This window comes from Cricetulus griseus, chromosome 10, assembly GCF_003668045.3.
Source record: "Cricetulus griseus strain 17A/GY chromosome 10, alternate assembly CriGri-PICRH-1.0, whole genome shotgun sequence".
NCBI lineage: Eukaryota > Metazoa > Chordata > Mammalia > Rodentia > Cricetidae > Cricetulus > Cricetulus griseus.
Genome location: NC_048603.1, coordinates 13,196,939 through 13,269,027, shown reverse-complemented (window position 1 = coordinate 13,269,027; position 72,089 = coordinate 13,196,939). Strand labels below are relative to the sequence as shown.

Below are 72,089 nucleotides of genomic sequence, written 5' to 3'. Positions count from 1 at the left end.
TTCCAAATCCCTCGTGGGCAAAATTGTAAGTTCAGTCCCCAACCAATCAGTAAATGACTCATGTTTGTTAAAGCCAATCAATATGTTGTCACACTCCTGCCTAGTGACCAAAAAGATATAAAAACTGTTTGCTTTAGAAACTCAGGGTTGTTCTCTTCTCAGAGAAAGACCCCAACGCGTTGGAATAAAATCCTCTTGCTTTTGCATCGAACTTGCGTCCTGTGAGTGACTCTGAGGGGTGTGTCTCCTGAAGTTGGTCCCCATTTTGGGCCCAACACTGTCAAACTGCCTTCTAAATAACTATATTTGTGTCAACAGAATATTGCAGCTGTCTGCTTTGGGCAGAGAGATTTCTTTTCACTGTGGCCAGCTGTGACACCGAAGGCTCATAACTGCACAAAATACTGAGAGGAAGTAGCTGTTGGGTGTCCAGCCATAAATGGGGCGTCTGTATCATCCCCTCCAAGATTTAAAGACCATCTCAGGAGAATGATGTAAGAAGCAGAGGAGATGAGAGTGCTAGTATTCAGACATTCGTACCGGCCTGTCCTTGGGGTTCTGACAGGATTCGCCCTCAGCTGCAGCCACTAAGAGCACCACCTGTGCACATTCACTACGTTCCCTTTTAAAAGGGCCCCGCCCACCTCCCATCCCTCTCCCTCTCTCTCTCTCTCTCTCTCCCTTTCTCCCTTTCTCCTCCCCTTCCCCCTCCCCTCCCATCCCTCCCTCCCTCCCCTTCTCTCTCTCTCTCTCTCTCTCTCTCCCTCTCCCTCCCCCTCCCTCTCCCTCCCTCCCCCTCCCCCGTCTCTCCTTTTCTCTCCTTCCCTCTCCCTCCCTTTCTCTGCCTCTCTCTTCTCTTCTACTGCTCCTGTCCCCAGAGGGTGATCTCCTCTCTCTCCTCCTGGCTTTTCCCGTTCACCTTCCCCCAATAAAAAACCCCTCCACACCAGGTGGTGGTGGCGCACGCCTTTGCCTTTAATCCTAGCACTCGGGAGGCAGAGGCAGGCGGATCTCTGTGAGTTCAAGGCCAGCCTGGTCTACAGAGCAAGTGCCAGGATAGGCTCCAAAGCTACACAGAGAAACCCTGTCTCGAAAAACCAAAAAAAAAAAAAACAAAAAAACAAAACAAAACAAAAAAAAAGAGGTTTAGTCTAGAGAGTGGAGGAGAGAGATGGCTCTGGGGAGAGCTGGAGGCCTGATGCTGGTCTGTCCTAGAGACCGGGTATCAGGGGAAGGGCACGGGAGAACAGCCAAGGATGCACGTGGTACTGGCTGGCCCGGGAGGTACACTACTGCCCTGCAGCCAGGGATCTTGATCCCAGTGTGACTACTCTAAGTGGCCAAGCATTGGATGTTGTAAGGACACAAGTGAGTCCCATGAGTGGATCATGCTGAAATGAAAGCCTTAGCCTCTTCCTAGGGAGCCCACCAAGCAGGCGTCCAGGTGGCCTCCACCTCATGTTACAAGCCTGCTTTGCTTATGCCACCTAGATCCTGGGGTAAGGTCTTGGGCTTCACCAGTTTCCACCCAACCCAAAGACACACACACACACACACACACACACACACACACACACACACACTGCACAGCCAGCCTCCGCCCTAGGAAGGGGCAGAGTAGAGCTACAGGGTACAGAACCAGGCAGTGTCTATCCCAAGGAACCCAGTGTGCCCAGCACCCTGTCTCGCAAGCCGCACAGAGAAAGAGGGAAGCAGACCAGGAAGTAGCCTGCTTCTCCCAGCTGGACCAGATGACCTGCTGAGCATAAATGGTTGCAAAGAAAACCGCCATCGATGAAGGCTATGGCTATAGTGCCTGTGAAAAATCAAGACAAACACAAATCCAATTTGTGGTTACACCCAACCTCCACCAAAACTCAGAGCGTGGACTGAGTGTTGCACCAGTCTAAGATTAGAAATCAGATTAGATTAGAAATCTCTTAGGATTATTATTGATTTTGTTTTTATTAATTTTTTTTAGTGTGCGTTGCGGCATTTTCATCCCTCTACCCCACTGTACTTTGCTTTTACCTGCCACACCCAAGGATATTATTTTAAAGCATTGCACACTTTAAAAATATTTATTTTATGTATTAGTGTGTGTGTGTGTGTGTGTGTGTGTGTGTGTGTGTGTGTGTAGTGGGGAGGGGGGCACACACGTGCCACTCTGTGCATGTGGAGGTCAGAAGACAACTTTATAGTCTGCTCTCTTCCTCCACCTTGACATTGGTTCTGCGATGTGGAATGTCACTTTAACTATGTAAAGATGTGTTGCATTTATTTCACCTTGCCTGCCTAAGGCACCTGATTGGTGTAATAAAAAGCTGAATGGCCAATGGCTAGGCAGTAGAGGGAAAGGCGGGGGAGGGGGGGGTTTAGAAAGAGCAAGTAGGAGGAGAGAGAGGGGGAGATGCCCAGGAGCCAGCTAGACACGGAGAAAGCAGGAAAGTGGGGACATACAGAACAAAAGAAAGGTAAAAGGCCCCCAGGCAAAATGTAGATGAAGAGAAACAGGTTAATTTAAGTTTTAAGAGCTAGAGGGACAAACATAAGATAAGGGCACCTTACGCTTGTAAGATAAGGGCACACATACATTCACAATTAATAATAAGTCTCCCTGTCATGATCTGGGGGCTGGTGGCAGCCCAAGAAAGCCTGCCTCAGTTCTGGAAGGGAAAAGGACCTTGGCCATCAGGTTTGTATGGCAAGTGCTTTTATCCACAAAGCCACCACCTGTAGACCTGTATTTCTCTATATACCCCAGGCCACTTTCTGGTGTGGTCTGGTGGGGAGGGATTTGGAAGCTTTGTTTGTATAGTGCTGTGTAGGTCCATGCTACAAAGAGCCTACCGGTGAGCCCTAGGTGTTTTTTACAAGCAGGTTCTTTAAAACATATTTCAGCGGAGCGTGATGGCACACCCCTTTAATCCCAGTACTTAGGAGGCAGAGACAGGTGGATCTCTGAATATTCGAGGCCAGCCTGGTCTACAGAGTGAGTTCCAGGATACATAGAGAAATCTTGTCTCAAAAAGAAAACAAAAAACAAAAAACCAAAAACCAAATGTTCCACAGCATAAACAAATGTATCTTCAACTAATATTCCACCACACACCCCCCAACCCTGTCTCTGATTCTCTCCCCACACATGGGAGTTTCTTGTCATCTGACTGTAGGAGATAGTTCAGAGGAACCACCGCCAACAGAGGTGACAGGGGTGAGAGTGTGAGACAATCCTTAGGTGGGAAAGATGGGCTGAGTGAAGCTAGGTCTGAAGAGAGCAGAGGGGGGTCAAACCTTGAATTCCTTTTGGGGGAGATCCCATGAAGTTCCATCGTGTTGTCAAACTCAGCCAACCACATAGACAAGACCTATGGGGATGGTCATCAGCGGGCCAGGGTTTCTCAAATGAGACTCCAAAAGGGCGGAGATCGGGGACAGTCACCAACAGGCCAAACCTGTGAAGCCAAGGCCCCACGGTGCGCCAAGCTCAGCGGGAGGAGGGTTGAGAGTTGGAGAGACAGGTTGCTGGCATGGACACACAGCATAGCTGGTCCCTTTCAGTATCAGTTTCTAGTGGGAATCCCACAGCTACAGACCAGCCTGCGGAAGTAGAGGGAAGCAAGGACCACGACTAAGACACCTGACAGAGTCGGGAGCTGGCGGGAGCTGTTTCCTTCTGAGGGGAGGCAGGGTTTTCCTGAACAGCAGGGAGTAACGGAACAGGCCCGGGTTTAGTGCTGGGGTGACCTGTAAGCACAGAAAACCTCCCAACTTCTCTGAGTGTATTAAAAAAAAAAAAAAAATAGCCCAAGAGCATCCCCACCAAGCTACAGAGCTTACAAAAGCCACCCTTTCTTCCTTCCTTCCTTCCTTCCTTCCTTCCTTCCTTCCTTCCTTCCTTCCTCCCCCCCCCCCAGGGCCCCAGGGACGCCTCCCAGGAAGGCCTGTCCCTGGTTCTATTCACCAGGGAGGGAGCAGCTCCCGAGGCCCAGGGCACAGGGTGGGCAGGAAGGCCCAGAGCACCTGCCCGCGCGGAGCTGCAGCCCACACAAGGCCTCTACAGAGAAACAAATGACCAGTCACCCTGCTAATCCCCCTGCACTGGTACTGCAGCCTGGCAGCCCCCACCCCCACCCCCACCCCCACCCCCACCCCGGGAGTTTTCCATGACCTCAGCTCCAGAGAATGTGGGGGAATTTGGTAAGGGGAAGGGCTGAACAGCTGGGCCTGAAGGCAAGGTCAGGCCGGGCTTTGGAGTTTACTGGGCCAGTGGAGATGTGGATCCCAGGTGGCAAGGCAGGCCCATCAGGTCCCAGGATTGGGCCCCGGCGCACGTGCACGCGTTTCCACACACAGCCTGGTCTCCTGCACTGATTGGCAGCTGCCCCATTTCTGGGCTCACGTAACCCTCTTGTCCGACTTGTTTGCTTGCCGGTTGTTTTCAAGGCTACTGCAGCTGTGGGGCCTGCCTGATCCCTCCAGGGGGACACCGCTTAGAGAAGAAATATGGGGGCCCTCAAAGATCCCAAATGGCAGCCCTGAGGCCAACCTCACTCCTTTGCCTACACCCCCCCAGCCCCACCCCTACCCCCCCCACACCGGCATTCAAGAACGGACCTAAGGCGGCCTGTTGGAACAAAGAGAAACATTCCATCATCAGATAAATAATTTTTTAGTATCAGCACACCCCATACAACATTTGAGATATGTTTAAAAAGGGGTTGGCTCTTACTAGAATTCACATTGAATAGGATGCCTGGAAATCCAGGCCCCCGTTTTATTTTTAAATTCTATAACTGTCCCTTTTCTCTGCTGATCTGTGGGGAAACGTTTAGGAGTAAGAGCCCACATCACACATTAATATTCTCCCATTATTATGAAATTAATCCAGTTTTTAAAACTCTGGAACAATGTTGATGTTTTGGAAACATTCCCACAACTTCTTATTAACTACATATTTCATAGTTTATAATAGAGACTTCCAGCAGGTAATTCCTTTCTCCTCCTCTTTCCCCCTTCTCTGTATTAGGGTGTGCACTGCTACCAAATAGGAAACCGTTCTATCCTTACCTGCCTGTCAGTGCCGTTGAAGGAAAATGTCCTTTTGTGGTTTTTGTCTTAGGTTTTTGTTGTCTTTTGTAATCATGTCTGGTTATGTTGCTCAGGTTAGTCCCAAACTTCTGGGCTTATAATTCTCCAGCCTCATCGCCCAAACAGATAGGATTGGAGGGAATTGCTTGGCACTTTTTATTGTTGTTTCCCGCCCACCTCCCTTAAAGTCTGGAGTCTGAGAACAGAGTAGACCAGTGGAAAGGGAACCTGTACGAATCTGAGGACCCGTGCGTGCTACTACAAAAACCATAACAAACAACAATAACCTACACAACCCCAGCACCACCAAGATGCCAACACAGACCTTGTTTCCTTTGGAAAGACAGGTGCTAGAAAGAGGAGCCCCTACAACCACAGATGTCCCTGGTGCAAGCATAGCCATGAAGGCTTGCTCTGCACTTTGTATGGTGAGACTCAAAACCCAGCTCTACCAGCCAGAGGCAGCAGGGGCTCTCTGCAGGCAGTCATAGGGCTGTGGGAATATTTTCATATTTTTGCCTCCTTCTGCTCATTTTCCCACCTTTTCTCCAAAGGAATAGAAAAGTCAGCTGTCCAACATCTGAGGCCACGGGGCGGAGTGTGACCACAGGGCCCCTTCTGAGTAGGCAGAGGTCCCAGGTCTCTGCCTGTAGACATGTGGCAGGAACATCCCAAAGCAGCTCAGCTAGAAGGGTCTGCTCTGTCAGCCACATGGCCTCTCCCAGGTCCCCAGGGAAGAAGCTTGGGAGGGAACAGTCCAGGCTCTGTGTGTAGCAGCACCCTGGCAAGGGACCAGCGTGAGGCCCTTCCTGCCCTTGCAGAGAGCCATCTGTGAACACCCAGCGGGTCAGAAGTTCAGGAGCCAGCCCTCTGACGTAGTCCCTCCTCAGCCACCTACACGGGCAGGCAGAAGCACCAGGCGGGTCTCCAGCCCTCCAGTGCATTCTCCCTCCCCCTTTCAGGGTTCTCCAGCTCTTGGACAGAGTGCCTACAAGAGGCAAGGCAGCTGTGTGCACAACCATCTCAGCTCAGGGATACACAGCTCTGTGGAGCTGCCAGGTGGGCAGCAGGACAGCGGCTTTGTGACACTCACCTACTATCCATGAATAGTGGCTAGGAAGACTTTGCCGTCTTTTCCATCCATTCCTGAGCACTGTGGAAAAGTTGAGATGGATGTTCCAGGGTTCCAATGCACCTCTCTCACCTGCCAGTGCAAGCCCCTGTTTCTTTCTGTGCCTTCTGTGAAGGGAGAGGGGGAGCCATCCCATCTCGAGAGCTTGTTGTAAAGGATTTCAAAAGGCAATTCAAGAGATTAGAAAACCAGGTCAGTGAGATGGCTGAGGTAAGGGCAATCACTCTCAACTGTGACTACCCGGGTTCGATCCTTGGAACAAATGATGAAGGAAGAGAAACAGCCCCGAGCTCCACACATGTGCCCTCCACAAATGGCCAGTAAGTAAATGGGAAAGGCAGAATGTAGCCTGGCAAATAGGAAGCACTTAGGAATTGTGAGAGGCTGGTTCCCCCGCATGAGCACCACAGAAACCTAGACACTCAGGAGAGGACAGAAGGTGAAGCCACTGCCCTCATCCCTGCTCAGGGATTCCTAGGGAAGAAACCTTCCTCACCCCTGCTCAGAGGAGCAGTCTGTTGCCGTGTGGCCATGTTTGGATGGGCCATTGGAATGTTCTTCCTGCACGGGGGGGGGGGGGGGACCCACACTGCCTCCCATGCTCTGCCCCCAGGTAAGAGACTAAATTCCTAGCTAGCATGACAGTGAGGAGTGGACACGTGACCTGGTTTCACCAATCCAAGGAGTTCACAGAAGACTTGTCAGAAGCAAAAACGGAGTCCCCTGGGGACAACACTCTCTTCCATAACAACTTACACTCCCACCCCTAAAACGGCAAGCAGGAACCCTAACTCTCACCACCCCAGAAGATACCACTTCAGGGAAATGGTCCTGGTTAATGATCAGGTTAGGATGACATCACTAACATGTGCTCTTATGCAAGGACCCTGTCCTGAAAAAAAAGAAAAATCCAGCTGGGTGTGGTGGTGCCTATCTTAATCCCAGCACTTGGGAGGCAGAGGTAGGTGGATCTCTGAGTTTGAGGCCAGCCTGGTCTACAGAGTGAGTTCCAGATCTGCCAGGGCTACACAGAGAAACCCTGTCTCAAACAAAACATCAAAAAATGGCAACAATAAATTCAGGCAGAGTCAAACACACAGGCAGGAAGACAGTCTTGTGAAGCTGGAACAGAGGACCTGGGTGATTCTCCCACAAGCCAAGGAACACCATACCCTGAGGGACCAGGAGCTCCCAGAAAGGCATTGAACAGATAGATCCTCCCACACAGTCAGGAGCAAATGACCCCGCAGACAACTGCCCACAGAACTGCCCAACAGTGTTTCTTTTCTGTAGGCCACCCAGACTGAGGACCTGTGATGGGTGCTGTAGCAAGCCAGTACAGGGCAGGGATTGTATCTTTTCCAGTGTAAGCCACAGAGAGTTGGCTACTGAAGGTTTCATTTACTGGCCCAGAGTTGGTGCCCAAAAAAGGTCTGTACTGGGGCTGCAGCAATGGCTCAGCCATTAAAAGCCCAGAGGCCTCGGATTCAATTCCTGGCATCCACATGGCAGTTTTACAACTGTCTGTAACTCCAGGGCCTGTGGATCTGATGCCCTCTTCTGGTATCTGCAGACACCAGGCACACACATGGTAGAGACATACATGCAGGGAAAACACCCATACACCTATAAAATTTTTTAAAAAGAAAGATTTATTCAATAACCAAATGTCTCCTTTGTAGTTCAGACAGCCAAACATTCAGGGTAGACAGAGGCCACATGGTCAAAGACCCTGCTTCATTTGCAGTCCGGAGAGGAACTATATAACCAGCCACTCCCAAGGTATATGTTGCAGGGTCAGAAGCAATGAAGCCAAGCGTCGGAGTTGTGTGGCAACAGGTTTTGGTGGTTGGCTGTCCATTCTTATGGCTTTGAGGCCTGGCTGAGAACTGAAGAGACCTGAGATACCTTGTTCCAACTCTTTCACTTGAAAACAAAAAGCCCACAAGGTCCACAGAAGATTGAGCAACCTCCTGGACAGTCCATCCCCACGGGTACCCAGAGGAACCTTAGTCATTGTGGAGAGATGCATCCCATGAACATAGGTTCTTCTTGTTTGGTTGTTTGTTTTTCGAGACAGGGTTTCTCTGTGGCTTTGGAGGCTGCCCTGGAACTCGCTCTGGAGACCAGGCTGGCCTCGAATTCACAGAGATCGGCCTGGCTCTGCCTCCTGAGTGCTGGGACTAAAGGCGTGCGCCACCACCAACGCCCGGCCCTGAACACAGGTTCTTACTGCACACTCACAGCCCACTTTCTTTGAGTCCTGGTTTATTGTTGCTTCTCTGTGACAATGGCTTGAAGTAGAAGAGAAGGCTAGGTGTAATCTGACTAGAGATCTTCTCTCATGCACACGCATTCATATGAGAGCAGACAGAGACAGACAGACAGACAGACAGACAGACACTGGGGAGATGTGTGTGTGTGGGGGGGGAGGAGTCCACACTAGAAGGCCCAGTCCAGAGGCCAGCAGACAGCTTCTCTTGCAGTTCTATTTTCCTGGGAAGACCAGCTCTTAGCAAGGACAGACACCATCCAGATGGGTCACTGGGAGTCCACAAGCCCCGCCCACCAGGATTCAAACCACAGGCCACACCCAGGCCTGGCTGGGAATGGGCATCTTTCATGTTAAGAAATATGAACCTCCAGGATTCCATATAGGTCTGGGAGTGTCCTCACAGAGAACCCTTTGTGCCTGGGAGAGGGGTGGCCTGTTGATTCTGGCAGGTGTCCAGGCATTGCTTACCTCCAGCCACCCTGCCCTGGGGCTCCCCACCTTCCCCCTTCTGTTGGCACCTCCCTTCCTCCCAGGGCACAGCCACTCTACGGAGGGCAGGAACTCAGGAGGAGGCCTAGCTCTGATGGAACCAGGACCCTGAGAGCCTCAGGGAGGCTGAGATGACTCCAAGGAGAGCGGGGCTCAGGGGACAGTCACAGGATGAGGGGGCTTGGAGTCGAGAAGAGGACACGGATGGGCCAGGCCAGGGCTGGGATGGAGTTGCAACACCTTCCGGTTCGTTCTGCCCAGGAAGAGGGTGGGATAGAGCAGCGCGATCTGGCTTGTTGCTGGGAGACACCGTCACTAAAGGTCCACAATTATAATTGCAACTGTTCTTGTTTCTTTTAAAAATTAAATTAAAAAGCCCACAAGAATCTCGCGCTTGTCAGAGTCTTCCTCCCCCGCTGTCCGTTCCTATTGCGAATCCGTGGCATCTGCTAGGAGTTAATTGCACGCCGTGTAAAGGATGCAAACCTTCCTTTAACGGATTTTCCTTCTGGATGAGGGCTAACCCCTCTACCCCCCTCGGCTCCTTCCCCGCCCCCTCCCATCCCCCAGCGGAGAAAAGAGGGACTTGCCTGACCTCCTCCACCCAGCCCTCTGCTTCTTGGAGCCTGCCTCTTCCTGCTGGATGCCTGGGGCTGCCTGCTGCTGAGCTAGAGGCATTCTCCCTGGCCAGACCTCATTCCCCACCCCTAGGAGACTCCAGCTTTGCCAGGGCGGGACCATGAGTAAGCACAAACGGTAGTTGTTACCTTCATGCACCCAGCACTAGGCCCCACCACAGGCCTACTCTCAAGGAAAGAAAGCGGGTAAAGATCGCTTCCTGAAGGCCCAGGAATGGAATGTGACCCTTTCTTCCAGGAGGGTCCAAGGAGAGCTTCACACAGTTCCTGTGCTTTTTTTTTTTTTTTTTACATTCCCTGCCCCGCCCTACCCACCCCACCCCCCAGTGCCCCGTGTGTATCCAGACACAGCCATTCCCAGAATGGCTCAGTTTTTCTCCTAAGAAGCTATGAGCAACTCTGGAAGCAGGAAGTAGTGTGGGCTAATACCTTGAACCATTGCCCTCTGTGGTGTTGAATTTCACCGACAGCTAACTGTGTGCTGTTGGGACATCTCAGAGCTTGTCACAGCTGCTCTGGGTCTTGACAAGTCACAGCTTCTCAGAGCTGGAAGGTCCTTCTAGGCCGCCCCTTTCTGAGTCAGGGTGCAGCTGAAAGTGCTGGATATCTTTTCCCTATTTCACTCAGTAAAGAAAACCTCGAGGTTGACTAAAAGTAATCATATCTGTCGTAGCTTAATCTAAGCATTTGGATGGCTGAGGCAGGTAGACCACAAATTTGAGGCCAACTTAGGCAATTTAGCAAGTTTTTATTTAGAAAGAGAGAGAGGGAAAAAAAAAAGGAAGCCAGGTACCAGGGAGATGGCTCAGCAACAGGTAAAGATGCTTGCCACACAACCCTGGTGGGACCTGAGCTCCATTCCTGAACCCACATAAAGGTGGAAGGGCAGTGGTGGCACACGTCTTTAATCCCAGCACTCAGGAGGCAGAGGTAGGTGGATCTCTGTGAGTTCAAGGCCAGCCTGGTCTACAGAGTTCCAGGATAGCCAGGGCTATACACAGAAGAAATCCTGTCTTGAACCATTCCTCCCAAAAAGAAACAACTCCTCTCTCTCTCTCTCTCTCTCTCTCTCTCTCTCTCTCTCTCACACACACACACACACACACACACACACACACACACGAATAATAACAACAGCAATAATAAAGAGGTTTTAATAATGTTAAAGCTGGCACAGGAGTGCATGCCTATAATCTTAGGGTTCAGAGACTGTGGCAAGAAAATTGCCATGAGTTCGAGGCCAGCCTGAGCTAACTAGTGAGTACCAAGCTAAACAGGAGTAAGTAGAGTGGAGCTCAGTGGTAGAGTGACCAGCTACCATGTGCAAGGCCCTGGTTTGATACCCAGGAAGGAGACACAGGATCCTGACTCCAGCATCTGGAAAGAACTAGAGGGTATAAACAATGGGGGGCAGGGGACGAGACTGGTGTGTGTGTTGTCTAAAGCCTTTCTTTCTCTTTATGGTGGGTGTCTTCTTATTAAGCTAACTATTCTCTGTGTGGGTGTATGCACCTTTGCATATATACACAGAGGCCAGAGAAGGACGCCAGGTGTCCTGCTCTACACTTTCTGCCTTGTTACCTTGCGAAGGGTCTCTCACTAGATCTGCAGTAAAGCTGGAAGCCAGCAACCGGGACGGAGTCTCTCTGTGTAACCCTGAACTTACTTTGTAGACCAGGCTGGCCTTGAACTCACAGAAATCCTCCTGCCTCTGCCTCCCAAGTGCTAGGATTAAAGGCGTGCGCCACCACTACCTGACTGACACCCTGCTTTTTACATGGGTTCTAGGGTACAAGATCTGTGCCTTGTAATTGAAAAGCAAGTCCTGTAATCCAGTGAGCTGCCGTCTCTCTGGCTTCCTCTTTTTTTTTTTTTAATTTTGGAGACAAAGTCTTACTATGTTGTGCATGCTGAGTGGCCTGAACTTCACCTCACTAATTAGGCTAGGCTCATTAAGTGGCCATGAACTTTCCATGACCCTCTCACCTCCGCCTCCCAGGCTCTGAGATTACAGGTGTACACCATCACACTTTTTGTTGGTGGTTTGTATGTGTGTGTGGGGAGGCTCCATTTCAAATGGACAAAACCTGTTAAAATGCTAACACCTGGGGCTGGAGAGATGGCACAGTCCTGTAATCCCAGCACTTGACTGGTGACAGTAAGGGGATCAGGAGTTTTAGGTTTGTCTGAGCTACACAGTAAGTCTCAAGCTAAATGAATAAATAATGGAGGATGGAAGATAGCCAACCTGGGGGACTCGGTGGCATGCATTTTTAAGAAGCATCATGGGTAATTCTGAACAAGTGACCACACTGTTCCACGTGGATCCAAACTGCAGCTAAAACAGGAATCAGCTGGACAAACCACAGTTGCTCTCCTCCTCCCAGCCGGAGCTTTCCCGGAATGTATGCTCTAAGAAATTATTTATATTTCTATTTTAAAAATAGCACTAATTTCTCCTGCCTTCATTATAATTAATGTAGCGAGCTTAGAAGGTGCCATAATAAAACACTTGTGACCCTTCACCGAGGGAAGAGAGATGGTTGGTAACGTTATGCTGTTTCTTCCTTACATATTTTTTAATAAAGTTGACAACACACTAAATAGATGATTTGATATCAATGTCTCTTGTATTTTTTTTTAACTGGTCTCTCTGAGGTCTGCACAATGTCTCCATTACTTTTACAATCCTTTCCTAGTAGGACATCAAAGTTATTCTCAATAATTGAACAATAAGAAATGAAACATCTTTGTGCATAACACATTATTGACTCTTTGTTAGTGTGTTTGTTTCTGTTTTGTTTTTTTGAGACATGGTCCCAAGTGGCCCAGGGTAGCCTAGAACTTTCTGAAAATGTCCTGAATTTCCTGACAGTCCTGCCTTTACCTGCCAAGGCCATACAGTGTTGGGGATGGAGGCTGATGCTTTACGAAAGCACTCTACCAACTGAGGTACAGCTCTAGCCCTGTCTGTTTATCCATTCTCTGTGACAGTTTCAAGTAGCCCAGGCTAGCCTTGAACCCACTATAGAACTGAGGTTGACATTGAAATCCTGATCCTTCTGCCTCTGCCTCCTGAGGCCTGGAATTACAGGCCACATGCCATCATGCCCACCCTGTTTTACCAACTTCTTTTGTAAAATTAACTTTTTTTTTCCAGAGTAAAAAATTGAACCCGGGGCATTGTACACACTAGGCAATGGAGCATATCTTCAGTTATCGCTATTGACATTTCTTTTTCTCTTCTTTTTCTTTTTTGCTTCATTTAGATGGAAATGGAAGGTTGGATCCATTGAATGTGGGCTATGGACATACCTCACAGCTACAATACTTGCCTTACTATGTGCAAGGTCCTAGGTTCACTTCCCCAGCACTGAAAAAGGGGGTGGTGTTTTAGAGGCTCCTAGTAGCCATCCCACCAACTTCCTGTCCCATTTGCAGCTTGCCCCTTGTCAGCATAGAGTGGAGTGAATACCAGTGTTTGCCACAGTCAGCCCACAACCCGTTTAAGGCCTGATAAAGGGTTTCACTTTTGTAGGCAGCAAAGGCACTATGTTTTGTTGACATAGCACCACCATGCCAAGGACCCTACAGCCTCCCTCTCAGAAGGCTGGCAAAGCCCAAGTGTGGACAATGTGCAAGAAAATGGCCACCATGTCCCACCCCCATCTTTGGCCTGAAGACCGATCTCTTTCTTACACAGACTTCTCCTACCTAGAGCAGCCAGCTCTGCCTCCTTGAGCCAGCTGTGTACCACAAATCCTCCCTCCTTGTTTATGCAACAACCCTGCCTTCCTGCCCAGCAGTACACAATAACTGACTCCCAGTTCAACCATATATAATAAACACATTGAGGCCAGACCACCGATCTCAGCTTTCTGTCTGCGTGTCTCTCTGTCTTTTCTTCATTCCCTTGCTGCCCCACTCAGGTCTGTCTCTGGAGCAATAGGTTCCAGGTCCCATGTATATCTCACAGGACAAAAAGACACACAAATCCATAAACTTGTTATTTTTTTCCTTGAGCTCTTGCATTAGGCACAATGGAATATTAGGCTGTTACAGCCCCTCATACAGCAAAGCCTTCTTTTAGTGTCTCTTGTATACCTTGTGTCTGTAAGGACCACAGTCACCTTTGTCGCCAGGTGTTAGTCTGATGGGTTTAGTGTCCAGGTTAGTCTTTGGCTAGGAACATTGAGTGGAATGACAGGATGTGCCATTTTTAAATGCCTCAGTTCTCCTAAAATGCTGGTCTCCTCATGATGACTTCACAAAGGTTGCTCCATGTGGTCAGCCTTCTTCATGAACAAACTTAGACCCGAAGATGCTCCTCCCCCATGGCCAGTGGTAGAGCTCTTTCTTGGCTGCATGGGACTCTGAGTTTGATCCCCAGAACCCCAAATTTAAAAAGGAACCAGTTGAAGTAGAAAGATTCACCCTAAAAATGTATGGTACCATACCCTAGGTCTTAGTGATGAACTGAATACAAAGAGAGACAGCCAAACAGGAGCTGATTACCAAGTATGGATACAATGTAACCAACTTATCCCCCAACTGTGGATACAATGTACCAGCCGTGTCTGGAACACAGATACAATGTAACCAGCTGTGAATATGGATACAATGTACCAGCCGTGTCTGGAGTACAGATACAATGTAACCAGCCGCAGATGGACACGATGTAACCAGCTACTGCTGGACTATGGATACAATGTAACCAGCTGTGGATGGATACAATGTGACCGGCTGCTTCTGGACTATGGATACAATGTAACCAGCTGCTTCACGGCTACTCCACCATGGCAGATTGCATCCTAGAACTACAAACCAAAATAAGCCTTTTCTCCCTTAAATTTCTTTTGTCGAGCACTTGTTTTTCTGTTTGTTTTTTGTTTTGGTTTTCAAGACAGGGTTTCTCTACATGGCCCTGGCTGTCCTGGAACTCACTTTGTAGACCAGGCTGGCCTGGAACTCACAGACATCCACCTGCTTCTGCCTCCTGAGTGCCAGGATCAAAGGCGTGCGCCATCACCACCCAGCTTGTCAGGATATTTTTTTAACAGCAATGAGACAAGCAATGAATGAAGACACTGAGGATGATCTTGGATCCCTGTACTGCCTCTGCTGTGGAATAATCCTTCTGTACTCTGTGAATATGTATTGCTCCCATTGGTTAATGAAGAAACTGATAAAGTTACACAGGACAGTCAAACTGAGGAGGCTGCAATGAGGAAGGGCAGACAGAGTATGGGAGACACCAGCCAACCACCAAGGAAGCAGGACTTGTAGAAAATGAGGTAGCAAGCCGTGAGCCATGTGGCGAAGCATAGATAAGAAAAATGGGCTAATTTAAGTGTAAGAGTTAGCTAGTAACAAGCCTGAGCTATTGGCTGGGCACGTATAAGTAATATTGAGCATCTGGGTGGTTATTTGAGAACTGGCTGGCAGGAGAGAAATGGCCTACTACTTCCTCATCCACCTCCCAAGTGCTGAGATGATAGGCATGATTATACCACCAAGCCTGGCTTATGTTGTGCTGCGATGAAATCTAGAGATCCGAGTGAGTAAGCAAACATTTCACCAAGTGAACTATAACCCTGACCTCACAGGCTGCTTTTAAGCAATTCTTAACTAAGCTGTCCACTTGGTATGACTGACCTTTTCTGGTTCTTACTAGAGCTCTTACAGGGTAGCCTGAGATAATACATATTTAGGGGCTGGAAATAAGGTTCAGTGGCTAAAAGCATTGACTGTTCTTCCAGAGGACCCAGGATTTGATTCCCAGCACTCGCATGGCATTCAATAGCCATCTGTAACTCCTGTCCCAGGGGATCTAATGGCCCCTTCTGGCTTCTGCAGGCACCAGGCATGCAGTGGTGTACAGAGATATGTCAGCAAAACACCTGTATACATGAAAAAAAATCTTTCAAAAAATACATATGTAGTCTCTGTCCCTAGGTCCCAGCACAGAGCTCTGAAATGTCAGCATTTCTAGGATAGCAAGGGTGACAGTTTTTCATTTCTTGGCACTTAGGAATTTTCTGGGTTCTACAAATGTCTTTTGTTCTAAGAGATGTCTTACAGTCTCCTAGACAGAACCTGGTCTCCAGAGGGTCTGGACCATGGTTAGAAGCTGGGAACTTCAGTCACAGCTGGAAATGCCGGCAATGATGGGGCAGGCCAGGCAGTGAAGCTACTCTAGAAACCCTTGAGCAGTGAGGACTGCAGAGCTCCCGGGATGCTGCAGGCCTAGAGGTTCACAAAGGTATGCAAGCTCAGCATCTCTTCCCCTGCATCTTCCCCACTCACCTCTCCGTCTGAATTCATCTGTGTCACTTCCAGGATCCTTTACAATCTTTGCCCCCCCCCCCCCAGCTCTCCTCCTTTTGTGACGAGGTCTCACTGGGTAGTTCCAGTTGTCCTGGAACTCACTCTGTACATCAGACTGGGCTGAAACTCAGAGATCCGCCTGCCTCTGCCTCCTGAGTGCTGGGATTAAAGATGAGCGCCACCAATGCTGCCCCCCTCCCCCGCCCCGGAATCTTCAGGGAAAGTTTTGTGATGGGAAGCAGCCCCAGTCTCGATATAGACTTACACCTGACCTTTACCAAGACCAGTGAGATGCTCAGATGAGTGAGACTCACCTCTGCTCCTGAACCCCAGTCCTAGTTTCTCTGAGGTGCAGGTACAAAGCATCGGCTGGCTGCCCCGGATCCAAAATCTGATTGGCTGCTGGGGCCAGTCAAGAAGGGGAGAATGCTGGACTGTGTGATCAGACAAGGAAGAACTGGGAGGGGCAGGTACTTAGAAGCCAAGAGAAGGCTGCCTTGTAAGCAGAACAGCAAACAGGAAGTCCTGTCAGACACAAAGGATGCTTCTAAGGCCAGAAATGGAGGCAAGAGGCAGGCAGAGAGGACAGCTAACTCACTTCCTCCAGGAGGCCCAGCAGGAGTAAACTGCACAGATTTAGCTCTAGTTCCTTAGGGTTTCTGGGTGCAAGGGAACACGGAACACAGCAGGGCAAACAGGGCCTATCAGGAGTCACGGTAGAGGTGCCAGGCCCTTTAAAACTCAGAGGAGCAAACAGCTCTACACAGAGCAGGCAGGCTACCCCTGGCTGGGCCCAAGACACAAGTGGGAGAAACCCTATTCAGGAAAGCTTGGATTCTGAGCCTGGATAACGCAGAAGCTACAAGCAATGGAGCCTGTGGTGAAAGCAACAGTTGCAGGCCCCTCTTGCACCTGCCCCCAGCTCCAAAGCCAACACATACTGGTCCAACCCATGGCACTCCCTGAAGGGCAACCACACAGACCTAGGGCCTTAACCACTACCACCTTTGAGACCCACGTTCTTGCCCACTCTGATGTCACAGGGTTCTGCATCTTGTCCAAGACCAGCAAATTAGGCCCCTTGGTTTCCCAGAGCTGCCATTCTTAACTCTTCTGCAGAGGGAAAAAAAAGAGCACAGGGCTTCCCAGAAGGCGGCTTCAATGCTATTTCCAGCTGGAGTGGATTGGCAGAAATAAGCCACCCACCCTAGGAAAAGGCTCCCCAAATGCAGAAGGGGCACTGTCTTCTGCCTGAGTCCAGATGAGGGTCACACAGGGCAAGGAGAAGCTCACATGGTCCCTGTCAGACGCTGACAGGACAGATCCAGACCCAGCCGTTGTTCTGCTCCCGCCTAAGGCCAGACACAGACACCTCCCAACCCGACTGGCATCATTTCCTAAGTGGTGGCTCTGGGAAGAGCAGCAAGTCAAATCCAGGAAAGGGGCCCAGGATGAACTCCAGCTGGAGGCCCACAGTCTTACTCATCCTGGGGTCACGGATGGGTCAAAGAGAAAAGCAAACACCTGTAGGTATTTGCTCCCTTCAGTGTCCTTTAGCCTGCCTTCCTGTTTGACCTGGTATGGGAAAACTCCCAGAGTTAAAGAAGTTTCCAGAAGTCACAAAGTTCACAAAGATGTTTATTATGTTGTTTTTGTTGTTGTTTTGTTTTTAACTATTGCATTTGTGACTGGAGAACAAAGTCAGACGTTGTAGCCTTACCAAGCCTGCTAGGAAAGTATTCTACCATTGGCAACATCTTCAATCCCCAGAATTCAGGCTTTGCTCTCCTTGGGCTTCCTGGAAACACAGCCACCTCTCAGATTGGTTACTGGGCAGACTCCGATGCTGTTCCAAGCACCCAGATGCCTGCCCTTGCTACACAGAAAAAAGCCAGATTATTCTACAATATGTGGGGCTTGGTAAGAGATTCAATCCCCCCACCCCACCCCAGACCTGCAGGCTGGCAAATGCTCTGTCACCAAGTCACAGCCACAGCTTCTGGAAACCTGCTTTGGGATGAAGAATTATGATGTTCTCCAGGGATATATGTGTGTGTGTGTGTGTGTGTGTGTGTGTGTGCGCGCGCGCGCGCGCGCGTGCGGTCTCAAAATTCTTATTTTATTTATTTATTTATTTATTTATTTATCGGTTTTTCGAGACAGGGTTTCTCTGTAGCTTTGGAGTCTATCCTGGAACTCACTCTGGAGACCAGGCTGGCCTCGAACTCACAGAGATCCACCTGCCTCTGCCTCCGTGCTGGGATTAAAGGAGTGCGCCACCAACGCACGGCTTATCTTTTTTTTTTTTTTTTTGTAGGAAGTCACCTGCCAGCCATTTACTAGGGCTCTGTTAACTCTTATCTCTGAACACACATCTGTAGCTGAGGGAGGGTGCCCTCTCCATTTCCCCACCCCAAGTTGACTACAGGGTCCGGGTTGACTGAGAGAGTAAGCAAGGAGACTTCTGAGTCCATCTGGTTTGATCCCAACCAAGTAAGGCCAGACCCCAGCAGTAGGGCTTAATCAAAGCTGCCCCCCATCAAAGGGCTGTAGGCCTGGTCTCAGCCACAAACCTCTGGCCCCTGCTTGGTACCCAAAGGCTGAGAGGTCTCTAGGGAGGTGCATTTCCTGCTTCTAGAAACTTGGCCCGGGGCCTTTCCCAGCGAGGACCTCGCCTTTCCTCTCCTCCCGCCCTGGGGGCGGGTCCAGCCTTGCCACCCAGCGCGGGCTGCAGCACGTGGCTGGGGGGCGGCGGGCTTCCAGGGCGCCCGGCTACCCCGCAGGGTGGCGATGGCCCTCCCTTCTCCCTCGCCCTCGTGACTTCTGGTAAAGGCCCCGCTCGTCCCCACCCACCTCCGCCCTCCACCGCAGCCCGAGGGCCGCGGGCCGCGCCTCCCCGGGAGGGAGGCTGCGCCTTCTCCCGCCCCTGGCTGCAGGCTGCTGCGCTTCGGAAACTGTTGACTCAGAGGGTGGCCTAGCGGCCAGCGTCTGATGTCAGCCTGGAGCCCGGCCGCTGCGGGGAGGCGAAGGAGAGGCCCGGGGGTGGGGGGGGGGTGGGGTGCGAGCGGCGAGCGGGCGAGCGAGCGGGGCGGGTGCGGGCGGGCGAGCGCCCGGTGGGCGCCGTGGGGGCGGCGCTGCAGCGAAGCTGGTCGGCTGCGGCTGCTCGGGCGCCCGTGACTCAGGGTGCGTCACCCAGCAGATGCCCGAGGCTCCCGGCTGCTGCTGACTCATCAGAAAGCTGTGAGCAGCCCGGGTGGTTTTGGGGCGCCCCGAGCCGGAAAACCCCCCCAAGAGGAGGGAGGCGGCTGGGGCGCGGGCGGGCACTGCAGCGGGAAGCCGCATGGCTGGCAGCTGCTAGAGCCACCTGCAGCGCGGCCTCCTGCGAGCCACCGTGGGCTGGCCCATCCCCCACCCCTGCCCACCCTCCGTGGTTTCCTGTGCCCCCCCGGAGGGGGGGGACAGCCTGCAGCCCTCCCTGGTGTCCTAGGCGTCCGCAGTGGCTGGGGTGTTACCCGAGGTCACTGGTGTCTGCTCCCCGCCCCTTCCCCCCATGGTCTGTCTGGGAAGAGCAGAGCGGGTATCGGCACCAGGGACTGGATTCTTTCCTTCCTGGCCTTACTCTTACCCTAGCCCTCTCTAGGGAACTGCACTGCGGCTGTGGACGCCACTTGCCTCAAAGCCTGGCTCCAGATCTTTCCTGTCACTGAAGGCTGACCGCAAGGCCCCCGTGGCACTCAGGAAATGCAGCCAGGGGTCAGAGAATTCTCAGAAAGGGGTGTGGGTCTGTGTGGTGTCCACCCTGTCCTAAACAGGGACACATTCTCTGACGTTAAAGATATATGAGGCCCCTCTGTGCAAGGCTTTGCCACCCCAGGTAGCACAATACTGATAAGGCCCCAGGGGCGTGCAGTTACGGTGTGACGTGCACCGGAGGCCGTCACGGGAAGGGGTAGGGTGGGTACGGAAACCAGTCGCAGAAACCCTAGCGCCCTGGCATTAGGGTGAGGATTGGTAGGAATGGTTTGGACAGATGGAAAGGGCGTTCCAAACACCTCGAGGGAAACCCTAGAGGCCCCGGAAACTGTAGGGTTAAGTTCTGTAAACAGCAATCGGTCCCACTTGCTTGGGAAAACCCAGAGCCTTAGCTTTTCCAAGGCAGCAGCACGGGTGTGGCACTTAGAAGCAGGCACAGTGGCCCACTGGGACCTGGAGGAGACTGCCGGGCCCACTGCTCCGGGTGCCCGTTCCCAGCCACACACCCTTCCAAGAGTCCCACAGTCCCGCTCAGTCACAGCTGCAGGAAGGAGCCTCGACCTTGGACGCCTTTTGATGACTTGGTGCCTAATCCAGAACCTTTTTAGTCCAGATTTCAAATTCTTTTCCTATTCTGTCCCTCGGTCCCTGTACTGACCTACAGCAACACTTGTCACCCCTGTGGAATTCCTGGAGGAGCTTTTGAAAACAGTGAAAGGTGTTTACGAGAGTCCCCCTCCTGCAAATGCGGTTCCACAGAACCAGATTGAGATGGTCACCATCACAGCTGTCTGGGGGAGCCCCCTCCCCCTCCCCCGCTCAGAGCAGGGGCTCCGGGCCTTCAGAGTCCTCGTCTCTGATAGGCTGGTGAGGGTGCGGGGCAGGCCAATAGGAGCAGCTGACTTGGAGCCGCTCTGTCTTCCCAGGCATCCGGCAGACAGCTGAGGTCAAAGGTTCTAACAGGAAACAGAGCAAGAACCAGATGACCTTTCTAGCTGGTGATAACTACCAAGAACCTCCTTAGGGGGTGGCTAATCCCCCAAGGCAATGGCAGCCATGTCACAACAGCCCCCAGGCATACCTGGCACAGCACCAAAGGTGTAGTTGAGGACACGGGGGGGGGGGCCTTTGGGTGATAACTGGGAATCTCGAGGTAAATTATCCCCACTGGCGTTCAGCTTGCACAGGGATAATTTCCCCTTCATCCTGGTTTACTCCTAACTTTGAAGTTAGGACACCCCCAATCTGGGCAAGATTCCTCCCTGAGTTTATCTACCCCGCCCCTTCCCTCGGAGTTTAAGAAAGACCCTGAAATCACATCTAAGGCCTATCTATAGTTAGGCTGCAGCAAGGGAAATGACACCAGGTACCAAGTGGGCGACCAGATGTACTCTCGAAGCAGTAACGTGGCCTGAGGAACACTGTAGGAATAATTTCTTGATCCATAAAAACAGTGAAAGGACTCATGGGTGTCTAAAAAAGGAGGGGGGTTCCTCAGGAGCCCCAGATATGCTCCCCGTCAAGCGCTAGAGTTTCCAGTTGTCAGCTGAGGGAACAGGCTTTGTAACCTACTGGGACAGCAAATGGCACGGGAATCTGAACCGCCAGCATTAAAAGAAACTGACCTTTGGCTGTAAGGTCTTGGGACTTTCTGTTTCGCTGTGCACGCCTGGGAGGGATTACAGGTCTCTAATCCTAGGGGTTTGGGAGTTAAAGCCAAGAAAGCCTGTGTTTGAAAAGCAGCTACCCCATTGCGGAGTGTTTCCTGAGGGTGGGGGTTGGGAGGGTAGAGGGCAAGCAAATTGTCAAGGTCCTGGGGGGGGGGGCAGGACTCGCAGAAGTGGCTCCGGGTGCGTAATCAGCCTGGGACTGACGCCCTGGGAAACTGGGGGCAGACACTCTGGTGATTTTGTCACCGGGATTGCCTCCCGGACCCTCTCCACGAAGCACCAACGGCTCTGTGGACGGATTTGCAGGCCGGGGTGCAAGCTGGCGGGGAGCTCCAGGTTCTCATTTTGTGGATTAGGAAATTGAGGAGGGAGTGAACCCACCCCCACCCCCATCCCCACCCCCACCTCAGGTAACTTGTGACCCTGCTGCAATGCATGAAATCCATCTATTCCGATGCAAGAATTCTTATTCGTCCGGTGACTGCGGGCGGGACCGGCGGCCTCGCCCCTTCCCAGGCCAGGCTCTGAAGCGGGAAGAGGAACCGAGGGATCCAGCTTGGTGCGCGCACTTGAACACACACACGCACACACACACACGCACACACACACGCGCACACACACACACACACACACACACACACACACACACGGCCCGGAGCTGGGGCGCCCGTTTCCCTTTCCCCTCCCCCTGGGAACGCGAACTGCCCCAGGTGCCCCAAAGCCCAGCCTCCCCCTGCCACTCCCGCCCGTTCCTGGCGCGCCCGAGTCTCGGCGGTCACGTCTCCCCATCCGGCTCCAAAGTGCGAGCCAGCTGCGGCGGGGCCAGCCCGTGGGAAGGCTGCGCCGGGGGCGGGCACGGGAGTGGTCCCAGCCCCGGCGCGCCCGGGTCGGCAGGGGAGAGGTCCCCGCTAGGCAGGCAACGCCCCAGTTTGGCTCTCCCAGGGCGGGGCCGGGGAAGCCTCCAGGCCGCGCCCCCGAGCGCCGCGCGGGCCCCTGTTGCTGGGGAGAAATGCTCGCCCGGCCCCGCCCCGAGCCCGGGGGCGCAGCGCCTTCTGCTGGCGAGAGCTCGGAGCCACGCAGAGACCCCGCCCGGACCCAAGCGGAGGGTTTATTTAATATTATTGCCAGCATACCAGGGAAAGAAGACAAACGAACTGGAAAACGAGCCGAGCGCGTTGCAGGGCGTTCCGAAATGTGAAGAAAGAAGTCATAATGGCTTTTTTTTCCTAGAAAAATTTGCAAATTTTGGATGTATGCTTTTGTGTTTTATAGAGGGGTCTTGTTTTATGTAGCCCAGGCTGTCCTTGAACTCAAGATCACTCTGCCTCCGCGTCTGAGGGCTGTGATTACGGTTCGCCATCGCACACTCCTAGATGATTTCTTTAGAAATAATGCAGAGACTTTATTTTGATGATGTGGGCGCTCAAAAAAAAAATTGTTTCTGTAGAAATGGGATCAACTCCTACCTACCTAGGACCACCGTTTTTTACCGTATTAACTATAGTTTCCTACGCAGGTCCCTGGTCCCTGGTCGTGAGTGCCTATGGAGCAGACGGTAAAAGGGCCCACTAGCCAGGTTAACTAGAGTTTGGAGGCCAGATGGATTTGGCATGCAGGAATGTTCACAGTGACCATCTGATGGTCCGTCCCCTAAAGGGGTATGGGACAACACCCTGTCATCAAACACGCCCGGTTTCTACAGCGGAAAGTATGACGACGGTTCACACTGAGTAGGACAAGGAGGTGTCTGTTGAGGGCAAATGGGCTCTCACCATAGAGAAAGTTGCCTTGTTTTCCAGAGTGGTGTTGCAGCCTGAAGCCGAAGGTCGGGTCGGGTTGCACTGACCCCCAGCCCCTGGAGAGGCTGGTGCGGTGAGCGAGTCTGTGTGACTTGCTTCTGCGGTCTAGTGCTGCCTGCTGAAGGGCAGGGTTTGGTTAGACTTCGGGAATGTGGCCAGGTTCCTCCTCCACCCCCAAGTCTACCACCTTCAAGCCAGTAGACCCAACACCGAGTGGTTTTCCCTTCATCCTGGATCCACTTCTAGAACCAGCCTTATCCCTGGAGACCCCACCTGGGGCTTTTGAGGGAGAGCAGCAGTATGAGGAGACTTTCCCTGAACTGACTGCTAGCTTGGGGGCTGCTAGCTTGGGGGACTGACTTCCAGATCAGTCCCAGCCTGATGTCTCCAAGTCTGCAACTGAAACATGCAATGTCTTCAGTAGGGTTAACCATCTAGTTCTGGCATGCAACTGGCGAGAGCAGCGATACCCGGAACTGTTTGGGAGCCTCAGGGGCTTAGCAGGCCAACGATTTACCCATCCCCTGCACTGGGGTTATCGTTTCTTAGCTGTATGGCTTCTGTGTATGCCCTCTCTCATTTGTGCTGGGTGCCCTCGGCATTTAAACACCTTACACATTTAGATATAGGATTTTTTTTTCTCAGTCCCCATGTACTCTACCCCCCCCCCATCCTTAACCAAGAGCTATGTCTGACCTGGCACCCTGGACCACCAAGTGACTTTCCATCTTACTCCTTTGGGTGCCTTGCATACTCCATTCAGCTGATTTCCTAGATCTGTACCACGCTTAGACGTGGTATCATGCCATCTGCAATGAAACCTTTCTATAAAGGCTGGGCAGGATGGCTGGAAGCCTACCTACTCAAACAAATGTTATTGGTCTTGGGATTCAGAGTTACAGGGTGCAGGGAGGGGAGGGGGTACAAAAAGAGCGTAGCATTTCAACAACTTGTTTCCTCAGACCTTGGGCGGTTGCGCAGATGGCTCAGTGGCTAACAGCACACGGCTCTTGCAGAGGAACTCAGCTCACTTCCCAGCACTGAAGTCAGGTGGCCCACAACCACCTGTAATTCCAGCTCTAGAGGATCCAAGGTGCTCTTCGGGCCCTCACGGGTAACACATGCACAAATCCATGCACAGACAACACACAGAAATTCACATAATTAAAAATGAATCTTCTTTAAAGAGTAATATTGGGTTCAGCAGTGCGGGTAGGATGCATTACTTTGCTCAACTCTGTAGTTTGCAATCATCCCATCAACAATGCCACTTTCACACTCTGCTCTCTCTCTCTCTCTCTCAGCCTCTGAGGAGCTGGCTCTAGGCATCTCTCCAAGCCCAGAGCAAAGCAGGAGTGGGGCCATGCTTCAGGCTCCCAGACAGACAGACTCAGGACTGGGTTACTGCAGCCAGCTGCAGGCCTTGCATCAGCCTTGCAACACTGGCTACTCAGGGCACTGGGCTGGGACAGCACTCTCTACCCCGCATGTTTGCATGTTTTCCTGCAGGAGAGGAGTGCACAGAGCCTACTCTTGCAGGAGCATCACCCTCCCCCAACACAGCACACACCGAGCTTTCATCTTTCTTACCAGACCTGTTTTATCATTTATAACCCCATTAGATGTTTGCTCGGGTGCGGAGGAAGTTCACGAGTGCCAGATCTGGCTTTCTGTCAACATTTTTCCTTAGGAATTGTGACTCAACACTCCATTTGCTTTTGAGTGACCCAGGTGGGCTCCCTTGTCTGCCTTTCCTTTCTCTCTCCATTACATTAGCTCTGTATAAACCCAGTTTGCACGGCAGTCTACCCCATTCAAACCTGCCTGCCAGAGCGTTTTGTGCCTGGTAAGGATCATGGCCTACCTCGGACTCAGCAAGGCCACTAATGGCTTGATACCCGTCCCCAAGGACCCAATGGATTAAATTTCTTTTAAAAATGCCATCGATTTCCTTACACATGTATGTGCATATAGGCACACATGGCACAGTGTGTGGGGGGGGGGCACTCAGCACAGAGCGTGTGTGAAGGTCAGAGGATAATTACACTGGAGTTGGTTCCCTCCTTTCATCGGGTGAGTCAAGGGGATCAAATTCAGATCAAGATTGATGGCTAGTGCCTTTAGCTGCCGATCTCACCAGCCTGCCAATTCTTTAGCTCTTTGGGGAAAGCAGTCCTATCAGGGTCAGTGACTGAGTATCAAATACCACAGCCACGACTTGATGCAGGCTGAGTGTCCTCAGGAAAGCCTGTCCTTCCTTTAAAAAAAAAAAAATTGTGCCGGGCGTTGGTGGTGCACGCCTTTCATCCCAGCACTCGGGAGGCAGAGGCAGGTGGATCTCTGTGAGTTAGAGGCCAGTCTGGTCTCCAGAGCCAGTGCCAGGAAAGGCTCCAAAGCTGCACAGAGAAACCCTGTCTCGAAAAAAACAAAAAATTGTGTGTGTGTGTGTGTGTGTGTGTGTGTGTGTAGGGGGGTGGATTTGTACACCTACATGCTTCAGCGTTGCTGTGGAGATCAGAGGACATCTTGCCTATTTCCTTCCACCACGTAAGTCCTGGGTGTAAAACTCACGTCATCAGACTTGGTGGCACTGACCCTGCCCTTCCTCTGGTATCTCAAGTCCTGATACTGATGGGGACTTCAGTCCCGGATAATGGTGTGTGTGTCTGCAATGGTTTGTGTACTCGGTACTTTCTGCTGCTATGAGCATGGCAACTTCAAGGAGAGTGTATTTGGGCACCCAGTTCCAGAGGTAGACATGGCGGCTGGAGCAGGAAGCCTGGCATCTTCAACAGCAAGCACAAAGCAGCGAGAACCTCACAGCAATAGAAACCGTAACTAAAGACCCTGAGCTTCTGGGATCCCGGGGCCTCTCTGGGTGATATCTTGCTTGTACAAATAGGAGCTAGCCACTAACTAATCACAGAGGTCAGGAGGTCTGCACAGACAGACAGGGAGATGACTGGGCAGAGACAGGAAGTGAGAGGGCTGGGTGGAGGAACTCGCTCTCTTTTCTGATGGGAAGCTAATGAGGTAAAGGTGGCTTTGGCTTGTTCCTTCTCTCTGATCTCAGCATTTTCCTCTGTATCTGACTCCAGGTTTTTATTATTTAGATAAATTAGAACTCCATTTACACCTCTCCATCAGAGAACCAGGCCTACCAATCCCAGTGTGTCTGTGTGTCCATGTGTTCCTCCTTTCTTCATTCCCTCCTTGCCCTTAGGGTTCTAGAACCCAAGCCACACCAGGATTTGGCTAGCAGCTGGCTTAGAAAGAGGTGCCGTTTGTAAACTAGCCATCTCCTGTAAGTAACCACTCACCTGTGCTCCTGTGTAACCCCGAGTGAACTCCCTGGGTCACCAGGCTAGACTTAGACGGGATTATTTGATCTGTTGTAAGCACCGTGAATGGACATCTGTTGGTGTGTCCCTAGGAAAATTCATGCAACAGCTGGTACCCGACCAAGGACATAATGGAGTCAAAGATGCAGTGGAGAGCCAGCCATAAAACATGAAGCGCAGCCATCCCAAGATGGGGTTGTCCAGCGGGGGGAGGGGCAGGGTCCAGGGTGACCACCATCTTCTATGTGGCACAGATACGTCTCCTTGAGAAATGGGGGTCTCCCACATCATCACAGCTGGCCCCCAAATGGCTAATACACTAGAGGACACATTGCAGCACCTGTAAATTGTATGTATGGGAGCAGATTACACGTGGGTGTGGCATCAGTGTTGTGGCCTTGGCTGTGGGAGATGAGACATGCTGTTTCCCTGAAAGAGCTTGCCTATATAAGGAACACAAGGCAAGGCAAGCCTGTCCTCTACACTAGCCTCTGTACTGGTGGGAGAAATGGAACCAGAGGAGGATGAGAGGGGAGGGAGGAGCCAGTCTGCTGGGGTTCTTTGGGTTTTTTGGGGGGAGGGGGTAAGAGGGAGTGGAGAGATACAAATTAGAACTGTGCTAGGTGGTCCTTCCTGATGTCCCAAACCTTGGAACCCATGGAAAGAACTGGACAGGCAGAAGGGAACATGGGAGAAGTGATAATACCCAGGTCAACCTTTCAGACAGAGACTCAGGGTACAGACAGGGATGGACAGGCAGACAGACCACTGCGGGTACTCTCTGAACTGCTTGAATTGACCCAGCAGGGTCAATTCAGACAAAAATGAGCCTCACAGCCCGGCTGTAAGACAGGCGGGTGGAGCATGAGGAAGTGAAGAAACTAAAAGAACCATCTAAGGCTGTGTAAGCCGAGGCAGTCTGAGGGGAAATGGAGGTTTGAATGAGAAGAGCCCCCCTCCCCCAAGGCTGAGGCATTTGAACAGGTAGCCCCAGTTGGTGGAATTCTTTGGGAAGGATTAGGTGTGACCTTGCTGAAGGTGTGTCACTTGGGGTGGACTTCCTAGTTAGCCACTCCTAGTTAGCTTTGTCCCTCTGCCTCATGTTTGGGGATCCACACGTGAGCTCTCAGCTACTGCTCCAGCCTGTCTGCTGACATGCTCTGTCCCCGCCATGGACAATGTGCACTCCACATTAAATGCTTTTTTATAAATTTCCCTGGACGTGGTGTTTCGTCACAGCAACAGAACAGGCTTGCACAGCCCTCACCGGCAGGCCGCTTGTGGTCTCTACACACCACAGTGTTGACTTTCTCAGGGCTTTAGCACATACAGAAAGTACTCTTTCAGTGAGTTCTCCCTGTACCTGGCCAATTAGGCAGCTCTGGTATTCATTCACATAGCTCTGGCTGCAGTCGCCAACTCCCTACAAAAACTCCTAACCAAGCCAACGGGCCCGGTATATGTTGTTTTCAAAGACGGCATCACATAGCTAAGGTTGGCCTTAACTGTGCAGCAAAGGATGCCCTTGAACCTCTTTCTGATCCTTCTGCCTCCACCTCTCAGCGTTCCAAGTGTGCATCATGCCACATGCTGCACGTGGCATCGGAGGTTGAGCACAGAGCCTTGCACATGCTAGTTGGGTACTCTTCCACAGAGCATACTTCCAGTGCCACTTAAAACATTCTCTCGACAGTCTCCCACAGCCTGCCTAGGCTGGCCCTGGACCAGCAGAGGATAGCAAAGGCAGTAAGTACCTCCTCACTCAGCCTCTGGGTGGCTTGGAAATGTGGCTCACTGGTGGAGTACTTGGCCCAGTGTGCGTAACCCCTGGAATATTAAAGAGCTGCAGCCCTGTCCTCCAGACGGCAAAAAGATGGTCGATTAGAAAGCTCTTATCAGGGAGCTGGAGAGATGCTCAGAGGTTAGGAGTGCTGGCTGCTCTTCCAAAGGTCCTGAGTTCAATTCCCAGCAACCACATGGTGGCTCACAACCATCTGTAATGAGATCTGGTGCCCTCTTGTGGTGTACAGATGTACATGGAAGCAGAATGTTGTATACATAATAAAATCTTTTTAAAGAAAGAAAACTCTTATCAGAGCCTAAGCAGGGAAAAGATGGCACTAAGACTGGGCAGTTAAAGACAAGGGAGTGGGCGGGGAAGGGGATGCCATTAACAAATGACACGGAAGAGATGCATTTATGCCTGTAGGCCCAGTTATGCAAGAAACCAAGGTAGGCAGGATGGCCCAAGCCCAAGAGTTCAAGGTCAGCCTGGGCAACATGGAAAAAGTCCTCTGTTTTTTTTTGAGACAAGGTTTCTCTGCTTAGACCTGGAACTCTTTGTAGACCAGGCGGCCTCAAACTCAGATCTGCCTGTCTCTGCCTCCCAAGTGCTGGGATTAAGGCATGTCCCACAATGCTCAGCTTGATGCCTGCCTTAAAACAGTGGCAGACTGCCCTGAGGAGTGAAATATAATGGGAAAATCAGCTTTGAAAACTGACGGCAATGTGGACCACCTTACGAGCAAGGCACCTTGGAAGGAGGACAGCAGGCAAAGCCTCACTTTGGTGAGCCTGCGTGTTTAGAGCAAGGCATCCTGAAAGGAAAGACAAGCAGTGCACTTAGATTCGAGAAAGCTGCTTGGGAGAAATACTAAATGCTTTGTTGAACCAGGTCTCCTACCCTCCTGTTGTTTTGCCTGCTTCTACCAGTCAAAGGGCTGTTCCCCTACAGACACATAAACTGTCTCCCTTTCCCCAAGCAATCCCAAACACGACCCCACAAACCCTGTTTTTTTTTTTTTTTTTTTGGTTTTTCGAGACAGGGTTTCTCTGTGAAGCTTTGGAGCCTATCCTGGCACTCGCTCTGTAGACCAGGTTGGCCTCGTACTCACAGAGATCTGCCTGCCACTGCCTCCCAAGTGCTGGGATTAAAGGCGTGTGCCACCAACGCCCGGCCACAAAAACCTTTCTTAACCCCATCACTGACTCGAGAAAATTGGGGTCCTGGGTTCCAACTTGGCTTTCTATGTCTGGAAATGGCTGCTGACCTGAAAAAGCCAGAACTGCAACCCCATGTTCAATAGCATCCTTCTAGGCGTTGCTTACATCGTTCAGTCCTAGGACACCTTCCCAACTTTCTCCTGTGGCTCAGGGCAGATCTGAGTTCCCACAAGTATTTTTGGTTAAAGGGAAACTTTGGCTTGCTACTTGGGGTAGGACGGCACTCTTCCTCCTCCCGGTTTCCTGACACTTGGCATGGGGCCACGCAGAGGATGGGAGGTGGTCAGGCAGTGGCGGCACACAGCTGTGACCCAGCACATGGAGGCAGAGGCACTGTGATACTCCAGTGTGATAGAGAACTTTACCAGCTATTGCTACACAGCCTAGGCACTGTACCAAACATGGTCTGAGAGCGCCATCTAGTGGGATTATCTGCGGCTGCAACACGGGGCAGCCTGTACACGATTTAGCAGGGCCTTAGAAATGATCTAACTGTAAGGTTTTTCTTTCTTTTGGGGGTGGGGATTAAGACAGGGTTTCTCTAGGTAGCCCCAATTGTTCTAGAACTCACTCTGTAGACCAGACTGGCCTTGAACGCAGACAGCCACCTGTCCCCTTCCCGCAAGCGCTGGAATTAATGAAAGCACCGCCACTGTGCGGCTTGCGTTGTCCATCATTTAAGCCCCACCCCCTACATTACTAAGTAATTTTCTACATGAATCCCCCTGCTTTTTTGCTGTCACTACGTAGCTGAGACTGGGCTGATTACTTGTGTGCCCTTAGAGTTCAAACCTTACAAGATTCTGAGTTTAAATAAGCTTCCTCTATGTATTAGCTACATAGATGGGGCGTGATGAGCCCATCCTTCCTTCCACACGGGTTAACTCACCACCCACCACACAGCACTAACTTAACCCTTCCCTGCCCTCTTTATGGGAAGCTGCTACAACTGACTATCTCTGTACCTAAAACCACGTGTGTGCTCACACCTGTGTGGAGCCAGACGAGGGCAGAGCATATGCACCAAATCTGGACTTGCTGTTTTAGCTAGGCTAGTCAGGCAGGGAGCCCCTGGTATCCATTCCCCAGCCCAAATACCTGAGCTATCCAACTATCTGTGGCCCACATGGCGCAAAGACAACTCCTTCAAGGTGTTCTGACCTCCTCCTCAGGCAGTCATGCGTGTGTGCACACACATGCCATAAAACATCATTAAGACTGCAGCAATTGAAGCAGCCTGGCCTCTAAAGGCGGGCGCACACTGCAGCGCTGGCTCTGCCCTGCCATGCAGCAAGCCTGCCAGTCATAGCAGGGGTGCTCTCCTAAGAGTGGCAAGCCTTCAAGCCCAACCAGCCCTCTTAGCCTGCTGGGCTGGCTTCAAGAAGGAAGCCAGATGGTCCATTATCCTTCAGGCGGGAGATATACGGGAGGGCTGACAGTCAGCAGACTTCACAATGACACACTGTTCACCAATTCATTTGCCAAGGCAGATTTCTTTTCTCAGTTGACAAATTATACTCATGTCTTTTTAGGTCTTTAAAACCCACTAAGATACTAGGGCTACGATATAATTTTGAGAAATACCTCCTAACAGGAAAGGTACCAATTACTTGACATTTCTTACAAATACTGCTTCCAGGCCTGAGCCAGAAGGGTTCAAGATCAGCGTGGACAACCGACTGAGACCAGGGGTGTGTGTTTGTTGTATATAAAGCATAAAAAGGCTTGAAATTTAGAGCTGAGAAAATATCTCAGAAAACTGGGAACTGGTACCACCTTGGCTTAGCTGAACATAAAGGGTGTTCATCCATCACTGTCTTTGCAGCTAGGGAATTACATGCAAAGCACTTCATCCTTCATCCGTCACAGCACTCATAGGCATTGTCTTCTTGTGAACCGTGGTTTGGTTATACCGCAGGCAGGATGACTTCTAGCCTGGTTTTTGTAGTAATTTCTTCAATCACAGGAAAAACAACCTCAGTTAAAGCTATTTAGCTTAGACTTTTGAAACAAACCCATCGCATTAGCTTCTAGCAAATTTGGGTCGTGTCTGCCCCTCCTCCCCATGGCAGTCACCCCTTCTGTCATCCCATCACTCAGGAGGCTAAGACAGAGCTGCTATTATGCTACATAGTGGTTTTTAGGTCAGGCTGGGCTACAATGTCAAGCCAACAAGAAAACCCCAAAATCTAACAGACAACTTTTAATCCCTGGACAGGCTCATTGTCACTATGAGAGCTGTATGAGTTGTACAATCTGATGCAGCATACTGTCTAACCAGGTGCCAGACAGCTCACAGCTTCACTTGTGCAGTACACTGTCAGACAGACAGCTCACGGCTTCACTGGTGCAGTACACTGTCAGACAGACAGCTCACGGCTACACTCGTGCAGTACACTGTCAGACAGCTCACGGCTACACTCATGCAGTACACTGCTAGACAGCTCACGACTAACTGACTATATCTTTGGATCACACTGCAAGTTAATGTTAATTCACCTAATTTAAATACAAGGCAGCAATGTACAGTAGACCAAAGCAGAGTACATGATGACTTCTGTCATTTGCAACCATTTGCCAGAGAAAACAATCCCCAGTGACCTGGCACCTTAGCAACCGTTAGATCCCACTAGTCCTATGCATGGTACTAATGGTATAGAAAGGTCAGGTGTCTGGCCTCGGCTAGAACAGCAAGTGCCAGGAGCAGGGCTGGAAGCAGGCAGGATGAAGGCAGTCTACCTTTTGATGGCCAGCCTATAAACTACTCTATTACTAAACAATACTGTTTAAACCTAATGCATCCTTCTTGGGGAAGTACAACAATGAATTTCCTATCAGGTTACCCAGTAGCAAGCAACTGAGATGTTGATTTTCATTTTAGCAGGCCAAGACAGTTTAGTAAATTACGGCTTTTTTACATATAAATTTAAACTTCACCCAAGCTTAACAAGGTGGCCCCATGAGTATCCACTTATCAAAACCTTTGCTCTGCTAGGCAATCCCCAGATCACTTTACTTTTAATAGATTCTGAAAGAACGTGGGCAATATACACAAAATTAATTCATAAAATTTCACGTCTATTTCATGATAGAAGCCATCAAAGTAAAGCATGAGGAATAAAAACATTTTATCTGTGTATTCAGAATCACACACAAGTTACCTTTACAGTTCAATTTACTATATATAGAAATCATTTGGGTTTTATATTTTCAATTAAATTTTGAACTGAGATTACAATATCATATAAAAAAAGATTTTACATTAATCATTCTTAAGCATTCCAAATTGAAATACATAGGTTTAACTTTAGATTTATGGCAAACAGTCTTCAAATACAATACAGACACTCTTAAGTTTACCTATCATTCACATGTGAGATTTGCAACTTTGGGCTGTTTTACATACAACCGCTCTCCTATGCAGATGGCAAAATTGATATGCCACAAAGCTCAAGCCTGTACAGTCAAGCCAAGGACTCAAGTTGTACCATCCTTTTAAATACAGTTTTGGCATCTCTGGACCACAGCAATGCATAATCAGGAGGAAAGGGCAGTCCCTCCTCCTGTTAGTTCAAAGTTACATGGTAGCTTGGAATTTTGAATAAAACCCCTTATTACACCTTGGAAAAAAGTCCAGGGTAACTAAATGACAACGGACTGGGGTTCTTGGTTCTTTTTATAATTAATAGAACCCATGACATTCAAATGGGCAATAGTCAAATCAAAATATTAAGCACCTACTGGCTGAGATTGAAATTAAGAGATTCATGATCAATTTCTTTCCACCTTGGAATTGAGGTGGAAAAACCAGCTATTTAAGTGCATCCCAAACCACTCCTATGTAGCACAGGTAGAATTTTCTGTCCATTGGCACCAAAGTGAAGTCACGTCTCTTCTTGGGGACAGAAATTCCACTTGTGAACACAGAGTGAGGAAAAGTGACCCCTGTAAGTTGTCATTACTACTGTGATTCTGAGACCCAGGACTAACACACTAGCAGTGAACAAAGCAAATTCCTGGCCAAAGCGTCAGGTTAGTGATGCTAGTTCCCTCCCCATCAAACAAGCTTTAGTACGAAAAAGAATTTTACAAGGCTGAACAAATGGGAGATAACAAGAAACTAAAGGACTAGGTTCAAACCAATAATAAAAAACCCTCCAATTTGATACCATTACAAGTGAGAAATTGAAGAAAGTGTGCTTCACCACCCCAAAGCCCTCACAATTAACTATGTGCGAAGGGCATCGGGAGTCTGGAAACGGACATAGCCCTTCTGTAAGGTTAGGGTTCTGCAGTCCTCTGCAGTCTCGTCCCCTCCCCACCAAATTGTCAGTGTTTACAAAGATTTCCTAAAGTACTCTATGCACCCCCCATCTACACAGAAACACCTATCATCATCACAACTGATTTATGTAGGGTCAACATTTTTTGGTGTTAAAACATCATGCTTACTGCACGTCAGCTCCATAATAAATCTCAACTTCACAATGACTTACCCAACACTTTTACTTAAATTACTAATTAAATAACTAAAAGTGTATTGAGCCAAACCAAACTGAAATGGGCTATAAAGAAAACTAACCCTCAAAATAGACCATACACACAACTACTTCAAAACTACCTTTGCTAGCTAGCCCCTTTCCCAAAGTTTTAGCCTGAAAAACAGTAAAATCTACACAAAGTTTTATTGCAATCATACAAGGGTTACATTAGGTCAAATACAACAAATACTATGATGCAATTTTACATTTATTAAACTACAGTTCAAAGCACAAATTTACACATTCTAAATACACTAAACATATCTAATGAAGTCACACTGGTCTTCCACTCACATGTGATATATCTGGGTGAAAGACATCAACTTTACATGACTTTTTAACAGGAATCCTTATTATAAAAACTGTGTACTTGTATGTAAACGATTTGATGGGGAACCCAATTAATGGGCTTCCATCTCCACTAAGTCATCCATTTTGTTGCATATTTTATTTTAAACGCTTAAGGGGTGGGTCAAACTGGTAAGTTTAAATCTGGATACATTATCTAAATCCCCCATTACCCCCAATGAATTATAGATGAAGGCTGATTTTGTCTGGTCCCAAATAGCTATTACCATGAATTTTGTTTCCAATTAACAGAATAAAGATTGATTGAAATTTTTCCCCACACTGGAATGTAGACCAGACAAGCTTAACCTGCGACTTCAGATCTAAAGAAGCGTAATGCCTGCTTAAGCCTCAGTGGGAAAGCTGTCTTCTTGGCTCAGCTGAATGCAAGAGGGGGCAAAGAAGAAGGTTCTCATCACTGCATCCAAAGTGACTCCAGCATCTTGCATCTCATACCTGTGTGTAACAAGAAATACACACAAGTTGGGAAGACCACACAACACAACGAAACAGGTAACAGTCCCTCCTCAAAGATTATCTGTTTCTGGGCCAGGAAGATGGCTGGTACAGTGCCTGCCATGTAAGCCTGATAGTAAGTTCTGAAACCCATGTTAGAAAGGGCTGTCAGTGGTGGCACACACCTTTAATCCCAGCACTCGGGAGGCAGAAGCAGGCAGATCTCTGTGAGTTCGAGGCCAGCCTGGTCTACAGAGTTCCAGGACAGCCAGGATTGTGTAACAAGAAAAAGCAAGCTACTACCTGTTATCTGTCCTGGTGTGACATTTACATGAAATGTTCTTTTTCATGTGACTTCACAGTTATGCTGTGTCTGTTATATAAGGCATTAGCAAATCTAAATGTCACTTCCAATATCCCATCTGCTGTTGGATAAAATGAAACCACCTTACCAATCATTGAATGACATCATGTAATAAACAGCCGGCCTCTGAGGATCACTGAAAGCTGAGGGCTGGTGGAAGCAGTCTGCTCCCATGTTATCAAAGATCAGCCAGTCTCCTACATCTAGCTCAGGAAGAAGACAGCTCTCTACAATCTGATCCAGCTCATCGCAGGATGGACCCCAAAGGCTGCTTGTAAACAGAGGCTCATCTTCCTTGTATTTCTGTGGACAAACAAAATTCATCAATTCTTGCAGGCACTGAGTCTGCATGCAAATAAAAGGCAAGTTCAGTTTTTCAGATCTCAAACATCCTTGGGAGACTGAAGGTCAGGCCCCAGTCTCAATTGTTACTGTGAGCTCCACAGCAAAGAAATAAACTCAAGAGACCAGAACATGAATCCTAGGAAAACACCCCAAAACATATAGTAATAGCCAAGTTTTAAGGAGGCAGGACTCCTGGCGACTGAATCCAGAACATGCAAATGGACTCCTGAGCAGAACCAATATACTGTGTTAAAAAAACTTTAAAGACATTACCGGTTCTTTCTTGTGTATGGTGTCTGTGTGTGTGTGTGCGTTCAGGAGTACATGGAGGACCACCTGCAAGGGTCAGTTCTCTTCTGCTGTCACAGGGGCCCAGGGCTCAGTGCCTTCACCCACTAAACCACCTTAGCACGCTTGTTTTGCTATTTGTTTTACACTGCAGAAGACATTTTGGAAAAACAAGCAAAGAAACTTGCCTTGTGAACCTCTGGGATGGGATTCAAGTCCTCAGAAAGTTTACTCGCAAAAGAACCATAAACACCATCATTCATGTAATATACGAAGGCTGGCTCACCACTCCCATTTTTTCCTATTAAAACACAATAGTAAAGAGGAGATTAACTTAAAACACCAGCACACTTAAAACAACACCAATGAACTACCCTCCAAACAATCAACACCCCCTGCTTGGGTTTTAAATTCTGCCCTCCCTGGAGAAAACTACTGGGAAGGACAATGGCTCAGATTCTTGTGGTCCACGCCAGCGCCTCACACTGAGCTACAAACACTTCCTAGCCAGCCTGTGCTTCAAGAGAAAGTCCTGGTTTCTAAATAAATAAGAGCAAAACCTAGAGGGCTGGAGAGATGGCTCAGCAGCTGAGAACATGTGCTGCTTGCTTATTCTTCCAGAGGACCCTTGAAGAGCAGCTCATAACGGCTCTTACTCCAGTCCAGGGGAGCCCACACGTCTAGCCTCTTAGGCACCTGTACTCACTTTATGGCAAATACAAACACACACCCTGGTCAAGTACCCACCCACCAAGCCCAACAGTGACACCAGCAGTATGGGAGCACACCGCTAAATGTGATCCACAGGGAAGACTATTCCAGAACTCTGCAGTGAGCACCACCAAGATGAAGCACCAAAAAAAAACCAAGTCAAAATAAGCCACCCTTCAAAAATGTCAGTAAAGATATACAAAGGAGAGGGGCTGGAGAGATAATGGCTCGGTGGTTAAGAGCACTGGCTGTTCTTCCAGGACCTGGGTTCAATTCCTATCACCCACATGGTGACTCACAACTGTCTGTAATGATCTAAAGATGACTGGATTTCTACAATGACACAGGACAACATTGTTGGTTTGACTTAAAGGTGAATATAAAGAACATTGTGGCCCTGTAGCAAAGCACAAGGCAGATGCTCCTATCTGAAGACAAGAGGGATGCAATGGAAGCCACAACCAAACGCTGCCTTATAGGGCAAGAATTCCATGGAGTTCCATCTAAAGCATGAGATACAAACTTTGTAACTTACCTCCAGAGGAAAACTGATCATTTCCAACAACTTTCTTAGCGATAATATTAACTGCAAGTGTAAACGCAGAAGACACATAGTAGCTTCCAGGCTCTGAAATTATCTGAATGCCAGATCCTTCAGGGAAGTAAACATCCAGCAGAGGACTGATAACATGATTAACCTATGGGTTTAAAATTACAGTAACATTTAAATTTCAATATTGGGTTGTCACAGAGGTCTGGGTTGACTAGGTAGCTATTAACTAAGTTACCTAAGAAAACTAAGCAATTCCAATTACAGAACAATGAGCCTAGCTACTTAGCAGGTATCTTCATTAGGCAAGGTTGTATACAATCAGCTTTTTAAGGTATTAATCACAATAGCATTAATTATATGCATCTTGCTACAGCAGCCACCAAGATGGGAGTTCATGTGACATCTAAAACATAAAACACAACTCAAACAATACTTTTTTGTGGGCTATGGGTGTGGTTCAGTGGTGAAACACTGGTTGGGCTTGTGTGAGATTACACTTGATGCTTAGTACATCAATAAATCAACAAGTGACTGACGACTCTGATTTGATAGGGTTCATAGAATCTCAAACTTTAATTTAAAGTGGGTCTAATTTCCTCTTTGTTACAACAGACTTTAGTTTATGCTATCAGAAAAATTCTGGTCCATGTACCCACCAATTATGTAGCCAAGAAAGCAGATTATCCCAATTTAGTCAACCCCTGAAAAAATTTACCTCTTCCAACTGAATCTCAGTTCCTGTGAAGCCTCCACCAATGTCTAACATGTTCATTGTAAAGCCAAATTCTCCCTAGAGACGGAAAAAAAATGTGTATTGTAATGTATACAAATAAAAAATTAATAAACAAAAAGCCCTTCTTCCTAGGTAGGTAAATATTTCTGACCTTTAGTGATACCTGTTGCTTCCATTTTCCTTAATTTTTTATCGTTTAGTGGACAGCCAACTCTACACTTTATGTAGGCTGGTCTCACCCTCCTGAGTATCCCAGTTACTAACAGGCATCTGCTACTAACAGGCATCTGCTGTCACACTCTAACAGGACAGATGGGAAGCTGTATATCTGTCTCCTTACCCTCACCTGTGCTCTCCTCTAAGGTGGTTATTATATTTTGTCTACTTAAAAAAAATAAAGCATTATTGTGTAGAACCCGTAATCTTTCTAGTAATAAAACCAGGAAGCCAGGGGTGGTTCCCAGAGGCAGAGGCAGAGGCATGCAGATCTCTGAGTTCCAGGCCAGCCTGGTCTACACAGAGAAAACCTGTCTTGGAAAAACTAAAACCCAACCCAGCTTACAGCATCCTTAACGCTAGTTTCAGGGGCTCCAATGCCCCATATTCTGACCTCTGTGGGCACCAGGCAGGTACATGGTACACACACATACATGAATACATATATACAAGCAAAATACATAAAATCTTAAGTTAAAAAAACCATGTGTATGCTGTAATTTTAAATTGAAATAACACTCTGGTTTAAAGTAAGAAAACAATTAAAGAACTTACAGCCATGTCAAACACACACCGGGCATCAGAGAGAGCGTGTACGTACACTTGATCCTCTTTGCAAGCACTTGAAACGTGAAATCTGAAAGAAAGAAAGCAGTATTTAAGGCAGTGTGGTTTTGAAGTACTTTCTGTAACTCCTTTCAACTATCACTCAGTAAGATGACACTACTGAGTGCATTTTTAACTTTACCAAATATTTGATACAAGAGTAGAATTACCCAGTGTTACGATGAAATGTTTGGACAACACCAAAAGTCTATAAGCAGAAGTGTATTTTGTCTATAAGCAGAAGTGTATTTTAACAAGTCAGGCACAGTGGCTGAGCTAGCCAGCTTTGTTTTTGTTTGTTTTAAAATGACACAAACTAGCAGTGCCTAGGAAGGGACTTCAAGTGAGGAACTGCCCACCCACATCACATGCGCACCCGTGCATTTCCTGTGGGCAGTCTAAGCCACTATGAATAATGCCACTCATAAGGCTAAGCAGGCCAAGCAGAGTGAGCCAGGTCTTCACCCGTGGTCTCTGCTTCAGTTCCTGCATCAAGGTTCCTGCCTTAAGTTCCTACCGTGACTTTCCCTGGTGGGCCTATAAGGCAAATAAACCCCTTTTCTCCCCAAGTGTTTACCATAGCAACGAAAGCTAACACAGAACAATCGTACTCTTCTGTGGAATAATCTTTTCATTCATATACTGTAAAGATGCATTGCTCTCGTTACTTTAAATAAAGAGCTAGGTGGCCAATAGCTAGGCAGGAAGAGGCTGGAACATCCAGCTGAGAAAATACTGGGATGAAGACGGAAGGGCAGAGAAGCAAGGTGAGCACACCACACTGAAAAATGGCACGGAGAGGACAAAAATCATTAGAAACAAGCAAAATGAGACCTACACCTTATGGGCTGAATGCCATTTTAACAACCATTAGAATTGGAACAAAGCCCTTTCAAATTAAAAGATGATTTAGCTGGTGGGACATACATCAACAATCCCAGCACTTGGTAAGTTAAAGCAGAAACATCCAGTTCAGTCCAAACAGAGCTACACAGTAAGACTGCCTCACAAAACCAAAAGAAGGGGCTGGAGAGCTGGCTCAGCGGTTAAGAGCACTGACTGTTCTTCCAGAGGACCCGAGTTCAACTCCCAGCCACATGGTGCATTTGAGCAACCACATGGTGGCTCAAAAAACCACCCTGAATGAGATCTGGCGCCCTCTGCTGGCATGCAGGCAGAAGACTGTATACATAAAAAATAAAATCTTAAACAAAACAAAAACAAACAAAAAACCAAAAGAAAATCATTAAGAAGATGGTGTAGAGATGGCATGCAGTGCAGTGACAAAGCCAACACCCAGCCCAGCCCAGCCCAGCCCAAACCAACAGATCTCATTACAACTTGGCACTTTAACAGGAGGAAGGAAAGGTGACCTTACTAACAGTATAGAAAAGTCATGTTTAAATGGATGGACCATGCACACAGACCTTTCTGAGTTTGAGGCCACCCCAGTCTACACAGCTGCATAGCTAGCACCAAGACTACACAGAAAGACCGTCTAAAAGACACGTTTATTCTTTTCTATACTAAAAAAATGTATTATAAATACTCACTTAACTCCAATTATTTGGACATCAAGTTCCTTGGCACATTCCAAAAGATGCCTACAATTCTTCAGCGTAGTGCCAAACTTCATGCTACCATCTTCACCTCCAATATTCTCCTCTGTTGCAATGTGTAGTAAGACCCTAAGAGAAGGGAAGATGATTGGGGCAGAGTTGGTTTACATCGTGATCAGCACAAGTGAAGCCTGAAGGTTGGAGGAAGTGTGCTCATTATGTTGCCAGTGCTCCCAAATCCACCGATGGATGAATCAAGTGAACCTAATGAGAAACAATCCTGTATAGAGAAAAAACTAGCAATTAGGGCCTAAAGCATGATGCTTGCATGGATGGGATTTTGGAAAATGCAGCAAGTTAAAACTCTGCTGTTGCGGCAAGATTGTCAGTGGGCTCTGCAATGAAAGACGACATTACTTCCAAATGCAGTCAATCTAAGAATCCACCAGCAATGCCATCAATGTCTTTCAGTAAAAGCAATAGGGTTTTTTAATTTATCAAAGTTCCCAGATTTTTCCAGCTAGCTAATCCTTACCAAATCTCTCAAATCCTAGGTTTCTCATGAAAACACTAGGCCATTTTAGTCATTGTATGCATATCAACACCATCCCTGATTCTTATCTAATGATTCCTTTCTAACCCTGACAACTGAAGTAAGACGGTGTAGACGGACTAAACACTATCAGGAGTTAAGCAATGATACTACCATGTAAAGAGCTACAAATACATACATGCTGTTTGTCAGGCTCTTCCCAAGGAGTTTTGATGAATGACTCCTGACCAGAAAGCAAGACTCAATTGATAAAAGCAAACTGTTCTCCTTACAGTTATAATCTACAGTCAAATGATGCACACTAAGCCAAAGCCTGTCTTCTGCAGATCACAGGGCCCATCTTTTTCAGAAAAACAGGTGCCTCTCTATACTTTTTCCCCAAAGGCCTTTATTCAAAGGTTTCCAAGGCAATAAACGCCTGAATACCACTAAAGCCACCAAGTTAGACCAGTGGTTCTTAACCTTCCTAACCCTGAAACACTTTAACACAGTTTTTCCTGGTGTAGTGACCTCAACTATAAAATTAGTATCATTGCTTCTTCACAACTGTAACTTTACTGTTGCTACAAATCACAGTACAGCTGCAGCGTTGGTGGCGCAGCCTTTAATCCCAGCACTCGGGAGGCAGAAGCAGAGGCAGAGGCAGAGGCAGGCGGATCTCTGTGAGCTCGAGGCCAGCCTGGTCTACAAGAGCGAGTTCCAGGACACCCTCCAAAGCTACACAGAAACACCAAAACAAAACAAAACAAACAAACAAAAAAAAAAAACAAAAACAAAAACCCCCATTATTTTCAAGTATTTAGGTATACACTTACTTGGCATTTGGATGATTCCTTGCAATTTTCTTTAATTCAATTTCATTGTCACATGTCATGATATTTATCCCAACTTTCGCTGCATACTTTATCTGAGACGCTTGTTTACAATGACTTGTGTAAATGATGTTTTCTGGAGACACACCCAGTTCCTGCACTAGAGCCATTTCACTCTGTAAAAGATTCAACACTACCATGTTACAGTAAATGTATGACTTTTAGTGCCTTGTCCCTTCCCCATCAATGCTGAGGCCTCAAACCAGGACCACACACATGCCTTCTACATAGTTCCATGCATTAGTTATCTTTTGGCTAAACCAATTATGTCACAGAATTTACATTTTGGTAATGCTACCCTGTGTCTTAAACCACGGGACTTGCAAACTCCCACACATAAGTACAATCAGGTTTAAAAACAAGCTATTTTAAAGTGTGTGTGTGGGGGGCTACTGCTGGGTGTGAGTGTTGGGAATCAAACAGAGGTTTCTCGGCAAAAGCAGTATTGCTATTAGCCATCGAGACCTCCAGCCCCACAACAACCTGTAACAAGAGCAAGCTCACAGCTCACAAATATGTCTGTAGTCAGAATTATCTTAAGGCAGGACAGGGTGTAGCTCGGTCCTTACCAAGGGTCTACTTAATGAACACAGCTGAAGTCTTGGGTCTGACCCACAGAACCACACTAAGTAGGTGTAGCAAGCAGTCCACACCTGTCCCTAGCACCTGGGAGGTAGAGGCATGAGGAGCAGAAACTCAAAGCCATCTTCAGCCACACAGGAAGTTTTAAGACAAATGAACCACAGACTGTTTCAAACAAAAGTAAAAAAGACAAGACAGCCTAAGGAAGGAATTTTGAGGCAGGGTTTCACATACCCCAAGTTGGCTCAAACTCACTGTGCTGCCTGACTAGCCTTGTATGAAATACATCTATCTCAGCACTGCTGGGTAAAGGAACCAAACATCACACCAGCTATAAAAACACTGCTACTCTTGCAGAAAACCTAGGTTTGACTCCCACCATCCACTGTTTTACACTGAGCCTTACAGTCCACTGCAGCTCTACGTCTCAGGAATTTAACACCTTCTGGCCTCCATAGGTACCAGGCAAAGAAAGTGACACATACATTTAGTTAAAAATGTTACATAAAATTCAAATAAATCCATCTTAAGAATTTTTTGATTAATAAGGAAAAGTTTCTTCAAAGTTCATCATAAATCCCTTTCATCAATACACCTGAAAATAGACAATCATCTAATGTCCATGGTGGATGTGCTTTTAAAGAAAATAGCCCCCAAAGGGAGTGCGTTAGGAGGCGTGGCCTCAGGCTTTGAGGTGTCATAAACGCTCAAGCCACTCTCAGTGAGAAAAGTCCACTTTCTGTTGCCTTCTGATCAAGATGTAGCCGGCACCACATCTGCGTCCATGCCGCCATGGACTAAATTTCTGAACTGTAAGCTGCCACTTCAATTAAACGTTCTCTTTCAGAAGAGTGGCCATGGTCATGGCCATGGTGTCTCTTCACAGCAATAGAAACCCTAAGACACTGTACCACATTTAAATAGTTATATAAAAACTCAAACATCAAACTTCTTGCATTTGTTCTGCTGGTGAGTATAGCTCGGAGTTAGTAATTTTAAAATGCTATTAGTGGGAAACACAAATACTTACTTTGCTGGAACAAGCAAACCCAGTCCCAAGAGCTGCCAAGATCTCAAGCACAGCCGGAGTGGGGTTGCACCTCACTGTGTAAAACGGCTTTATCTGGGCCACCACACTCTGCCACTGAGTGTGCTTCTTCACGATCTTCCCCAGATCCCCCACAAAAAAAGCATTTTTTCCTGTCTATTAATGATAATAAAAGAGAAAGGTAAAAACAAACAAACAAAAAAATACACACACCTGACAAAGATACACGGGAAAGAGTATACCCACTGCGCTCAATTAAGGAAAGGCAGAATTTCACTAAGTATTCCATGGCTAGATGTCGAACAGAACAGAGGGAAGTGTGTTTCCAAGATTTCATTTGGAGCTTCCTAACATCACACTGTGAAGAGCTTTTGTTTTCAGGAGTTCCTTACATCATCAAGCACCCAATAAGAAACAGGTGAATTTTGGTAGAAGACTTGGGTCTGGGGGTCATGTGTGAAGGTACGTCTTTTTTGTTTGTTTGTTTGTTTTTCGAGACAGGGTTTCTCTGTGTAGTTTTGGAGCCTATCCTGGCACTCGCTCTGGAGACCAGGCTGGCCTGAACTCACATAGATCCGCCTGCCTCTGCCTCCTGAGTGCTGGGATTAAAGGCGTGCACCACCAACACCCAGCGTGAAGGTACTTTTTTAAAGGTCTTTTTTTTTTTTTTTTTTTTTAAAGACAGGGTTTCTTTGTGTTAACAGCCCCGAGTGTCCTAGAACTCACTCTGAGGTTGGCATTACAGGTGAACTCTTCAACACACATGGAAAACACAAGAAATCAAAAATTTTGCCACACTATTCACATAAGTAAATGGAAGCAATCACATGACAAAGTGAAAGCAGACAATTTGAACAGGGTTCTGTGTAGTCCCTGGGCTAGTAGACAGTAAACCAGAACAGTGACCAAATCCTACCAACATACAGAGGCAAGAAGGTAGGAAAATAAAAGGTGCAAAACCTAATGGACCAAGTCTGAGAATCAAGTTTGGAAATATAATTGCACACTTACCAGGGTATGTTCATAAACATAGTTATCAATAACATTTCCAAGGTTTGTTCCTTCATCCAACAGGCCAACGGAGTAGTTTGCATCGTCAATAAATCCTTTCATCTCAGCCGTATTCCACAAAGCCGAAAGTCATAAACCAGGAAAAACAAGAGACGGGCCACCAAGCCTCTGTCTGGGTCCTTAGAATATGCAACAAACTGTCAAAATAGAAGTTAGATCCAAGCTTGTATTACTTCAATAATTAAAACTAAACTGTCGAGTGTTTTTTATGAGCAGCCCTGGACTCTTCCCACTAAAAGCACATTAAAAGAAGCTGGGGAGATGGCTTAGTCAGCAAAGTGCCTACTATTTAAGCATTAGGGCCTGACTCCTATATCACCACAATGCAATGTCATATAGACAGTAGATGCCAGCAATTGGAAAGCGAGGAGGCAGTCAATCTAGCTATGGATTAGCTGTTAAGATAAACTGGGCAGTGACTGAGTAACATAAACACAGTGCCGACATCTGATCTTTACACAGCCACACATGCCCACATACACAAAAAGGCCAGGTCTATAGGTACATAATCCCAGTAACTTGTGAGGTGGAGACAGGAGGGACCAAGAGTTCAAGGGTAGCCTTGGTTACTTAAAGCCCTATCTACCATATTACTACATAAATAAATGCAGACAAAAAACTTAAGTTCACTCTACACTCTATTCTTCTCTGTCTGCTTCTGCTTCTCTCTCTCTCTCTCTCTGTCTCTCTCTCTCTCTCTCTCTATGGCAACCGGCCATGGCGGTCAGCCACTTACCCTGTTTTCTCTCTTCGTCTCCCTGCTCTGAGGGGCCTGTGTAATAAACTGGTTAACATGTCTAATATGTCTCATCCTATGTCTCATCTTGCGCCTTCCTCCTCCTCTTCTCCATCTTTAATTTAAACAAAAACATAACATTTGGTGCCCATGTGATTTAGGCTCTCTCCATAAACTCTCTCTCTCAGCCTGCTGGTGGGAAAGGCTTTCTCTATAACCTCTCCTGCCAGGGGCATGGGAAATTTCGGGGATCCTAAAATCTGAACTCACTTCCATCTCGGTTTTTCTTGGCACTTCCTCCTGCCTGCATCGGCCGGAGATGCCGGGACTCTGCACACTTCAACTCACGGCTTTTCCAGCTAAGCATCTCTAGAGCCCACTCATCTGCCTGTTCACTAACAATCCGCTTTTTATAACAGAGAGACAGGCCAGCTGCTGGCCCCACCCCATTTCCTCCAAGAAGACTGATGGGCACTGAAGAAACTTCATCGAGTCAGGGATAGCGCTGGTCACTGAACAACCCTGCCCTTCACTGCTACAAAGTACTCCACACCATGGACAAGAGGACAGTGGAATCGACTTTCCCTGCGTTGCTTGGGCCAACGGTAGGTGAGCCTTCCTGTAGTTTGTAATCCACAGGTCACATGCTATCAGCAAGAAGGCAGGTGTCCTGCAGCCCGCTGGCAAGTCCCTGTTAATTCTTTAATCATTAATTCAGGTAAAATCTTATCCTTCTCAAGAACTCTGATGATTTTGACGACTGGTAGTCTTGACAGCTTAAAGTAAAACAGATTTCAGGAACAGGTAATTTAGGGTTTATCTATGTGAAGATAGGAAACTATAAGGCATATGAAGGTCTGGGAATGTAGTTACGAAGGTCTGAGGATGGAAAAGTCTAAGACAAAGGTCTGAGGATAAAAAGGCTTATTAAGTGATGATAAACTGAGTTGAGGCATTAAAAAGAATGAAATATGTTCCAGATTTCTCTGTTTCTCATGCTACTGTTCATAGTAAAGTTCTGCAAAACCACTATAGGATCATAACTACAAGGTCAAGATTAAGATGCTTTTCATTGTCCTAAAAAAAATCTGTCAATTTTAAAATGTTAATGCTTTCAGCCAAGTTGCTTCTAACAAAATATGCTAATGTGTCTAATACTTATGTTTCCACAAACTCTAAGGATTCTTGTAAGTTCCAGGGAGCTGAACTGGATTCAAACAAACAGGTCAGACTCACTCAATATTCAATCTTTCCCTGCTCCCAGGACTCCCCCCCTCCCTCATCTCATTATAATCTTCCCCTCAAGTGACAGGACCTAAGAAAAAAATTTTTCTTCTAAACTTAACCTTGTCCTCTGCTCTGCCAACATCTTGCCAGGTCTAAGAGGCACCAGGGAGTTCAATACAGCTGGCCTTGCCCTGTTACCTGGTGGAACAGGCAGTACCCTGGTCAGCCCAGGGTTCCATGGAAACTAAGTCTGTACAAAGGTGCAGAGGACCCCTTTAAAAGACAGACCCCGCCCATTTACGCTCTCTCTACTCTTCTCCTGTCTGCTTCCGCTTCTCTCTCTCTCTCTCTCTCTGGAGACCAGCCATGGCGGTCAGCCATTTACCCTGTTTCTCTTCTCCTTTAGTCTCCCTACCCTGCCGGGCCAATAATAAACTGCTTGATATGTCTTAAAAAAAAAAAAAAAAAAAAAAACCAACTTAAGTTCAATGTAACTTAGTAAAAAGATAGTCCCACACACATGTCATATGACCTAACAGTGTAAAGTAAATGTAGATAACTTTAGCCACAGCAAGTTCCAGTATAGCCAAAGCTATTTGGAGAGACCCTGCTTCAAATAAAAAGGACAGATACTTGTGTTCTAAGAAAATTCTAGACAAATGGGCTTAATAGCTCTTGCTAGTCATCTCAGCATGAGGAAGGCCAAGGCAAGAAAGACTACTGTGAGTTTTAGGCTAGCCTAGACTGTGAAAATAAAACAGCACTGTTTTGTATGCGCACACACGGGTGAGGGCACACTGCAGCTATGTAGGCTGTAACTTCAAGTTAAAATGCTAACTCTCACAGCAGCCTAGGCCACTTACAAGGTTGACACTTGGTGAAATTATTCTAACAGGCATCAACCCCCCACCCCCCCTGCTGTGAGTGATGTCACTTAGTAACTTCCCAAACAGTAGTTGTAACGAATCCCAGCATGGGAGGTGACAGCAGCAGGATCCTAAGTTCAAGTTCTTCCTCAACCACATAAGGAGTACAGCCAGTCTAGGAGAGCCCTGTCTAAATAATAAACACACAATGTGTGCACATGCACACACAAGTGCTCTCTTAAAATTGAACTGTCCAAAACTAAGTCAGCTTCGTGGTGACGCACACCTGTACCCTCAGCTCTTGGGAACTCAGGATAGGGGCATTCTTGCTAGTCTGAGGCCAGGTATACGTACAGAGGTTTTGGGCTAGCAAGATGTTGCTTTTTATTTTCATAAAACAGAAGTCCTAATTGGTATAAGGCAGGCACTGTGTATGAACTTTGTTATATTATATAGCCTAGGCTGGCCCCAATTATGAAAAGGGTTTTCAGGGTAAATCCCCTTCTGACTCAAACAAACCTTCAATGTTCCTCCCCGGGCTCAGGATAACCATTCTCTGGGGCTGTGGATCCTGACCTAAGAGCTGAACTTCCTGTTACTTGAGGAAATGACAGCATCAGCACACTAATTAGGACAAAGACAGGCTGACTGTCTCCCTCCCCTCCTGCTTTCTACAGATGCACCCCACAGAGATGCACCTTTCCACACAAGGGGTCTTCAGCACCTGCTATTAGAACCGCCACTCCCCTTTGTTGATGTAAGGGCTGCCCTATTCCCTGCTGGCACTGAAAACCCCATCCACATCCAGTGGGGAAATGGCACAAAGACCACGCCCAAGGGATCACTAATTATAATAAACTGGTGACCGAATTTAAGACATCTGCCTACCTGCAATTTAGCATCAAGAATATGGAGAATTCAGCTACAGAGTGACTTACATAACCACCTCTCCAATTCCTAAGAAACTGGCCTAGCTGTGACAGATCAACAGAGACTCGTGGGTCTGAAGTACCTGTGGCTCTGAACCATCTGCAATGATATCTGGTGCCCTCTCTGACCTGCAGATATACGTGTAGGCAGAACACCGTATACATAATAAATACAGTGCCGAGAAATCACAGTCTAGACATTCTTTCTAAAGGATGCTGGATGTTATCCTAGGACTGGAGTCAATCTGCTCATTGAGACCGGACATTTTAGGCGAAGGATGGACAATATTTTTTAAACAGTATAACTCCAGCTAGAACATCAATTTTATGGATATAATCAAACAGGCACTAAGAACAATAGGATGAAAGTTTCTCCATCAAAAAGATGAACACCAAGGTAAATATTAGAAAGAGTAAGGGTAAGGAACTTTCAATAAAGTTTACATCATTTATCACTATTGTCAAACAGCCAACACGCACATGCTTAGTTGAAGGAGGCAGAAGAGACCTGATTCTTTGAGTTCAAGGGCAACCTTATCTACCCAAGGTGACTGTCCAATAAAGTAGAAACAGAAATTCTGATTACCATGCACCACAAACCACAAAAACAAATGTAAAGGCGGTACAGGTAATTTGATTTCCTTATACTGACAATCACAATAAAATAACTAAGATCAATAACATCAAAAAGCTTTGCTGTATTTATCTTCGTTTCTGAGATTCCCACAAATTAAGAGCCCAGACCAGAGTCTCGGTGACATAGGGACAAGGAACTCCATATTCAGAGTTCTAGCTGAGGGGTGGTGGCACACACCTTTAATCCCAGCACTCAGGACGCAGAGGCAGGCAGATCTCTGGGTTCAAGGCCAGCCTGGTCTATGAAGCAAGTTCTAGGACAGCCAGGGCTACACAGAGGGGGGGTGGGGAAGGCATATGTATGTATAAATAAATAAAAATAAAAGCTCTGTTCTGATTTTTTGTTTTTGCAGCCTGGGATCAAATTCTGGCAGTGCCTTGGATATCCCTAGCCATATTGGAAGGTCTTACACTTAAGAGATGGTGATACAACAAACTATCTTCCAGGAGCTTGCAGTGTAGCTCAGTTTCTGAAGTATACAGCCTAGTAAGCACCAGGCTTTGGTTTGATTCCCCAGCACAGCACAAGCTGGGTGTGCCCAGGCACCTACAAACCTAGCACTGGTAAGGCCAAGGCAGGAGGGCCACAAGTTTAAGATCTTCCTCAGGTACCAGCCATGAAACCAGTCACAACAACAACCACAACAACAAAAAAGCAAATCTATCCTCTCCAATCTTAAAAAGCCTGTAGGAGGCTGAGCCTGCAGCCTTATCCCACAAGTAACTGATTACTCAGGTCTAACTACTGTTAAAAGTTACATGCTAGGTCCAGAAAAACTCAATTCTCTAAAGAATATACCACACATGCATACCTTAGGAGACCAAGTTTCTAAGATACTAAGTCAACAAACTCAAACTGTTCTTGGGCTGGGGGAGTAGCAGTGGGTATAGGACTAGGATTTGTAGATCTCTGTTGGTAGAGTTTGCCTAGCTTACCTGAGGCCCAGCATAAACAGGGCAAGGGCAGTACTGCACATACCTATAACCCCGAATTAAGGAGAGGCAGGATTGGGTGTTTAAACTGGAGGATAGCCTAGGCAGCATGAGCTACTGTCTAAAAGGAATTAAGTAGAGTCTGGGCACCCTGAGAGCTCTTGTCTTTCCTACCCCCACTATACCATTTCTCACTGAGGGAGCCTTAAAAAGCAGTCTAAAGACTCCTGGGATGCGCTTCCAACTGTGAGTTTAAAGAACACCTGCTTACTGATGTAGGCATTTGTACCTGCAAGAACGCACACATAAGCACACCTGGAGGTCCAAGGACACCCTGGACACATCAGTGGTCTCTTTCCACCACCATGGATTCTGAGAAACAATTTTCTTCATTTTAGCAAAGACTCCACTCTCCACTCTCATAAAAGACACATTCTTTGCTTAAAAAGAGAAATGTATTTTTGCTTTTAAGAGGCATTAACAATGTTAAAGCCAGGTTTAACAGAACATGCCTTTAATCCCAGCAATTGGGACGCAGGCAGATCTGGGAGTTCAAGGCCAGCCCAAACTGTCTCAAAAACCAACAAACAACAAAGAAAATAAGTATCCATGTGGTGATGGGACATGGGAATGGCTTGTATGAGTATACAAGTTAATCCACCCCAAGAAGCTGTTTCCCATACACAGACTTGCTGGGTGTGCTATGAGGGACAGAAAGAATGCTCTAAGAGTTACATCATTCCAGCAGAGGGCACACACAGTGAAACCCAGAAGCCATGACAACTGAGAAGCAAGCATTCTCCAGTCACCACCATGTTGAAAGCTACTTTTAGCAACTGAAAGCCTCTATTGATGTGTGACAGCTCATTAGCTGCTCTTTTTCAAATAATTTCCTTTGGGACTTATGGCTGAAAAAAGAAAAGAAAAACTGTAACACTCTTATTTACACCTGTATGTTGGTGCTTCGATAACACATTTTCCACGAGGAAGCTGCCAAAAGACAATGGCTCCGAAGAGCCACACATTGTTCTCTGGGGTCTTACACGAGGTGGCTGAGCCCTCGTGTTCACTTTCACAAGTAAAGCTTGCGGCAGCGGGCACTTGCCTTGTTACACACCTGCTACAAAGGCGTCTACAGTTGATTGCACTTCAGAAGAAACTGATACATCTTTCATATAATCTCAAGATAACTCTGGCAGCAACAGCCCACTTGATTGACACCAGGCGGGATGAATATGAGTCTTGGGTTTCTGAAGTGAAGACCTCCCTGGAAGTAGAACAGGGAGAGCTGAAAGGTTCAGAGTATTGTTTCAGACACCTAACCAGGAAGCTCAGCCTCAGTAAGGGCCAACCACTTTTCCACAGGACCACTACTCAAAATGACAACAATGTTTTCAAATGTTTACTACTACAGTCACTGTAAAGAGGCCTAACTACAAGCATTTCTACTTATTTGGGCATTGCTAGAGCACACCTTTAATCCCAGCACTTGGGAGGCAGAGGCAGGCGGATCTGAGTTCGAGGCCAACCTGGTCTACAGAGCGAGCTCCAGGACAGCCTCCAAAGCCACAGAGAAACCCTGTCTCGAAAAACCAAAAAACAAAACAAACACAACAACAAGCATTTCTACTTTACTTCATGGAAGCACTGGATGGCCCAGCACTCAGTGTCAAAGGGTGTCTGAGCCCCTCTCTGCATTCCACCTGTAACAGAATGTGCTACTTACCACACAAGTTAACTTGGGAAGTGACAGACTACAAACCTCTCTAGAAGAGGTTTCTAAAAGTTGACTGGCACTGTAACGACCTTCAGGAGAAAAGCTGAGATGCTCCAATGGGCGATAAAAGATCACAGTACCTTTTCCATTAATAGACCAAAACCAACATGCATGGGGTACTCATGATATCCAGAACAGGGTTTACCCTTACCACACACTAACTGGGAAGCTAAAGATCACAATAAAAAACATTTCTCTAGGGATAAAATAATTCACTATGCCTAGATCCCTCCCCCAAACAAACAAATAATTCCATTTTTATTAAAAGAGAACAAGAATGAGGAGATATGAGGGAAGTAAGGAAATGCGCCCAACTTATTTCACACTATAAGATGACTCACAATAAACACTAAAGAATCTTTGTTAAAAGATTTACATTTTCCCAGGACTGGCAGCGAACACCTGAATCTCAGTGCTTGGGGGACAGATCTCTTCAAGGCCAGCCTGGTCTACATGGTGACTTCCTATCTGTATGCATACATGAGCATACACATATGGAAACCACAAGAGGCCACTGGATCCCCTGCAAAAGCATTAAGTGCTATAACCACTGAGCAATCAATACCTTCAGCTGCCCTTGTCCCCCTTTTAGGTTTATTTTAAACTATGTATGTATATCTGTGTGTGTATGGGAAGGTTAGAGGACACTGGGATGCCTGGAGCTGGAGTTACAGGTGGTTGTGAGCTATCAGTCACACACTTTTGGCCACACCAAATTTAACATATTATGTTGAGCTTAGAAAGATATACAGAGCCAGACATAGCAGCATACATCTTTAATCCCAGTACCAGGAGGCAGAAGCAGGTGGATCTGTGAGTTTGAGGCTGGCCTGTCTACACAGTCAGGTTATATACAGAGACTCTGTCTCAAAAGCAAAAAAGGAAAGAAAACCCATTTTAATTCTATTCATCATTGTGTGTGCATATGCCGTGCAGGCACGCGGAGATCAGAGGATGACTCTGCAGAGCCAGCCTGTTCCTCCATCTTCCATGGCTTCCAGGGATTGAGCTCAGGCCACTAGGCATGTATGCTCAGTGGTGGCCAGAGTACCATGCCAAATGAGCCACTCACCGCACCAGCCCAAAATTACACCTCTTTTAAAAATAATTCTTTACAAACTGAGCAAGATCTGTGCAATAATCATTACATCAGCAAGAAGTAAATTAAAAGAAAAACCTGAGGGAGTGTGTGTGTGGGGAAAACAGTGATTGTTATGGCTGGTGTGTGTGTGTCTCTGTGTGTGTGTGTGTGTGTGTGTTGATAGGTGGGGTCTCATTAGGCAGCCCTGGTTGGCCTAAATCTTGTTATATAATCCCACATTCCCATAAATCCCCACCCCTCTCATGTCCCTTCCCCATTTTTTGAAACCACGGAGTTCAATTAGTGCTCCCTTTCCTGTTGGAATACTGGCTGATTTCTTTGTTTTGCTTTTGGAGACAGTTTCTCTGTGTAGTTCTGGCTGTCCTGGAACTAACTGGCTTTGTAGACCAGGGTGGCTTCAAACTCACTGAGATCTGCCTGTCTTTGCCTTCCAAGTGTTGGGATTAAAGGTGTTGCACCACCACTGTCAGGTGGACTACTTACTGACTGATCTTGTACAAGTCTCACGCAGGTAACCATGCTGCACTGAGTTTCAGTGGTTACCATGTTAGCAGCATTTAAGTCTAGTGATGCTAACCCCATTTACAGTGATTATCTTGGAGCCCTTCTAGGACAGCAGGCAACACAGAACTCATTCTGTTCCACTTCCAAAAATTAAACTTAATACAACACCACAACAGGTGTAGACACTAAAATTACTCATGCCATAAAGTAACATTATCAGAGAAAAGCACAGCTAAAATTCTGCTTCTGGCTAGATGTGGTGTCACAAGCCTGTAGGTAAGATTTGGGGGCCAGTCCGCTCTATATAGCAAGTTCCAGCAGGATAGTCAGAATTACATAGAGAAACTCTCAAAAACAAAAGAAACAAAGAAACCTGCTTCATTAGCATGTTAACAAACTGTTTAGCATTGGCATAGATGATCCTCGACTACTCCTCCTATAAGGCTAATTGAAAACATCAGCCAACCAATTTACCTCGTGTTCACATTTTCAATCTCCTAACATAGTGCCTTGTTTTTTATATCAGTGATTAATTTTCTGGTAGACATAAGCAGGGGGAAGCCCTAAACCAAAACCTCCAAAACAAGATCTGTGGTGATGTTTTGTTTGTGCTCTAACAAAGCTTACCTGGAGACCAGAGTGCAGAACTAGCCACTAGTTAACCAAAGAGGCCAGGCAGTGGTGGTTCACACCTTTAATCCCAACACTGGGAGGTGGAGACAGGAATGTAAGTCTGGTGGAGACAGATCTCTCTCGCCCATTCAGTTTGAGGACTTTTATAGATGTAGTAACTTTAGTGGCTGGCCCCTTTACTTCTCTGATCTTTCAGCTTTCACCCGCTAATATCTGACTCTGGTTTTTTGTTTTGTTGACTCTGGGTTGTTATTACTAAGATCAACTAGATCTGCCCCACATCAGCTCAGAAAGAGTGTGTGGAGCACAGATAGTCGTCTCTTCTTCCGCCTCTACTGTCCTGAGAGCCACTCAGCCCACTATGAAACTGGAGCTGTTAAGATGAGGTGGATGCCCCTAATTCCAGCACCTAGGCTATAATCTGGAGTTCAAAAATCAGTCTTAACCACCTAAACTTTTTTTTTTTGGGGGGGGGGCAGCTAAGGGATACTGACATTGTGTGAGAACACCTGGTTTTCAGATACTTACTGGTTGATTCAAAACCTTCTCCTGAAGCCAGATGTGGTGATACGTGCCTGTAATTCCAATACTTAGGAGTTTGAAGCCAATTCAGTGATTTCCAGGCAAGCCTGGGATACCAAAGTGATACCCCCCAATGCAAAACAAGCACGTGCACGAGCACGCGGCCAGGGAGAAAAGAAACCCATCCTGATGCCCAACCCTAGAGCCTATAATGCCTGCACAAAAATCCTAATGGAGTACTGAACACAGCTCAAATATAGTTCATATAGTCACATATTTTACAATGTTATGAAGTATTTACAAAGTTATGAAGGTCAATGCTTTAAGTTCTCCCAATAGTTTCCCAATGTTATGTTGCTCCCTAGAAGATTAATCCTAGTATCCCAGTGTCCAGTAATACAAACTATCATACACAAAGATACTGTATTTCTACTATATTATTCTAGTGAAACTCTTGAAACAATGTTTCTCTGAACTTCTTAACTTGTCAAATTTTAGAGCAGCCATGTAGTAGATGTTAGATATTATGTAACAGTCTACAAGAGATTGAGTCATCTCTCTGTAATCATAGTATTTCTACAGTAAAATTCAAGAACATTAACACTAAATATACACAATAGAAATAGCTTCAAGTCAATGCCAGCACTCGGGAGGCAGGGGCAGTCAGATCTCTGTGAGTCCCAGACCAGCAGGGACTACAGAGTGAGTTCCTGAGCTACAAAAAGACCCAGAGATCCCGTCTCAACCTTTTTTTTTTTTTAAAACAGCTGCTCCCTCTGAGAAGTACATCCCCATACTTGGACACATCTCTTTCAGGAAGCTCCTTCATTTCTACTCATTCCTACTCTAAAAATCTGTGAAAATGGGGTACCACCCAACTCCCACCACTAAATGTAAAACATGAACCAATAATCTTTTAATAAACTCCAACTCAAACTGAAACCTTTAAGATCCAACTTACACTCTATTAATCATTACAATGGCAACCAGAACCACTTCAGTTTAAAAGACATTTATTTACTACTGTTGAGATAAAATCTTGTGTATATCCTAGGAAGGCCTCAAAACTCCAAACATTTCGCCCTAGTCTCTTGGTGTCAAAAGATGCCTTTAATCCAAGCACTCAGGAGGCAGAGGTAACCTCTGAGTTCCAGGCTAGCCTGGACTACAAAGCAAATTCTGGGATAGCCAGGGTTGTTAACAGAAAAACCCCGTTTCAAAAAAAGGCAACTTGGGAGAACATTTTCATAACTCAAAAGGAGAACAGATTAAAATTAATAGAAATTAGGTGTGTGACTTGGAAATAACTTGGTAAGCAAGTATGCTATTAAGTGGCAAATAAACCGCCTGGTTAAACAATGGAGATTATGATTCAGGTTACTGAATTCTTACAATTATCATTGCCCACACCAATATAATACATAAATGAAAGAGAAATTAATGTGCCTACTAAGGACCAAAAGAAATAGTCTAAGCAAGGTTTGGTGGTCCAGGCCTGTAATTTCAGCAGTTGGGAGGTGGAGGCAAATGAGTCTAAAATTATTTATGAATGAGACAGGGCCTCATGTAGCCCCAACAAACCACAAGTTCCTGATCCTCTCCCAAGTGCTCAGACTGTAGGTGTGTTCTAGAACTATGCCTGGCTCCAGGACAACCATTTTCACTCAACAGAATCTATTTTATAACCAAAATGAAGAAACACTGAAATCTTTATTTTAAAAGGAATACTTTATGACTACATTGCAAGGAGTAATAAGCTGGGCAGTAGCTTGAAAACTGCCCCTCCTGAGGTTTTTCTAGTGCTGTTTCTGTCCATGTGAGACCCATTTAAGTTTTAAAACCCAAATTTCAATTCCATGAAATCTAGAGAGGGAATTTTTAATTTCTACAATGTATTTATTATTTTGTATGTGCAGGTCATATGTGCACACGGAGGTAAATTTCAAGTGTTAATTCCCCAGGAATTGTCCACATTTTAAAAGGACCTCTCATTGAGCCAAGAGCTTATGAAGTAGGGTAGCCTGGCTCTGGATCAGAGCCATGGGACAGCTGGGCATGTTGGTGTATGTGGCAGGTGGATGTCTGTGAGTTCTAGGCTAGCCAGGGCTACAGTAAGAGAACCCACCTTTAAAAGAATAAACAAAAGAATGAGAATGATAGGTAGAAAGACCTCTCAAATTTAAACTATAGTTTACTGAGGAATTACATTTTATACAGTGGCTCGTATCTTAAAATAATCCACGCACAGAATATCAAGTAGCCAAAACCTATCCTTGGCCATTTGGAATAAGGCATGCTGGGAGTTTCAGATATCATCTTTCAGAAAAGGCCCCACAACCCACTGGTTTCTACAAATGTAGAAGATTAAACCATCTCCTAAAACAACCGCCAAAACCAAAAACCTTGACTGGCAGAATCATCACCAGGAAACAAGAACTAAAACTGCTTTCACACTCATGCTCGCATACGCAGTCTTACCAAGGGGACTGACAAGATGGCTCCCAGGTGACAGCACTGTCTCCCCAGCCTGAGGGTCCGTCTGCATCTGAGCCTGGAACCCACATGGTGGAAGGAGAGCAAAGTCCCACGAAGCTGTCCCCTCACTTCCCATGCACTCTTTCTGGCATACCCGTGCGTGCACACAGACAGATGGACAGGCAGACAGACAGATTGTTGAAAGGGAGTGTCTTTTGATGCTGGGGAACGTTAATTCAGTGCACCACATGTGCAGCATGAAGTCCTGGATTCAATTAAGTCTTCTGAGTCTTTTCTGATTCAGCCAATACTTACACCCACTAAGTGAAGACTGAATATGGTAAATTATATCCCAAAGTCAAATCCTCTCTCCATTATATTGAAACCCAGACTAGCACAATTTACTTTTTTTTTGAACTTAACTTACATGGATGTGCATATGTGTATGTGTACATATGTATGTGTGCATATGTATATCTCTGTGTATGAGCTCAAGCACAGGTACCAGGAGGCCAAATGGGACGGCAGAGCCTCTGAAGCTGGATTTGCAAGCAGTTGTGAACACTGAGAACCAAACTGGGGTCTTCTACAAGAGCAGCAAGTGCTCTCAGCCACTCTAGACCCCACCCAGTACAATTCCCTAATACACTAAACATAGTACTATCATCATTCATTCAAGTCTATCACTGGTAAACAATGCACGCAACCTTACCAGTCACACCTGTAACTAACGTCTAACTAATGAAGGCTCTAAGGGTCTGAAGAGGCAGACATAATTCCCAATTGGGTACACTACTGAAGCAGTACTCCAATTGTAGGAAGAGCCTAGGTGGGAAGGTACTTACATGGACAAGTTAGGAGATGGAACCCCCCTATCATCAGCTAGGTTCCCAAGGTGGCTCAGCGTTGAAGTCGAACTGCTCTCTATACAGCACTTCTCCTAGGCCTTCTGGGTAGTTGTATACTCGGTCAGAAAGTTCGCCCTAAAGAAAAAAGAACAGTAGAAAGCAGTGTTTTGGGTTATAGTGTTCTATTCAAATGACATTCCATCTGTGCATGGCACCCTCTACTTGCAGGGTGGTTACTTTGAATTCAAGGCCAGCCTAGGTCACACAGCAAGGTCCTGTCAAACAAAATGACAAAAGTGACTTTAAACGCATAGTCGTGGAAGCATCCGGAATACCTTTTTGGTTAAGTTCAAATTATCCTTTGCTACAAATCCCTACAACACTAAAAAGCTTATGAACCGAGCTGGACGTGGAGGCACACACCTGTGATCCCAGCACCTGTGGGGACAAAGGGACCAGGAACCAGGAGTTCAAGGTCATCCTTTATCAAAAACAAGACCCTGAACCAGCTTGGAAAACATGAGACTGTTCTCAAAAAGTAAAGCAACTTGAAAAGCTCCAGGCCAGGCAAGTCTGTAAAGTTTTACTCCTATTCAACCCAGCTACACCTACTTTATTATCGCCAGAAGCAAACGTGAAGCTTGGCATACTACAAAAAAGGTACTAAATGGGCTTTAGAAATAAATGGTCACCCCCCCCCATAATGGTTTGACTGGATAGAGTTAGATTGAGATGCTACACACACACAAACTCATTTGTGCTTCAGCGGTTACTGTTTTAAGTACTAGAACCTGATTATATTTTCTAAGAGGTAGGAAAGTCAGAGTCGGAAATATTAGAAACTATAGACAAGGCCAAGAGTTTATAGGTTCCCAGAAGTATTCCACAAGTCCCTAAGACCAGCTAACCTAACCAGGATCTAGGCAACTTTCAACAAAATAAAAATGTACTGTCCAGTGAGGAAAATTGGCCACTCTTTAAAACATTCATGGTTACTGAATGAAAGAACTCACATCTGCTTTATAACAGTGAGTGGCCCAGAGCTATCATCCCCAACACTTGAGAAGGAGAGATCAGGAGTTGAGGGCCAGCTTCATCTGTATATGGAGTTGAAAGCTAGTCTGGGTTACACAAGATGCTATCTCAAAGGATTCCAAATAATACACTGACCTCTAAATTTTTTTGTTGCAGTGCTGTGTATTGAACCCACAGCCATCATGGATGCTGGCACTTGACAAATGAGCTGCATTGCATTCCCAGGTTTTAATGTATAAACTTTGAGTCTACCTAATCCTAAAAAACTAAATCATGCGGGAATCAGATCATTCTTAACAATTATCCTGAATGACACATTATTCATTTTTCCTATTAACAGCTATTTTAAGGCTTATGGCAACCCAAGATAAATGCTGTGAAAAATTGAGGACATTAAACTTTAGATATTCACAAATGTTCTTCAGTGATAATCTAAACTGTCATTTAACAGAGGTACTACTAGGGAATAAAGACTCCCTAATTGTAATTTTAATAGACACTAGCCAGGCAGTGGTGGTGCATGCCTTTAATCCCAGAACTCCAAAGGGAGAGGCAGGGTTAGGGTTCCACCTAACCCTAACCCTGAGTTCTAGGACAACTCTAACCCTGAGTTCTAGGACAGCCAGGGCTACACAGACAAATCTGTCTTGAACAGCCAAAAAGGCTTTACACTCTCATTTATGCTTGTGTAAATTAGGAGTTAGAAATGGGCTGAAAGGCCATGAAGCCTCAAGCTGGCCCTGAAACTCTTCCTTGGGAGGCCAAAGACCACCGACATCCTCCTGCCTCCTCTCCCAAATGCTGGGATTACAAATGGATGCTAGGATCACAGGTATGCATCTACTCACCTGGTTTATTGGGAGCTGGGAAATCAACTGAGAGTTTGAAATTCTAGGCAAGCACTTGACCAACTAAGCTACAAATCCAGCTCCACCTTTTTTTTTCGGGGGGGGGGGGGGGTGCTTCTCTGTGTAGCCCTGACTGTCCTGGAATTCTCTCTGTAGACCAGGCTGGCCTCAAACTCACAAAGATCCCACCTGCCTCCTAGCTGAGATTAAAGGAGTGTCCTTTTAGACACTCCTCAAAATCATTTTTCTCTTGGCATCTTTACAATTGTTACTGCTATCTTTGCAACTTTTCCAAATAAGGGTTTTATTTTCTAAAAAGAAATATATTCATACAATGATTATTCAAGAACAACCTATTAATATACAAATATATGTTAAGTTTTAAACCTTTTTGGGGGGGGCGGTTGAGACAGGGTTTCTCAGTGTAGCTTTGGAGTCTTGTCTCACTGTGTACACCGGCTGGCCTTGAACTCAGAGATCTACCTACCTCCTGCCTCCCGAGTGCTGGGACTAAAGGTGTGCACCACCACCACCAGGCAAGTAAAAATCTTTTGCACAAAAGAATGCACATCAATTGTGGATTTAAGTTCTTTGATTTAAAAACAAAACGACAACAAAAAAAGGAAGACCAGATAGGCCTCTACAGGAGCTTTATGGGGTTAGCAATGATCTACGTTTTTATTTATACAGCTGTTTCTCCCCTCTTTGGACATAGGATGATCTTGCTATTATGTGGCCAATGCTGGCTTCAAAACCTTCCTGGACTGTGAGTTCGAGGCCAGCCTGGTCTCCAGAGCGAGTGCCAGGACAGGCTCCAAAGCTACACAGAGAAACCCTGTCTCAAAAAACCAAAATCTTTCTGGAATTACATGAACAACCCTCTGCATCACGCACTCCTTTGTTAAAACTCATCACAGAAGCCAGCCTGGTATTAACCCTGTAGTCCGAGCACCAGGCTGAGGAGGGAGGTAAATTAGGGATCCCAGATCAGCAAGGGCTACAAGTGAGGCCCTGTTTCAAAAAAAAAAAAAAAAAAAAGAAAAGAAAAAAGAAACAAAAAACCCACAAACAAACAAAACCCAAACAGGTCAAGAGAATTTTACTTCCATATTTAATACATGGAAATACTAAAGTTGTAGCTATTGAAGTTCTGATGTTTGTAATACAGATTAGTAAAATGGCCAGATGAATATATATATCTCACAATGCTTAGCTGGGGGGAATCTAGGGTGGACTTGCCACTCTGATTTCTTTTGTTAGCAATCATATTACGACCCCGGGAGAGAAGTAAATTGATTACTTAATGTATCTTTATCCTGTACAGTTTTATTTGAGCATTCTTTCCTACTTCACGCGTTGGAACCCCTCAGGCCTCACGGGCATGACCAGTGCAAGCACGTCCTCCTGTGTCAGACCTTTCTGCCAGGCTTACACAGTTCTTCCCCGGGGAACTCGGCTCAGTAAGGGGCAAAAGTGAACCAGCTCTCGCGCAGACCGGGCACTTGAGCGCGGCAAAACGCAGCAGCAGAGAGCGAGCGAGCGAGTGTGCGAGCGAGCACAGGACGACCTAACAAATAAATGCACCACCACACCGAGCCCCATCTGTTTCCCACACCCTGGGGCCGTAGACGGTGTCCTCGGGGGCAGAAGCAGCCCAGTTAAAAACACGCTTCCGCCACCCACCACCGCGGGCCGCCGGCTCGGCCGACCCTTGGCCCTCCTCCTGCCCCGCCGCGATCGCCGCCAGGGCCGGCAAACCACGGCGCGGTGACGAATCCCCGGGCTCGAGGAGGTGACCCGGGTAAGTGAAAGCCGCTCGGCCCAATCAGGAGAGCCGCAGGGGCGGGGCGGGGCGGGGCGGCAGCGGCGCCGAGGGTTCCAGAAGGGGCCAAAGGCCTACCCGCCCGCCTGCTACTTGACACCCGGGCTTCCCCGTCGCCCGGCCCCGGGCGAGGTCAACTTTCCTCCGCCAGAGGGGGGAGCGCGCTCTCCGCACCCCCCACCCGCCACCCACCCGCCGCTCGCCCGCCCGCCCGCAAGAATCCAGCCTCCTCCCAGCTGTCACCAGACGCCGGCTGCGGGCCCGCCCCGCTCGCTCCATTCATAACCCGGCGCCCCGGCCGGCCGCTCGGCACCGCCGACCCCCTCGCGGGGCCACGGGGGGTGGGGAGGGGACGGGAACCCGGGAAGGGCGGCGGGACCCCCCCGTGCCCCTCGGGGGCCGCCGCTGGGGCCCCCTCCCCGGAAACAGCAATGCACCACGGGAGCGGGGTGGGGGCTCGCACGCCGCCGGCCGGGGACCGAGACCTCCTCTCCCGGACCCCCCCCTACCACCACCACCACCACCACGCGTCCCCTCGGGTCCCCACGCGCACACGCCCCCCTCCCTAGCTCGCTCGCTCGCTCCCTGGCTCGCTCTCCCAACCGCGGCTGAGCGGGCGAGCCGGCGAGCGCGAGGTGCGAGCCAGCGCCGGGGCACGGGCGAGCAGCCGCGCCGCCGCCGCCGCCGCCCCATGTTCGAGGCCGCGCGCCCGCCCGCCCGCCGGCCTGCGGGGCACTGCGGGGGGACGAGCCGGGCGAGCGAGGGGAGCCAGGGGAGCGAGCGAGCCTGCCCGACCCTCCCTCCTCCCCTCCCTCCCTCCCTCCCCCGGCCCCCGGACCGGTACTCACGTGAGATAACGGCCCAAAGAGTCGGGTAAAGCGTCTTCTCTTTTTCGGCGGAATTTTTAAAGAGGGATGTGGTTACCTTGAGCAGAAATACCCAAGGCGGCCTGGGCCATAGGCTGCGGGGACGACGTGGGGGGAAACGCGCGGCTCCGACACCAGCTGAGCGGCAGTGGCGGCGGCGGCCGGACGGGAGAAACGGGGCGAAGGCGCGCGGGGGGAAGAGAGGGAGGCCGCGGGCGAGCAGGCGGGCGCCAACCGGGCGGGGAGACGGGGGCCTCAGCCTCGTCACAGCCGCGGGGCAGCGGAGCGAGAACGCGGGAGGAGGACGAGGACGGACGGACGGACGGACGGGCGGAGAGCCGAGCGGGCGACAGGCACGGAGAGAGCGAGCGAGCGAGAGACAGAGAGACACGGAGGAGACAGAGAGACGGAGAGAGAGAGAGAGAGAGGAACGGAAACACGGCGGCCGCGAGCGGAGCCAGAGAGTGTGGGAGGGCGGCGCCGGCGACGCCGGTATTTATAGCCGGGGGCGGGGCCTGCTGACGTCACAGACGGCCGCGCCGCCGCGCGCGCGAGAGGGGTGGAGCCCGGCCGCCGCCGCCGCCGCCGCCGCCGCGCTGGGGGGATGTGGGAGGGCGGAAGAGGAAGGAGGAGGGGGGGCCGCGCCGCACTTACGGGACCCAAAGGGCGGGGAGCGCGCGCGGGGCCACCGGCAGGCCCGGGTAGCTTCCCGCCCTCGCGCGCCCCGCCGCTCCCGGCTCCCCCCGCCCGCCCGCCCGCCCGCCCGGCGGGGAGACGCACGCGTGGGCGGGGCCGAGGGCGAGCTGGCCCCGCCCCCAGCTCCCCAGCCCTGGCGGCGCCTGCGCTCGTTGCGCGCCAGCGGTGCGAGCCAGCAAGCGAGCAAAGCAAGCGAGCGAGCGTGCGAGCTAGGTAGCGCTCGGCTTTGTGAGCCCGCGGCGGGTCCGTGCCGCCGTCTTCAGGATCGTCCCCGGGTCCCCGACCGGGCGACACCTGTCCTCCAGGGGAAGGCGGGCGAGCGCCAGCGCCAGCGCCAGCGCCGCGCCTGGTGGTGTGAGCACTGCGGGGCTGGGCTCCCGAGCAGCGAGAGGTTCCCGCCTCGGAGCGGGAACGGGGTGGCCAGCCAGGGCCACTGCGGTGTGGTTTCCGAGGCTGCGATCGCGCCCACAGTGTGCTGCTCGGGGTTGGCGTGTGGCGATATGGTGCAGTAGGATTTTTTTTAATTTTTATTATTATTATTAAACGTGGCTTTTCTTTGTCTTCGTTTTCAAAGAGGGGTTAATCGATTGATGCTCTCGGACCCCCCCCCCCAGCCCTGTTAAAGCGGGGCCGGTGTTTTGAAGACGTTGCCGAAGTTACAAGACTTTAAGGCGCATCTCTTTAACACCCGCTCTCCCCACCACCCCACCCCCCGGTTATTGCCCTTTTGCAGTCATTTTTTTTTGTTGTTTGTTGTTGTTGTTTTTAAAATTCTTTTTGTTTCTCAAGAGAGTATTTCTCGGTGCAGCCCTTGCTGTCCTGGAACTCACTCTGTAGACCAGGTTAGCCTTGACTTCAGAGTTGCTACTGCCTCAGCCTCCCAAGTGCTGGGACTTATGGCATTCGCTGCCACGCCTGGTTTTTCTGGTCTTTAATAACTTTTATTACTATTATAACTTAAAGGTCACATACACACACACACACACACACACACACGTTTAAAAGTTATTTCCTGAATTTAGGGATTTAGCGCAGGGCCCTGGGTTCTGTCCTGGGGGGTTGCAAAAAAAAAAAGCCATTTCCTACTTGTGCATGGTGAATCCCCCCACTCTGAAGGCAGAAGATGTTGGATTTCTGAGTTCAAGTGCAGCCTGGTCTACAGAGCAAGTTCCAGGACAGCCTGAGCTACATAGTGAGACCCTGTCTGGAAAAGGCAAACCAAACAAACAGGCCATTTCAGCACTTGCTGTCACTCAGTTCTCCCTGCTAAAAAGCTTTGCAACTCCAGACTCAGCACAAATGAGTGGGAGCGGATGGGCAGACAGGGTTGTGCTAGGGAGCTTAAGCTGAGCTCCAGTTTAACCAGCCTCCTTCCTGGGCTCCAGGGCTGACATCACAGCCCTGGGCCCCATTTCTGATGCCCCTGCAAGGTTTAGACCTTTTAAAGTAGAACAGACCCTGAACCTACCCACCCCCAATTCTTTTATTCCATTTATCTTGTAAGTGGCACAGTGATTAATAAATCATCAAAATGGGACGGAAGAAAGCACTCTTGCAGATCTGGTAAAGCCAGAACCTTAGAGAGGTAGAGAGTATTAGGTGGAGGGAACTGAGCTGTGGGCTCAGTACCTGAGCTTGTTTTCCCCCTATTTTTCTTGACATATCTTAGCTCTTTCTTTCCTCCTCCTTCCCCCCTCCCTCCCCTTTTGCTTTTTGGAGACAGGATATGTTAATGTGTAGTCCATGCTGGCCTTGGGCTCATGTCCATCCCGACAACCTCTACAGTGCTAGGATTCGAGGTTATGAGCCGCCATGCTCAGCCTCCTGCACTTTTGGTAACTTCCCAAGGAGCTTCCTCCCCCTAAACACACCGTCTGATATTTTCTTACAAAGCAGGGGAGAGGGAACACGTATAAAACAACCAAATTGTTGGCAGATAACAAGGTAAACGTTGCAAGGAACTAAGGAGAAGGGAAACATAACTGCAGCTAACTGAGGGTTCCCTAGGAAACCGTTCCGAGTGAATCCGAGGGCTTATGTTCCAGGGAAACAGGATTCTGAGAGCCAGTGTTCGGGCTGAGGGGAGGGAATAAAAGAGGCACAGAAATGGGTAGGTTGGGACACTGGGTGGCATGATTGCAGAGGAGAATGGAAAGTTTTATTAAAGTGAGATCAAGAAGGGATTAGAACTTGGCCTTCATTCTCGAAGCATTTTAGACAGGGCCATAATATAGAATACGGTGCTCATAATGCCATATCATACACACTACTACTTTTACACGATTCATGGTCTCGCTCTGTGGCCCGGGCCTCCCAATCCTCCTGCCTCTGTTTCCCTACTGCTGGGATTACGGGAGCATACCACCATATCCAGGTAAAGAGATGTTTTAAAAGATCACTCAGTGTGTAGAGCAAAACCTTACCAAGAAATTCAGCATGTTGGTACATACCTGTAATCCCAGCACTGGGGAGGCAGGAGGCTAGTTCCAGGCCAGCCAGGCCTGCAGAGTAAGAGCCTGTCTCAAAACAACAGTGATACCCACCTCCCCACCAAAATAACCCCCAAACTGATGATGTGGTAGTACATGCCTGTAACCCTAGCATGGGGGGGGGGTAAAAAACAAAGATTGCCATAAATTTAAGACCAGTTCTAGTCCAGCCTGGATGGCGGGTGATCCTGCCCCAAAGGAAAGAAACCCAAATTCAGGAGGTCCCTGGAAATGGGGAGATGCAGAGCCTTTTGGATGTGAGTTTGGGGGGATCTTCATTATAGACACAATTGAGGTGTCACATGTATAGGAAATGGAAGATCTGCATAACAGGTAGAGATTGCTAAGAGAAGGGGCATGGGCAGAAGAGGCCGCGAGGACTGGCCAAAGACGGGGAGAATTAGAATAGTGAAAGTCAAGCCGTTTAAGAGCAGGGTGTTCGGTCCAATATGGAATGAGTCGTCATATCCCTGAAACAGGATGAAAAGGGGCTTCCAGTGTTAACAAGTGGAATGATGCTGATAAATTCCAAACTCATATTGTTTGGATTTTTATCACCTAGGCATTGGGAAAGGCAATTTTGAGAGTTGTGCCCATTCTAGAAAATGCTACACAGGTGGGAACAGAGAAGACTGACTGGGTTTTGACAGGTAGAACATGGTGGAGAAAGGGGCCTGAGGAGTTAGTGGAGACTCGTTCCATTGCAGATTCAGCCCAGTAGGACTGTAGGGGGTTACAGAAGTTCAAGTGATGAACAGCTCAAGTCAGGGATGTTGACCTCCCCTGGAGCTAGGGTACTGGACCATGACCTAATCCAACATTTACTCCAGGAAGGATTTGGCAACATTAGTTGAAACTATGTAGCCTTGTAATGAGTACTTGTGTATTCAAATTGGAAGAATAATGCTACCTTCTAATGAACACAATAGAAACTTGAAAACTGCTCTACCTTGGAGTAGACAACAGAGTAGAGAACTAACAGGGTGATAGCTATCTGATGAGAACAGCATATTTAATCATGTCTGAGGTTTGGGATTTGGGTTATTTTGCCAAGTCAGGTTGCTCATACAGAAATCCACAGGTAGTGCCAGTGAAGAATAGTATTAGAAAGCCCCAAGGTTAAAATCATAATTACATTCGCACTTAGATCACTCTGACCCATTGATTCAAACCTACTTGCTTTTGTGCCAATACATAGAAAAGACTGAATGAATTTATAAATAATGGTAAGTTACTCAGAAGTAGGTAATATGAAAGCCTAAAATCACTGGCCTCTGATAGAAGTCTCATATAGTCACATGAGTAAATGTGACCAATAGTAATTGACGGGGGGAATCAGGGAATGAGAGCTGTGGGCAGAATGCTTAAACCCTGATGTAACAGTATTACTGGGTAAGCTCAATTACGAAGGGAATGAGGCCCTTCTAAAGAAGCAAGTTCAGACCCCCACCCCCTTCCTCATGTTCTCCAGACCTCTTCATTCTGTTAGGAGATCTCACAGCAAGGTGTGGTCATTAGATCCCAGCCCCTCCATCTTGGGCTTCCAACCTCCAGAACTATGAGTCAATAAAGTTCTATTCATCATGAATTATCTAGTCTGTGATCTCGTTATCTGTCCTGTCATGAAACAGGACAGCCTCAGAAGTATAGGCCAGCCTGGACTATATGTATGGCAAGACCCTGTTGATGGGAGAGGGGGGATGTTAATGCAAATTTTTATTAATAAAGGAAATTACTAGAATATTCCCCAGTCTATAGAAACCAAAAATGTATACATCTTGAGTAAAAATCATGAGGGTTGTGTGTGCAGCTCAGAGGTAAAAACATTGCTTAGTATGTACAAGCCCCAGGTTGGAGACTCAGTACTGTAAAACAAAGAAAAACAGAAGCTCTCTGATAGTCAGGTATAATCAGTACCTTGGAGATAGTGATAGGAGAATCAGGAGTTCAGGGCCATCCTCTGCTACACAGAGATTGGGACCAGTGTGGGCAACCTGAGACTATAGAGATTTTTGTGTGTGTGTGTGTGTGTGTGTGTGTGTGTGAGAGAGAGAGAGAGAGAGAGAGAGAGAGAGAGAGAGAGAGAGAGCACATGCGTGTGCCCCACATGCTTCTGGTAACAGAACTGACTCAAGTTGTCTTCTGATCTCCATACATGCACTATGGTATACACACATGAATGTACACACGCGCGTGCACACGCGCGCACACACACACACACACACACACACACACACACACACACACACCACAAATATTGGTAGTAATTTATAGTAAAAATGTAGCAAATACTGTTAAAAATTACTTTGCCAGGGATAAAGTTCAGGCTATATTCTGTTGCTTCTGAAATTAATATGTAAAAAGAGTACCCTTTATTTTGTTTTTTTGAGACAGGGTTTCTCTGTGTAGCCCTCACTCTGTAGACCAGGCTGGCCTGGAACTCAGAGATCCACCAGTTTCTGCCTCCCAAGCGCTATGATTAAAGGTGTGCACCACCAATATCCCTTCATTTTTTATAAATGTAATTCCTTGGGTTGGTTTCCACCTTGGATAATGAATGATTTTATTATGTACTTATTTATACAGAATGTAGGGCCAGATGGATAGGGTCGCAAGGCATCCCGGTGTACTGAGTCCCTGTATCCCAGCACCAGCCACCAGCCAGCTCCGCATCTAACCGTCGGCAATATGCAAGGCAAAGCAAGGAGACCAGAGCCTGGTTCCAACTCCAAGTGTGGGAGATTGAAAATGTCCTGTTTTATTTCGTTGGCTGTGTGTGTGTCACTGGATGTAGGTCAGCACTTTAACTTTCCGAGTGACCCGGATGGTTTCTGTGATAAGGGAGTCATAAGCATAAGCACTCTTGACGTCTTTTGTTACTTCCAGAAACAACAGATTACTCACTGTTAATTTGAAGACTGATTTAGAAGTCTACGTCAGAGGCCAAAGCGATAACCCAGTTTTACAAATTAAAGCCAATTTACATGGCCCATAAGTTTGGTGTTAGTCTCCCTGTGCTCTTTGGAAGTTAGGAAACCCTTGGAAAATTAATTTCATTTGCATTCCGTTGCCAGGCATTGTCTAATAGCAGTATATTGTTTGTTGGGAAGTACAATACATAGTCAGATAGGTTTGTAGCTCTCTTATCTCCAAACAGCTGCCTGGCGGATAGCCTAACATTTGTATGGGGGGGGGGGGACTGAGAAAACAGGAGCTCGGAAATCAACTTTTCTGCCTGAACTGTGGTTTGCTCTATATTCTTTAATAAGTAGCCTAGCTTAGGTGAACTAATTCTGCTGCCTAAATGATTGTTAATAATGGTATCAAGGCCATTGAAATAGCTGAGCTGGTAAAGGCACTTGCTACCAAGACTTCAACCTAGGTTCAGTCTTAGGGACCCACATGGTCCCCAACTCCTCCAAGTTGTCCTCTAGATGTTCATGCAAACAAAGCAAAATAAACACCACCACCACCACCCAAACCGTGCGGGGCTGAAGGTGTATCTCGGTAGAAGGATGAAGGATGTAGGTAGCCCTGGGTTTGATCACCAGCAATGTGTAAAATAGACACGGAGGCACACACCTGTAATCCCAGCACGTGGGGAGTGGGTTTTAGGGATCAGGATTGAGTCTGAGGCCAACTTGGGCTACATGGAACTTTGACTGGAAACAACAGTGCCAGAGAACACTGGTTCTTCTTCCAGAGGACCCGGTTTCAGTTCCCAGCACCCACAGCTCACAACTGTAGTTCCCGTTCCCAAGCATCCAATACACTCACTCTTCCGGTTTGCTCAGGCATCTGGTGCATATGTGGCGAGCAGGCACACATTCAGCTCACCCATGTACATATATAACAAATTAAAAAGCAACAACAAAAGAAGAAAAATGGGGAGGCACAGAAAAGAGAATGAAAGAAAGAGGCTGAAGCAGGCGGCGGTGGCACACGACTTTAATCCCAGCACTTGGGAGGCAAAGGCAGGTGGATCTCCGTGAGAAAACAGAAACAGAAAGGCTGTACAGCCTGCTCAAGACCACGTGGCTGAACAGAGAAGATCGGGCTCACGTTCTGAAAAATGTCTGATGTGGTCTGTGATCCCAGCACTTGGGAGGCCGAGGATGGAAGATCCTGAGTTGGTCCAGCCTGGACTCCAGGGTAAACTTCAGGCAGGCCTGAGCTGTCCAGTGAAACACCGCTCCCATCCAAAGACAAGTTCAAAGCAAGCATTTCAGATATATTGACTCTTCAGATCACTTTGGCCATCGAGTGTCAAGCTCCAGCTGGTAAATGAGAAATGACAGTGACAGAGTGAGATCAGTGAGCCCTCTCAGCCAGACAGGCAACCCAGTGCCTTCTAAGTTTCTGCTGGGTTGGGTCTGTGCCTTTCTTCGGGCCTTTGAATATCTTGTCTGATGTTGTAACAATTACCGACTGACCTTTTGTGGACAAGGTATTTTATTTAGGGCAAGAACTTCATTGTTTAATGATTGTTTCATTTCTTGATAATTTAATGTCTGAATACAGTGGGATGTATAGCTACCTCCACTTCCTCTCTCTAGGCCTTCCCATATTTGATTTTCTTTTTCATTTGGACGGAACACTCAGCAGACACTCATGTGCACAGCCTCTAATGACTTGCTAAAAGAGTTACAGGCAATGGCATAGAATGTCTCACGCAGCAGAAGGCTGTCTGGTCACTAAACTGTACCAGGAGGGAATGTCTGCATTGAAAACAGGTTGGTTGGACCAGGAGGGACTCCTTGGACACACACTATCTTTTTCTTAGTCATGATGTATTTTTTTTTCATATTTCAAAAAAGAATTTAGCAACATTTTAAATGCATACTAGCTGTGGTGGCTTGAAAGAAAATGGCCCCAAAGGGAGCGGCACTATTAGGAGGTCGGCTTTGTTGGAGGAAGTGTGTCACTGTGGGGGCGGGCTTTGAGCTCTCTTGCTCACACTTCTCTCAGTGTGACAGTTAATTGACTGCCTGCTGACTTCTGGTCAAGATGTAGCCAGCACCACATCTGCCTGCAAGCTGCCAGCCATGAAGATGGCAGATTGAGCCTCTGAAACTATAATGGAGCCACCCTAGTTAAATGTTTTCCTTTGTAAGAGCTGTCATGGTCGTGGTGTCTCTTCATAGCACTCAAAACCCTAAGACACTAAGAAGAACTTGTATTTCTGGCAGGGCGTTGGTGGCGCACGCCTTGAATCCCAGCACTCGGGAGGCAGAGGCAGGCGATCTCTGTGAGTTCGAGGCCAGCCTGATCTACAGAGCAAGTGCCAGGACAGGCTCCAAAGTTACACAGAGAAACCCTGTCTCAAAAAACAAACGAACAAACAAAACCCTTGTATTTCTTTGCTTATCCATATTAAAATCAGATGCTGTTAACCAGTGATTGGCTTTTGATTGACCCCGCCTCTTTAGGGAAATCACTACTTATTTGGGGGATGGGAGGCTTTGCTGAAGAGTATGTGAACACTTAGTTCCCACACTCCCAGCACTTGGGAACTGAGGCAGAAGCTGTGCATTTGAGGACAGCTAGGGCTACGTAGTGAGTTCCAGATGGGCCTAGGTTACAGCATGGGACTGTATCTCACAAGACAAAACAAAGTGCTGGGGAGATAGCTTAGCGGGTACAGGTGCTTGCAGGACAAACCTGATGACTTTGATCCCTGGAAGCCATGGAAGAACCCAGACGTGCAAGTGCCGTAACTGTACTCCTTGCAGAAAAATGGGAGGCCGCCGGGCATTGGTGGCGCACACTTTTAATCCCAGCACTCGGGAGGCACAGGCAGGCAGATCTCTGTGAGTTTGAGGACAGTCTGGTCTCTACACACACACACACACACACACACACACTCCACCCAAACAAAACAGTGGGGTATTTATTTTTGTCCCTAATTACTGAGAGTCTTTGCTATTCAAAGAAAGTAAATGAACAGAAAACGAGGGGTATTCTAATAGCATAAAATCTAGAGTGTCTAAGAAGAAAGACAGGAGCCTGGGTCATTGTTCTTTGTACACAAAAACAATGGGCCTAAACAGTAAATTGGGTCCTAGATCAAATTTCCAGCTGCCAGCGGTCACTCAGAGTGGGAGTTGATTTAATGCAGGAGGGTCTGTGTTGTGCGTAGCCCTGCTTCCTAGGCACTGTAGACCCGCTAATAGGAAGGTTGCTGGTAGGACGATCACAGGACCATTGAGCACTGACCTCCAAACATAGCTGGTATAAGCACTGTGAAATAATGGGTTTCAATTGTTAAGGACCGTGTTCAAAAAGCAAATTCAATATTCTTCCTACCAACTGTCATTACTTAGGGCCTCCTCCGGGCAGCGTGGCCCCACCCTCAGGTTGCTCAGAGTTCAGGGAGCCATGTTAGATAGGGCAAGGGCTTAGCTGCTCAACATTTGGAGGTTGAGACAAGGAGCAACGCAGCCTTGGGATACATATTAAGACCGACCCTGTCTCAAAACCCCGAAACAGCTTGGAGTGCCATACAAATAAATGCTGGGATTGGAGGTGTGAACTACAACAGCTAACTTCAAACTTTGTTTTCAGTCTGAATCTCACCATGGAGCTCTAGCAGGCTCGGAACTCAACTATGCAGACCAGGCTAGCCCTGAATTCAGAGACTGATCTCCCTCTGCCTCCCATGTGCTGGGATTAAAGGCGGTTGCCACCATGCATGCCTGACTTGCTTCAAACACTTCTCTCCCATCTCTCACATGTAAAGTGTGGCGTGACCTTATCTCGAAACTCGCTTTTCTCTCCAACA

At 47.7% G+C, this 72,089-nt stretch overlaps 1 protein-coding gene and 1 long non-coding RNA gene across 2 annotated transcripts; both read right to left on the bottom strand.

Moving 5' to 3' along the window:
* Nucleotides 1–7,854: 7,854 nt before the first annotated feature.
* Nucleotides 7,855–9,914, bottom strand: LOC113837394. The gene is made up of 2 exons (XR_003487965.2): nucleotides 9,755–9,914; nucleotides 7,855–9,433 (listed from the first exon to the last, which is right to left on the bottom strand). It is a non-coding gene; the product is annotated as an uncharacterized LOC113837394 (long non-coding RNA).
* Nucleotides 9,915–32,445: 22,531 nt separating this feature from the next.
* Nucleotides 32,446–62,200, bottom strand: Azin1 (antizyme inhibitor 1). The gene is given in 12 exon segments (NM_001291486.1): nucleotides 32,446–34,863; nucleotides 35,316–35,530; nucleotides 36,049–36,161; nucleotides 37,107–37,269; nucleotides 37,840–37,914; nucleotides 38,629–38,710; nucleotides 40,233–40,367; nucleotides 41,607–41,779; nucleotides 43,276–43,449; nucleotides 44,305–44,501; nucleotides 57,550–57,687; nucleotides 62,106–62,200. Coding segments are annotated over 10 exon segments (1,344 nt in total). The 5' UTR covers nucleotides 44,407–44,501; nucleotides 57,550–57,687; nucleotides 62,106–62,200; the 3' UTR covers nucleotides 32,446–34,751.
* Between the last annotated feature and the right edge of the window lie 9,889 nt (nucleotides 62,201–72,089).